This window comes from Bidens hawaiensis, unplaced genomic scaffold (assembly GCF_021521415.1).
Source record: "Bidens hawaiensis isolate Kalapana, Puna unplaced genomic scaffold, B.hawaiensis_p1.1 tig00000369_1, whole genome shotgun sequence".
Lineage (NCBI taxonomy): Eukaryota > Viridiplantae > Streptophyta > Magnoliopsida > Asterales > Asteraceae > Bidens > Bidens hawaiensis.
Genome location: NW_027491028.1, coordinates 2,704,946 through 2,777,034, shown reverse-complemented (window position 1 = coordinate 2,777,034; position 72,089 = coordinate 2,704,946). Strand labels below are relative to the sequence as shown.

Here is a 72,089-nt window from a genome sequence, read left to right as displayed (position 1 = left end):
TCAAGATCCATGAAACGTAGTGTTTTTGAGTCATCCTCTTCCAATAAGAGAAATAACTATGTTAAAAACGTATACTTATATTAACAACAAAAAAATTATGTCAAAATGATTAAAAATTGGAATGATAAGAATTAAGATTGTTATTTTATATATTTCCGTTTTATGTTTATATGCTTCCTTTTTAACAACCAAATACCTTTATAATTACATTAACATATTACATAACCATTTTTTTTTTATATTTTACAAAATCTAACATACGTTAGTATAGACAATAATTTTTTTTTTAAATATGTTAAGTTTAAAAAACTTGTTACTTATTTTATTCTAATAACAATCAACCATGCAGTAACTTGTTCAATCACATCATTTAATGTAAATTAGACGTTGGAAAATATAATAAACCGCCAACTACTAAACAAGGTTCTATATGTAAAAACTCAAGTAACACATGTTACTTTTTTTCTATTCATTTAATTTTTGAATAAAGTACATGTATTCATACTTTATTTCATAGGTTATACCAAAGATTTTTATAACCATTCTTCTGTTTTTATATTTAATAGTTGTCACGATAAATACCAAAGAAGTAATTGCATAGGGAATTCACGAGTGAAGAGTGAAAACGGTGTTAAAATGCTTATATTAGACAAAGACGGTAAAGTTACAAACAAAACTATAAATGTGGTTTATGAGAAACTATTTAGTAGTTAATGAATTTTTTATTTTGAACTTTGGATTATCTATCGAATAATTATATAAAAGATGATAATTTCGTTGAAAGTTATGTTTGATAATTAATTTTTTTATCGGCATTATTAACAACTATATATCATGTACCCGTCCCAACTATAACTATATGACAACATATTTTATAACTTTATATTAACTGCGGTTTTTATATGATTCATAAATTTCCACCCGTGTCGTACACGGGTCAATAGCCTAGTTTGCAATATAAAAACTCATGCTTATATCTAACAAATATTGCAAAGTACTGTTTTTCAAGTGGATTCTCTAAATGAAGCCGCTGTTCATTTGCAACATAAAAACTCATGCTTATGTTTAAAAAAATAAAGAGAATTCTCTCATTGTTTATTTAAATGTGGCATTTTCTTAAGTGCACTCGAAATAAGTTGCGACTCTCAGTTATTTTTGTATTCGGTGCAATTTTTTATTGGGTTGAGGGATTATATAGAGAAATTACTTATTTTAGTGTTGCATTCTAATTCAATAGTTTATTTAAGTTTTAGCAGTCCAATTGACGGAGAGTTTATTAAGATCGAATAATGTTTCATTATGACTTTCTAAGTTCATTTTATCAAAGCCAAAATCATCATTTTTGTATTAAATTTGTTAATAGTTGATTTTGAAATTATACTGTTCGTTTTCTAGCAATACTACGTGTCCCACATAGCTTTACAACCAAAAGTTTGGTCTTCCTTATATAGCAAACCCATCCTATATCAATTGAAAACCAAAACTATAACTTTCCTCAATCTTATATAAACGTCTCACCGTCCATTAGTTATTACTTCTTCATTGAGGCTTCATAGATTTCCTTTTTCAACATCTCGTCTCTCTCATAAAGGTGATCCTTATTCATTATTTCTTTTTCAACGTTTATTTCTTTTGTTATCAGGGGCGGACATACCTTAAGCTGAGCCGAATTTTTACGGGTAGTGTAAAAAAATTTTTTGGTCGATTTTCGTGTTTCGTTACGGCTGGAAAATAATAACGTTCCTGCTAAGATTTTAAAGAAAGTTTAATTGGAGTTGCTCACGTAAATAATACATCTTCTGCAACTCTTAAAGAAGCCATCATTTCTTTATTATCAAATAACCAGTTAAGCATTGATCAAGTAAGTAATACGTTTCATACTTTTGTTACATAAACTTTAATAAAATATATTATATATGTATCTTATACTTATAGTTTATAATGTTCACACAGGTCAGGGGTCAAGGTTATGATGGTGCAAGCAACATGTGAGGAAAGTTTAATGGATTAAAAGGTTTGATTTTAAGAGATAATCCATCAGCACATTACATACATTGCTTTGCTCATCAATTTCAGTTAGTGATTGTGGCTGTTGCAAAAAAACATACCGGTGTTAAAGAATTTTATGAATCTCTTGGCATGGTTGTTAATACGGTTGGTGCTTCTTACAAAAGAAAAGATATGATGTTGGAGTTAAAAAGTGAGACGTGAAAAATGAAAGTCTTATTGGTGAGATTAAAACAGGAAAAAGATTAAATCAAGAGGTTTCCCTTGCACGAGCCGGAGACACGCGATGGGGTTCTCATCATAGAACAATCACAAGTTTGTTAAAATTATTCCCGGAAGTTGTTGAGGTACATCAATTTATTAAATTAGATGGAGATAGTGTGCAACAAAGATACAATGTGAAAGGTATTCTATCATATTTTAATACTCTTGAATTTGTGTTTTATATACACTTGTTGGACGAAATTTTAGGCCTCACAAATGCTTTATCAAAACATCTTAAAAAAAAAAGTCAAGATTTGTTGGAAGCATCTAAGTTGATTAGCGGGACAAATCGAGCATTGAATAATCTAAGACAAACCGGATTTGACAAGATGTTGGCAAAAGTTACATCTTTTTGTGAAAAAAACAAGATTAAGATGTTAGATATGGAGGAAAGTTATGGTAATCAAAGAAACCGGAAGTATGTGTAACACCCCGTAACCGCAGCGGAAACGTACACGGGATGCAACAGACACATCTGATATCAACAGCATTGCTTATAAAGAAAATACCACTACATTAATTTATAACATATTACATTGTTGCGAGTTGCGTTACTGTCTAGGTGTCACACACATATATTACCAATAAGACATTAATATATATTCATTACAAAACATAGAGCAGCAAGCTTCCAACAGGTAGCACAGATAGTTAAGCACATATCAATCATTCCAACTTGGGCATACCTAGAAAACATGTAAAGAAAACGGGTCAACTACGAATAGTTGGTGAGTTTCACTAATTTAAATAAACACTGACAAATCATTTTAATAATCATTTATTAACAATATAATCATGCTGGGAACTATGTTACCCCAGAACATTTCCATTAACTTCCTGGGAACTATGTTACCCCAGAACAATAATAACCCCTGGGAACTATGTTACCCCAGAACGATAATAACCCCTGGGAACTATGTTACCCCAGAACGATAATAACCCCTGGGAACTATGTTACCCCAGAACAATAATAACCCCTGGGAACTATGTTACCCCAGAACAATAATAACCCCTGGGAACTATGTTACCCCAGAACAATAATAACCCCTGGGAACTATGTTACCCCAGAACAATAACACATGATAAACATTTTGTATATTCTGTGCATCAGACCATATATATATAAATGTACAAGTATTTCCATACGATCGGTATGTACTTAAATACTTAAATAAGACATGTTTTCCGCCCCGGGAAAATATAATTAAAACAATTCATTAAAAGGGGCTCGTGAAAACTCACCTTTTGTGAGTCGGTGAGTAATACAAGGAACAGCTACGTGCCTGGATCTGTAATATAATATCTAGTCGTTACTATATAATTCCCATAACTTAAATATGTATCAATCGGTACATCTGGGAACATTGTTAACCCAGTACTGTACTCGATTCGGGGACTATGTTAACCCCGTGACACTTCTAAGGACTCAGATTGTGACATTGCTTAGAGTTTGACAGTCAATTTAGTTAAGGTGATGAAATTATAGCTCGGTTTGACACCCCGTTTGGCCGTGGGGCCCGTTCCCGATATTTCGGTGCCGGAAACGGTAAAATCGGGTAAAATTACCCAAATCATCCGAATTATTTTCGGATGATTTATTTTTACTTAATTTACTTAAATTTATGAAATAGTCCATTTTTAGAGTTTTCATGTACCAGTCAGCTCGCTTATGCGAACTTTGCCGGTTTTCACGTTTTAAGCTTTAAAAACTTGTTTTTATGTTCTTTTTAGCACAAATAATTACCCGATTAGTCTCGGGTCTTGAAATTTTGCACAAAACTTAATTTGACAGTAAGGAATTTTGTAAAATTTTCCCAGATTTATTTTCCTATATTTACATTTATTTATCTATTTTTAAATCTTATTAAAATACTAAATATATCAAAAATACCAAAACACTTTAGAAAAATCCCAAATTTTTCTGGGATGATCTCTATCATCCTCATAACTTTCTGGAAATTTTCCAGATTTATTTTCCTATATTTACATTTATTTATCTATTTTTGAATCTCATTAAAATACTAAATATATCAAAAATACCAAAACACTTTATAAAAATCCCAAATTTTTCTGGGATGATCTCTATCATCCTCATAACTTTCTGGAATTTTTCCAGATTTATTTTCCTATATTTACATTTATTTATATATTTTTAAATCTTATTAAAACACTAAATATGTCAAAAATACCAAAACACTTTAGAAAAATCCCAAATTTTTCTGGGATGATCTCTATCATCCTCATAACTTTATGGAAATTTTCCAGATTTATTTTCCTATATTTACATTTATTTATCTATTTTTGAATCTCATTAAAATACTAAATATATCAAAAATACCAAAACACTTTATAAAAATCCCAAATTTTTCTGGGATGATCTCTATCATCCTCATAACTTTCTGGAATTTTTCCAGATTTATTTTCCTATATTTACATTTATTTATCTATTTTTAAATCTTATTAAAACACTAAATATGTCAAAAATACCAAAACACTTTAGAAAAATCCCAAATTTTTCTGGGATGATCTCTATCATCCTCATAACTTCCTGGAATTTTTCCAGAATTTAAAACTTATTTTTCAAGCCATTTTCACCCAAAACCGAGCTAGAAAGCCCTAGAACTCGTTTCACCGAAAAGCCTACTTAGACTTTTCCAACTGAGCTCAAATTTTGTGGGTGACTTTTATATGATATAAAAAGCTTATCTTAAATTTTCCGGAATTTTTCATCATGTTTTGCTATTTTTCACTATTTTTGGCCAAAACCGAGCATTAAATTCACCAAATATTCATCTTTTATCCAAAAATTACCAAAAATTCACAGATCTCATATTTTCATGTGTAGATCATCTCTGTGAAATTTCGTGACCCGACTCTAAGCACACGTAAATCTGTCCATTTTTCATAAACACACCAAAACCGAACTATTTTGTGTTTTCTAGCTTTAGATCGCAAGGATCTCGGTTTCTAGCCTTTGCTAGCCGCTAGATACAACACTTACAAGCACATCAACACCACACCAAGCAAGTTATACCCACAATCAAGCCATTTCTTTCCTAGTGTCGGTTAAAACATCAAAACAACGATTTTGACCGTAAAAATCCATTCTCGACTCTTTTTACTCATTTCTTGGACCAAGATCCCTTGTATAACTTGTATACATCTCTTGGTCATGCAAGAGTCGGTTTCATCTCGGATTTTCACCCGTCTTTCACATGGAAAATTCATTTGACAAGATTTCAACCGTAAAAATTCATTCTAAACACTTTTAACTAATTACTTGGATCAAGATCCTTTGTATAACTTGTATACATCCTTTGATCACACGAGAATCGGTTTCATCTCGGGTTTTCACCCGTTTTTTCACATGAAACTTCCTTTTCTCAAGAATTATGCAATTAAAAACAAGATTCAAGTATCAAAACATGCTTATACCTTCAAGTTTTTGGTTGGAGATCAAGGGATTGGATGAATGCTTGAAAGTTGAGAGAGTTTGAGAGTGTTTTTGTGTTAAAAAAAAGAAAAGTATAATGTGTATGAGTGTGTGTATAGGGGCCGGCCAAAGAGGGGGGTGTGGGGGGGGGCCCACATCTCAAATATTGTCCACACATTTGGATTGTGTAATCCGGATAATGTTGTGGATAATCTGGTTCAGTTCGTTTCTCGTTTAAACTCGTAATTCGGCTTAAAACGAGCCTAAAATGGTCGTTTTTCGGGTTAAAATAAAATTTACATAAAACTGATTTAAAAACTTTAAAAACTTAACCCATGACATTAAAACATCATATTATTAATAATTACGCATCTTTTTCGGCTTGATTGATCGTCTCTTGCTTGGTTTGGTGTTAAAGGTTTCGTTTAGCGTACCAACATACCATTAAATCGAAATCCTTTTTCTGTGCTATAATTCACCTATCCCAAAGCATTAATACTTCGTAAATATCACTAAACATTATATACTTCGTCTATAATGTAATTCCCGATTCGTTCGGGTTTCAATAATCGTTCATTGGTTAATTGTAATTCCAATATGATTCACTATATAATTGAGTATGATTCATACTGTGAACCATATATATTCATATAAACGTGCTATAACTCATATAATCAATATTAAATAACACGTAAATAGTATATTCCGGCTAGGGTATACCTGAATTTGCCGGAATCGTTACATTCTCCCCCCGTTATAAAAATTTCGTCCTCGAAATTTTACGCGTCCACTACTTCCTTTTGAGGAAATAGGTGGGGGTATTTCTTCCGAAATTCATCCTTTCGTTCCCAAGTAAATTCTGGGCCTCGTTGCGAATTCCATCTAACTTTGACCAACGAGATCTTATTGTGTCTAAGTTGCTTGATCTTACCGTCCACTATTTCGATGGGCTCCTCTACGAAGTTGAGCCTATCACTTATTTGAACACCCTCTAAGGGTAACACCGATGTCTCATCCGCCAGACATCTTTTCAAATTCGACACATGAAACACGTTATGAACTGCACTTAGTTCCTCAGGCAGTTCTAGTCGGTAAGCTACCGGACCGATCTTTGCAGTAATGTTGAATGGTCCAATGTATCTAGGGGCCAACTTCCCCGCCTTTCCAAATCTGACCACTCCTTTCCAGGGTGATACTTTCAAGTATACCTTTTCACCCTTCTCAAATGACAACGGTTTTCGACGGGTATCAGCATAACTCTTCTGCCGATCCCGCGCGGCTTTCAGGTTGTTCTTAATTTCAAGAATCTTGCTGGTCGTCTCCTGGACCAGATCCGATCTAATGACCTGCGAGTCACCCACTTCAGACCAGCAAAGTGGTGATCGGCACTTCCGCCCATACAACGCTTCATAAGGTGCTGCCTTTATACTGCTATGGTAACTGTTATTATAGGAAAATTCAACGAGTGGGAGATGTTGATCCCAATTTCCCTTAAAGTCCAGTACGCAAGCACGAAGCAAATCCTCCAAAGTTTGAATGGTCCTCTCAGACTGACCATCGGTCTGAGGGTGGTAAGCTGTGCTTAGGTCAATACGTGTTCCCAATGCTTCTTGGACAGCTTGCCAAAGTTTGGAGGTGAAATGGCTATCCCTATCGGAGATGATCGAGATGGGGATGCCATGACGAGACACTATTTCATTTATATAAATTTGCGCAAGTCTCTCAGTGTTATAATTGTTTCTAATCGGAATAAAATGTGCCGATTTGGTTAATCTATCCACTATTACCCAAATTGCATCATTTCCCCGGGATGTCTTAGGGAGGTGTGTCACAAAATCCATTGTGATTTGCTCCCATTTCCATTCGGGAATCTCCGGTTGTTGTAACATCCCCGAGGGTTTCTGGTGTTCCGCCTTAACCCTCGCACACGTCGTACACTTGCCGACGTAGGTGGCTATATCCTTTTTCATACCCGGCCACCAGTAAAATTCTTTCACATCCTTGTACATTTCATCTGATCCCGGATGTATGGAATATTTCGATTTATGTGCTTCGTCCATGATTAAATCACGAAGGTCATGGAGGGTCGGGATCCAAATCCGATTTTTGAAATAAAGAATTTCGTCCACACGCTGTTCGAAATTCTTCTCATTCCCGTAAAGTCCTTCTTTATCCAATTGGCCCTCTTTCAACGCCTCGCGTTGAGCGACTCGAATCAAATCTGAAAGGTTCGACTGGACTATCATCCCCAACGCTCGCACACGTAGTGGCTTGACTCGATCCTTTCTACTCAAGGCATCGGCTACAACGTTAGCCTTGCCGGGGTGATATCGTATGTCACAGTCATAGTCACTCAGCAACTCGACCCATCTTCGTTGCCTCATATTCAGTTCTTTCTGATCGAATATGTGTTGCAAACTTTTATGATCAGTGAATATGGTGCACTTTGTACCGTAGAGATAGTGTCTCCAGATTTTAAGTGCAAAGATGACTGCTCCCAGTTCCAAGTCATGAGTAGTGTAGTTTTTCTCATGAACTTTTAACTGTCGAGACGCATAGGCTATGACCTTTTTATTTTGCATTAACAATCATCCTAACCCTTTACGGGATGCGTCACAATATACAACAAATCCATCGTCTCCGTCGGGGAGACTTAAGATTGGCGCTTGGCACAATCTTTGCTTTAGCGTTTGAAACGCCGCTTCCTGCTCTTCACCCCAATCATACCTTCGATCCTTTTGGGTCAGCAGGGTTAAAGGTTGGGCAATGCTGGAAAAATTCTCAATAAATCGACGATAGTACCCAGCTAAGCCTAAGAATTGGCGGATTTCCTTTGGAGATTTAGGCGCTTGCCAATTCTTAATAGCTTCAACCTTACTCGGATCAACGTGTATTCCTTGGTGGTTTATAACATGACCGAGGAATTGCACCTCTTGTAACCAGAAGTTTGTGACAACCGGTAATTTCCCAAACCCATAAGCTAAGTAATCAACCTAATAATTAGGTGATTGTAAATACTAAGCGCGTGCAGTTGTTATGTGCGCCCTACGCGAGCGCGCCATGTTAGTCAGCGCGTGCAGTTGTTATGTGCGCCCTGCGCGAGCGCGCCATGTTAGTCAGCGCGTGCAGTTGTTATGTGCAACCTGCGCGAGCGCACCATGTTAAGAACCAGCGTGAGCATATGTTATATGCGCCATGCGTGAATGATTTGGCTTTATGTTTTCATGTAACAAACATTATGTTGTCTATGGGTTGACCATCCCGCATGATGCTAAGGCGGGTGCATCCTACATCGTTTATGCGCGTGCGGAAGGGAACTAACCTACCCGCATGGCGGGAACGTTGAGAGCTAGTTTGTCTGAAGCTCCAAGATGGAATTGACTTCAACATGACTGATCACTATGTTGAAATACCAAGACCACCTGGAGAATCTACAAATGAAACTCAAATGTCCCTAACTGCGAGAAGGTTACGCACCTACCCGCAGCAAAGACATGTCCTATACGCAGAAAGCTATGCGCACCAAGTTATACGCGCAGAACACTTGGTCTATTCTCCAGTTAAGGAGATTACTCCCGCCCGAAAGGAAACAGTAGCGTGTTTCAGAGATTTTCCACTTTTTACTGTACACTGACAAAAGTACCTGAAAAAGCACACTGTAACATGAAAAGTCAACTGTCAGCCACCCTATTCTCACCAACCCCAGATCTGCATGTTCTGTCCAAATCAAATCAAAATCTTTTATCCACCACTCCACTCTTAAGTAAATAATAATAACTTCCATACTTTATCATCATTGCATTTAGATATGAAAAGATTTTAATCCCCTAAAGCAAGGGATTGTGTTCCCTTGAGTTTGCCTATAAATTTGTAGCCTAAATTATCACCCAAAACACACTTCAAAGAACTACAAACTTGCACTAATCCTTTCCCAAGCATCCGTTGTTTCCAGCTCCGATCCTGTTACTAGGTAAGCCGAGAATATAACCTTGAGACCTACTATCCAACCCTTATATTCTCCTATTTCTTGATCTTAATATATATACTTGTTATTTAATCGTATTCTAGACCTTCGATTCCGAGGCCAACACCAAGAAAACCCGAATCTCGATTAATCCCTTAACAAGAACCTCAGGTGAGTCTCACAGCCCCCATTTCACTATTTTCACTGTTTTTAACCTGTTTTCGGGGCGAGGGACACGTGTTTAAATTACATTTTATCATGGTATATTTACGAACAATGCAAGCGATTATGTGTTTAACTTATAATTCATTATGGTGAGTTTTCGAGCAATGCAAACAGTTATCTATGGTTTTCGATATGAGTGCGCAAGAACGAGTAAGTGATCACTTTACCATTGGAACTCTAAGGGTAGGGACTGCTGGTTTGATCCGCCCACTCGTAGGGGTCGCACCTCTTTGCATGGACGAGTGCCTGGCATGGGGCAGTACTATGGGGTTGAGCCCGCTCGTAGGGGTCGCGCCTCTTTGCATGGAAGAGCGCCTTGTTTTCCGGCACAACGTCTGCGCGTAACCCGTGGGACGGTATCCTTAGCTCGTAGGGGCAATGCCTCTTTGCATGGACGAGCACAGTTTCCCAGAATTGTTCGCGCGTAACCCGCGGGACAGTATCCTTAGCTCGTAGAGGCAATGCCTCTTTGCATAGACGAGCATAGTTTTCCAGAAACGTCTGCGCGTAACTCGCGGGACGGTTTTACGTTATTTTAGCTCGTAGTGGCTGCACCACTTACATAGACGAGCACCGTATCCAGAATTTGTTCACGCGTAACCCGCGGAACGATTTTTATCAGAATATTGTCAGAATTGTGTTAATACGATTTTACCAAGCAGATGTTAATGATGTTGCCAGAAATGTTTCAGAATGATTTTATCAAGTTACTAAAACTTGTGAACTCACTCAGTTTATACTGATTCAAATGTTTTTTTTTTTACGTGTCTTTCAGGAGATAACTAGGTAGCGCCTGGAGTCACACTTAGAGCACCACACGCTGAACATCTAAAACAAGCTTTTTGGAAGATTTTGGTTTTATCCCCTCGATGCGCACGGTTACCCGCCGCGTAAGGGGATATGGCGAGGAAATCTTCAGTTTTATACTTGGATGTTTCTTTTTGTAATCTTTGAACAATGTAATGTGTTTGTAATAAACTTCTCATGCGCAATAAAAATCTTTGAATGTTTTGCAATGGCCCGTGCTTAATTATCAATCCCCACTCGTGCGCGCCCGGCTGTTTCCGCCGCTCAGGGCCGGGTGTGACAGATTGGTATCAGAGCACTGGTTATAGCGAACTAGGAAAAGAAGTTTTTAACTTAGACTATAACCTTTGGGGAATCGCATGAAATATTTTTCAAAGAATAATTTCAAAAGAATATTTTCAAAAGAAAAATCACACACGCACTTAGGAACACGGGTCACTGTCTAGAGATAAGAACATTATGTGCTCTGAGTACATGCGCTAAGTTTGTTATATTTTCTTTTTATGAAAAGAATGCCTCCAACCAGAGCCAAGGGAATTACCATGACACCCGAGGAGCTCGCAGAAATAATCGCGCAGGCGATTGCAACGCATGAGGCCAGCAAGGCCGAATCTAGTCAGGGTCGCCAAGAGAACGAGACCCCAGAACCCGAATCCGGAGCCTTGAACAAAGGATGCTCCTATAAAACATTCATGGCCTGTAGGCCTTGGCCGTTCAAAGGCACCGAAGGAGCCATTGGGCTCTACAATTGGATTGACAAGATGGAGACCGTTCTCTCCATCAGCGGATGTAGTGAAAACCAGAAGGTCCTTTACGCGACCTGCATGTTCCAAGAAGCAGCTTCGTCTTGGTGGAAGCTCCAAGTAAAGACTTTGGGGCGAGAAGTTGCTCTTCACAAGACCTGGGAAGAATTGAAAGAAATGATGATGAGAAAGTTCTGCTCTCGCGCAGAAATTCAGAGCTTGCAACAAGAATTCTGGAACCACACCATGGTAGGAACGGATATCGATGCCTACACCAATCGTTTCAACGAGCTTTGCCAGCTGGTGCCAGACATGGCAAACACAGAAGAAAAGAAAATCGAGAGGTACATCTTTGGGTTACCTCCTGTCGTTAGAGTCCCGCTCAACGCCGCCGCACCTCCGACCTTTGACGAGGCGGTTGCGCGAGCCATCACCCTTACAAGGGATACGGTTCGTGCGGGTATGTTGACCACCCGCTTGAACGAGCAGCGAACCTCCGACTCCAAGAGGAAATGGAACTCCCACCGAGGGTCAGACTTCAAGCAGCCACCAACCAAGAAGCAGGAAAGCACAAGGGTTTACGCGATTCAAGCCGCGGAACCATCAAGAAAAGGATACAGCGGGCCTCGCCCATGGTGCAGCAAATGCAAGTATCACCACGAGGGTGAATGCGCAAAAATCGAATGCGCCAAATGTGGCAGACCAGGACACAAGGCGATGAATTGTCGCATCAGAGAAGCTGGATCGAGCGACAGCTGCTACGCATGCGGGAAGCCTGGACACTTCAGTCGGGATCGCCCACAGAAAGGAAACCAAGCTCGCGGGAGAGCTTTTGTGATCGGCGCGGGTGAAGCAAAGGAAGAGCCGAATGTGGTAACCGGTACGTTTTTGCTTAACGGTCATTATGCATCTGTCTTATTTGATACTGGCGCTGACCTAAGTTTTATATCCCATGAGTTTAAAAACTCCCTGGGCTTAGCGACCAGTAGGCTAGACAAACCTTATACTATAGAACTAGCCAATGGTAGGCAGTTATGCGCGAATGAAAGGACTGAGCAATGTGTATTAGTCATGGGAGGTCATGAGTTCAATATAAACTTGTTGCCAATAGATTTGGGAAGTTTCGATATTGTGGTAGGTATGGATTGGTTGGTCGAGAATCTCGCGGAGATTGTTTGTCATGAGAAGCAGGTTCGGATTCCACTGTTGAACGGAGAAACTTTGATGATCCAAGGGGAAAGAAAGGGAGTTGCGACGAAACTGATTTCGTGCCTAAAGGCGCGTAAGTGCCTAAGGAAAGGGTGCTACGCCTTCCTGGCGCATGTAGTAGAGAAGAAAGATGAGCGAAGAATTGAAGACTTACCGGTAGTGCGCGAATTTCCAGAAGTTTTTCCTGAAGATCTGCCCGGATTACCGCCGCCGCGACAAGTCGAATTTCGCATCGATTTGGTCCCAGGAGCTGCGCCAGTAGCACGAGCGCCTTATCGATTAGCTCCATCTGAGATGCAAGAACTATCCAATCAGTTACAGGAACTATTGGATAAGGGTTTCATTCGCCCAAGTTTCTCACCTTGGGGAGCTCCAGTACTGTTTGTAAAGAAGAAGGATGGTTCGTTCAGAATGTGTATTGACTACAGGGAGCTGAACAAGCTGACAGTCAAGAATCGGTACCCTTTACCGAGGATTGACGACTTATTTGACCAGTTGCAGGGATCCAGTTATTATTCGAAGATAGATCTACGGTCAGGATACCACCAACTTAGGGTCCATGAGGAAGACGCGCCAAAGACAGCCTTCCGAACTAGATATGGCCATTATGAGTTCTTAGTGATGCCTTTCGGGCTAACTAATGCGCCGGCTATATTCATGGATCTGATGAACCGTGTGTGCAAACCATACTTGGACAAGTTTGTGATTGTGTTTATAGATGATATTCTGATTTACTCTCGGACCAAGGCCGAGCATGAGCAACACCTGAGATTGATTTTGGAATTGTTAAGGAAAGAAAAGTTGTATGCGAAGTTTTCCAAGTGCGAATTTTGGCTTAGAGAAGTTCACTTCCTCGGTCACGTTGTAAACGAGAAAGGAATTCACGTTGATCCTTCCAAAGTCAAGGCCATCGAAAACTGGGAAGCGCCAAAAACCCCAACTGAGGTGAGGCAATTCCTAGGACTAGCTGGCTACTATCGACGCTTCATTGAGAACTTCTCCAAGATAGCTCTACCTCTGATCGCGCTAACTCAGAAAGACAGGATGTTTGTTTGGGGCGAAAACCAGGAAGCAGCGTTTCAAATGTTGAAGCAGAAGTTATGTAGTGCGCCAATTCTATCTCTGCCCGAGGGGACAGATGACATCGTCGTTTACTGCGACGCTTCACATCAAGGACTCGGATGTGTCCTTATGCAGCGAGACAAAGTCATAGCGTATGCCTCGCGCCAACTTAGGACCAATGAAAAGAACTACACAACGCATGATCTGGAACTAGGAGCGGTTGTCTTCGCGCTAAAAATTTGGCGCCATTACCTCTATGGTACAAAGTGTATAATCTTTACGGATCACAAGAGCCTTCAACATATATTTGATCAAAAGGATTTAAACATGAGGCAACGAAGATGGGTTGAATTGTTGAACGATTATGATTGTGAAATAAAATACCACCCTGGAAAGGCGAATGTGGTGGCAGACGCGCTAAGTAGGAAGGAGCGAATAAAAACGCTACGAGTCAAGGCTCTAAGGTTGACCATTCACGCAGATCTCTCTACCCGCATCCGAGACGCTCAGCAAGAAGCCTTGAAACCAGAGTTTGTTAAAAACGAAGCCCTTGGGGGAATGATTAAGAGTTTGGAACTGAAAGAGAACGGCAATCTATATTTCGCTAACCGCATATGGGTCCCTCTCAAGGGAGGATTGCGCGAACAGGTCTTGAACGAAGCTCACAAGACGCGGTATTCAGTACATCCTGGCACAGACAAGATGTACCAAGATGTTAAAATGTTGTATTGGTGGCCCAATCTTAAAGGCGCCATCGCGACGTATGTCAGTAAGTGCCTGACGTGTTCAAAAGTAAAGGCTGAATATCAGAAACCATCAGGGTTGCTTCAACAGCCAGAAATTCCCATGTGGAAGTGGGAACAAATCTCTATGGACTTCATCACCAAACTGCCAAGGACACCTGGGGGTTATGACACAATATGGGTTATTGTGGATCGGCTAACTAAGTCAGCGCACTTCCTGCCGATCAAGGAAACCGATAAGATGGAAAAGTTAGCCCGATTGTATATTCGAGAAGTAGTTTCAAAACATGGAATCCCAGTGTCCATCATTTCTGATCGAGATAGTCGGTTCACATCAAGGTTTTGGAGATCGTTACAAGGAGCTCTAGGTACTCGCCTTGATATGAGTACAGCTTATCATCCTCAAACGGATGGGCAAAGCGAGCGAACAATCCAGACATTGGAAGATATGCTGCGCGCGTGCGCAATCGATTTCGAAGGTAGCTGGGATACTCATCTCCCATTGGTTGAATTTTCTTACAACAATAGCTATCACACAAGTATCAAGGCTGCGCCGTTCGAAGCTTTGTATGGGCGCAAGTGTAGATCCCCACTGTGCTGGGCTGAAGTGGGTGACAAGCAAATGACTGGTCCTGAATTGATCCAAGAAACAACAGACAAGATTTTTCAGATAAGGGATCGCCTTAAGACAGCGCGCGACAGACAGAAGAGTTACGCAGGAGCAAAATCAAGTTAGTAAAGGTTCAATGGAACTCGAGGCGTGGGCCTGAATTCACTTGGGAAAGAGAAGATCAGATGCGCATGAAATACCCACACCTCTTTCAGAACATGGCTTCTGCCAGCAACGTCTCCTAAATTTCGGGACGAAATTCGTTTAACGAGGGGAGAATGTGACAACCGGTAATTTCCCAAACCCATAAGCTAAGTAATCAACCTAATAATTAGGTGATTGTAAATACTAAGCGCGTGCAGTTGTTATGTGCGCCCTACGCGAGCGCGCCATGTTAGTCAGCGCGTGCAGTTGTTATGTGCGCCCTGCGCGAGCGCGCCATGTTAGTCAGCGCGTGCAGTTGTTATGTGCAACCTGCGCGAGCGCACCATGTTAAGAACCAGCGTGAGCATATGTTATATGCGCCATGCGTGAATGATTTGGCTTTATGTTTTCATGTAACAAACATTATGTTGTCTATGGGTTGACCATCCCGCATGATGCTAAGGCGGGTGCATCCTACATCGTTTATGCGCGTGCGGAAGGGAACTAACCTACCCGCATGGCGGGAACGTTGAGAGCTAGTTTGTCTGAAGCTCCAAGATGGAATTGACTTCAACATGACTGATCACTATGTTGAAATACCAAGACCACCTGGAGAATCTACAAATGAAACTCAAATGTCCCTAACTGCGAGAAGGTTACGCACCTACCCGCAGCAAAGACATGTCCTATACGCAGAAAGCTATGCGCACCAAGTTATACGCGCAGAACACTTGGTCTATTCTCCAGTTAAGGAGATTACTCCCGCCCGAAAGGAAACAGTAGCGTGTTTCAGAGATTTTCCACTTTTTACTGTACACTGACAAAAGTACCTGAAAAAGCACACTGTAACATGAAAAGTCAACTGTCAGCCACCCTATTCTCACCAACCCCAGATCTGCATGTTCTGTCCAAATCAAATCAAAATCTTTTATCCACCACTCCACTCTTAAGTAAATAATAACAACTTCCATACTTTATCATCATTGCATTTAGATATGAAAAGATTTTAATCCCCTAAAGCAAGGGATTGTGTTCCCTTGAGTTTGCCTATAAATTTGTAGCCTAAATTATCACCCAAAACACACTTCAAAGAACTACAAACTTGCACTAATCCTTTCCCAAGCATCCGTTGTTTCCAGCTCCGATCCTGTTACTAGGTAAGCCGAGAATATAACCTTGAGACCTACTATCCAACCCTTATATTCTCCTATTTCTTGATCTTAATATATATACTTGTTATTTAATCGTATTCTAGACCTTCGATTCCGAGGCCAACACCAAGAAAACCCGAATCTCGATTAATCCCTTAACAAGAACCTCAGGTGAGTCTCACAGCCCCCATTTCACTATTTTCACTGTTTTTAACCTGTTTTCGGGGCGAGGGACACGTGTTTAAATTACATTTTATCATGGTATATTTACGAACAATGCAAGCGATTATGTGTTTAACTTATAATTCATTATGGTGAGTTTTCGAGCAATGCAAACAGTTATCTATGGTTTTCGATATGAGTGCGCAAGAACGAGTAAGTGATCACTTTACCATTGGAACTCTAAGGGTAGGGACTGCTGGTTTGATCCGCCCACTCGTAGGGGTCGCACCTCTTTGCATGGACGAGTGCCTGGCATGGGGCAGTACTATGGGGTTGAGCCCGCTCGTAGGGGTCGCGCCTCTTTGCATGGACGAGCGCCTTGTTTTCCGGCACAACGTCTGCGCGTAACCCGCGGGACGGTATCCTTAGCTCGTAGGGGCAATGCCTCTTTGCATGGACGAGCACAGTTTCCCAGAATTGTTCGCGCGTAACCCGCGGGACAGTATCCTTAGCTCGTAGAGGCAATGCCTCTTTGCATAGACGAGCATAGTTTTCCAGAAACGTCTGCGCGTAACTCGCGGGACGGTTTTACGTTATTTTAGCTCGTAGTGGCTGCACCACTTACATAGACGAGCACCGTATCCAGAATTTGTTCACGCGTAACCCGCGGAACGATTTTTATCAGAATATTGTCAGAATTGTGTTAATACGATTTTACCAAGCAGATGTTAATGATGTTGCCAGAAATGTTTCAGAATGATTTTATCAAGTTACTAAAACTTGTGAACTCACTCAGTTTATACTGATTCAAATGTTTTTTTTTTTACGTGTCTTTCAGGAGATAACTAGGTAGCGCCTGGAGTCACACTTAGAGCACCACACGCTGAACATCTAAAACAAGCTTTTTGGAAGATTTTGGTTTTATCCCCTCGATGCGCACGGTTACCCGCCGCGTAAGGGGATATGGCGAGGAAATCTTCAGTTTTATACTTGGATGTTTCTTTTTGTAATCTTTGAACAATGTAATGTGTTTGTAATAAACTTCTCATGCGCAATAAAAATCTTTGAATGTTTTGCAATGGCCCGTGCTTAATTATCAATCCCCACTCGTGCGCGCCCGGCTGTTTCCGCCGCTCAGGGCCGGGTGTGACAGATACACTTGGAGAATTTTGCAAATAACTTCTCCTGATCCAGGAGCTCTAAAACTAACTTTAAGTGTTGCTCGTGCTCCTCTTTACTCTTCGAGTATATCAAAATATCGTCAATAAATACAATGACGAACTTGTCGAGATAGGGTTTACAGACTCGGTTCATGAGATCCATGAACACCGCTGGCGCATTTGTTAGCCCAAAAGGCATAACTAAAAATTCGTAGTGGCCGTAGCGAGTCCGAAACGCGGTTTTTGGGATATCCTCCTCTTGAATTCTAACTTGGTGGTATCCCGATCTAAGATCAATTTTTGAGAAATAGCTCGCACCTTGTAGTTGGTCGAACAAATCATCGATTCGGGGAAGAGGATATCTATTTTTGATGGTTAATTTGTTCAATTCCCTGTAGTCAATGCACATTCGAAGGCTTCCGTCCTTCTTTTTCACAAATAGTACAGGTGCACCCCACGGGGAATAACTGGGACGTATAAATCCCTTATCCAACAATTCCTGCAACTGGTTGGATAGTTCTTGCATCTCGGACGGTGCAAGTCTGTAAGGGGCCTTAGCAACAGGGCCGGCTTGAGGTAACAGATCGATTCTGAATTCGACCTGTCGGGTTGGCGGTAATCCAGGAAGTTCCTCTGGAAAAACTTGTGGAAATTCGCGTACCACGGGAATATCGTCCACCCGTTTTTCCTCAGAATCAGCGGCCGTCAGGCTCGCTAGATACGCCACACATCCCTGACGTATATATTTCAACACCTTGAGGTGGGATATAAATGGTATCATGGTGCCGGATTTTTCTCCCTGCACTAATACCTCCTCGTCATCCGACACCCGGATCTTGACGGTTTTCTTTTCACAGTTTATTTCTACCCTATTACGAGCCAACCAATCCATCCCCACTATCACGTCAAAACTACCCAATTCTACCGGTAACAAGTCAATCAGGAAGGATTGTTCGCTCAGAATAAAAGGGCAATTCCGAACAATCCGATTAACTATCATGGTTTTACCGTTAGCGACCTCTACGGTGTAGGGTTCTATGGTTTCACCAATAGGAAGGTTTGCTATCGAAAGGAACCTAACGGAGACAAAACTTCTATCGGCGCCTGTATCAAATAATACAGAAGCGTAATGATCAGAGACGAGGAAGGTACCTGTCACTACGCTGGGGTCCTGGCGCGCCTCGTTCGCTCCCATCACAAATGCCCGGCCTCGCGCCGGATTGGACGCCGATGGCTGACCCGCGAGTTGTCTCCCGTTTCCTCCCTGATTCAGTTTCGGGCAGTTCCTTTTGAAGTGATCCGTGCTGCCGCATTCGTAGCAAGCACGGCTAGTGGTCACCATCTGGTTTCCTTGCGGGTTCTGCTGTCGGGCTGGTTGAGTTCTAAATGGTTGCGCCCGAATAGGTTGCGGTTGACGGTTCAGGTTGTTCAGATTTGTCTTACAATTTGGTGCGTAGTGTCCAACCCTGCCACACCGGTGGCACACCACCTCCTTGCACACGCCACTATGGTGGTAACCACATTTCCCACATTTAGGAAACGTTCCCCTCTGCGGTTCTTGCCTTCCGCCCGAACTAGTCATGGCATAGCTCTGGGCAGCGGGCCTAGCTCGTTTACCTTGCTGTTTCTCTCGGATCCTATTGTCATGCGTACCTCGCTTTCCCCCGGCCGACTCTCCCGTAGCCTTTATCGATCCGCTCCTTAAGAAATCATACGTGACAATACCAGCCTGTGTCACTGCACCCTCATACGTCTGGTGCCCTCCCGCGTTAACTATACTCCTCACTACTGGAGTAAGTCCCCAAATATAACGTTCCACCCTCTTTGACTCTGGGGTGACCAACCACGGCACTAATCGTGACAGTTCATTAAACCGGTTGGTATATCCCAAGTGGTCCGCCCCATGCATCTCTAGGTTCCACAACTCATGTTCCAGTTTCTGCAATTCATTCTTTGGGCAGAAATGTTTCAAAACAAGATCCTTAAGCTCTGTCCAGGTCATGCGGTTTGTCGCCGCCTGACCTCGAGTCTGTACTATGGTGTTCCACCATGTCAAGGCATGGTCTGTGAACGTACAGGTGGCGTACTTAACGACACAATCCTCGGGGCAGTTGCTGATATTTACCACTGATTCTATTTTCTCTAACCATTTCACTAACCCATTCGGTCCTTCCGACCCGTTAAATTCTAAAGGCTTGCATAACATAAAATCCTTGATTGAACAACCCCTGGATGGTCCAGTGCGGTTGGTCTCTACAGTAGGGATAGGGCCATTACTGTCGGTAGCGACCACCGTAGGCGGTGCGTCATTACTCGGCATAGTGTTGTCATTCCTTGGAGGATTAGCGTTTTGTTCCCCGTCATTATTTATGGGCGTTTGATTGCTCGGAGGGGTTGGATTGGTCGAGTTATTAATACTGGCGGCGATGCGCGATACTATATCCGGTATCGCCGCCTCCAACTGTTGAGCAATCAAACGGCTCACATCTACTTCCGATATTTTCGTTGATCGTTTCGGTGCCATTCTACACAACATCAAGGAAACACATATAATTAATACCATTCCAAATTATGAAACACAAAACACATTCCATACATTAATAAACATTAGTACATATTACACAAACATCCATTTACATACTTCCCAGTCATCATTACATAACTAAGTTTTAATACAAAGGGCCTATGTTGGTATCATCCTCGACATAACCCGCAATGGGTCAGTGCTTGAATGATACCCAAAAGTATCGATAATGATATGCCCTACAAGAGACCCCCTATGGGCCAGTGGTTGTACTATAACTAAACAAGATTCACTCCGTGTTAGTATCACCACTAACTACTTACACGGAGTATCAAAAAGCGGTTCAAGATTCTACCATCCAACACATCTACACCTGGTGGTAAACCAACCCCACCAACACCGCCACCAGCACCACCAACACCGCCATCATAACCCGCATTCGGGTTTCCATCTGGTCGATCAACCAGTGGGAGTATGAGCACTCCCTTTTTAACTGGTTAATAGCATACTGGTGGTCCAGTATGCTGTCCCCGAGGTACGCTCGCCTCTGTACCCCCACGACCAGGGCGGCAGAGTGCTCGTTCACCTGCTCGGTGAGAACACGTAGCCAAGCCGCCAAGTCCCGCTCCTGCCTTGGCAGACCCCACACAGGTAGGGTTGCAGGCTCGGGTTGGGGGCGGGAAGACTCGCCCCGGTGGTATGTGGATCTGGGTGGGGTAACAGTGGGTGGAACATACGGGGCACTGATCCGCGCCGTGAGGCGGGGACCGTGTCTGGGGGGAATCGGGGCGGTCTGTGGTGCGGGCGGGGTAGGAGACCTGGTAACCCTAGCAGGGGAGGGTAAACTAGCACTCCTAGCTGGGGTGGTCTGTCTAGAAGTACTATGACTAGCCTCCGAAGGCTCGGAGCTGGGTGCTACACTTGGGCTTCCAGAGGCCCCGGAACTGACCTCTTCCGGGTCCTCTTCCGTCGACACACTAGGTGTTCTTGCCATTTTTACCTGCACACAAGTTAACAAACATATAGTCCCTTTTTATAGTGTAATTCAAAATCAAATTAACATGCACTTACTTATACAATTTTACCACATAATAATATTATCATATACTTACACATATGTTGCCAATTTTACCTATTTAAATTCCCCGTGACTTCCCCTGAATTCCCTCATGCAGACAAGTCTGTTATTATGTTCCGGACCATAATAACCCACTTGTCCATCCAAGTTCATCCCGATCTCATCACAATATATTATTAGTTGATATTCAGATCCTATAATACTTGAGCTACTGGTTATATTTTAGGTATCTTTTTCAGACATCCTAATTCTTTATAACCAATGGCTCTGATACCAAGTTCTGTAACACCCCGTAACCGCAGCGGAAACGTACACGGGATGCAACAGACACATCTGATATCAACAGCATTGCTTATAAAGAAAATACCACTACATTAATTTATAACATATTACATTGTTGCGAGTTGCGTTACTGTCTAGGTGTCACACACATATATTACCAATAAGACATTAATATATATTCATTACAAAACATAGAGCAGCAAGCTTCCAACAGGTAGCACAGATAGTTAAGCACATATCAATCATTCCAACTTGGGCATACCTAGAAAACATGTAAAGAAAACGGGTCAACTACGAATAGTTGGTGAGTTTCACTAATTTAAATAAACACTGACAAATCATTTTAATAATAATTTATTAACAATATAATCATGCTGGGAACTATGTTACCCCAGAACATTTCCATTAACTTCCTGGGAACTATGTTACCCCAGAACGATAATAACCCCTGGGAACTATGTTACCCCAGAACGATAATAACCCCTGGGAACTATGTTACCCCAGAATGATAATAACCCCTGGGAACTATGTTACCCCAGAACAATAATAACCCCTGGGAACTATGTTACCCCAGAACAATAATAACCCCTGGGAACTATGTTACCCCAGAACAATAATAACCCCTGGGAACTATGTTACCCCAGAACAATAATAACCCCTGGGAACTATGTTACCCCAGAACAATAATAACCCCTGGGAACTATGTTACCCCAGAACAATAACACATGATAAACATTTTGTATATTCTGTGCATCAGACCATATATATATAAATGTACAAGTATTTCCATACGATCGGTATGTACTTAAATACTTAAATAAGACATGTTTTCCGCCCCGGGAAAATATAATTAAAACAATTCATTAAAAGGGGCTCGTGAAAACTCACCTTTTGTGAGTCGGTGAGTAATACAAGGAACAGCTACGTGCCTGGATCTGTAATATAATATCTAGTCGTTACTATATAATTCCCATAACTTAAATATGTATCAATCGGTACATCTGGGAACATTGTTAACCCAGTACTGTACTCGATTCGGGGACTATGTTAACCCCGTGACACTTCTAAGGACTCAGATTGTGACATTGCTTAGAGTTTGACAGTCAATTTAGTTAAGGTGATGAAATTATAGCTCGGTTTGACACCCCGTTTGGCCGTGGGGCCCGTTCCCGATATTTCGGTGCCGGAAACGGTAAAATCGGGTAAAATTACCCAAATCATCCGAATTATTTTCGGATGATTTATTTTTACTTAATTTACTTAAATTTATGAAATAGTCCATTTTTAGAGTTTTCATGTACCAGTCAGCTCGCTTATGCGAACTTTGCCGGTTTTCACGTTTTAAGCTTTAAAAACTTGTTTTTATGTTCTTTTTAGCACAAATAATTACCCGATTAGTCTCGGGTCTTGAAATTTTGCACAAAACTTAATTTGACAGTAAGGAATTTTGTAAAATTTTCCCAGATTTATTTTCCTATATTTACATTTATTTATCTATTTTTAAATCTTATTAAAATACTAAATATATCAAAAATACCAAAACACTTTAGAAAAATCCCAAATTTTTCTGGGATGATCTCTATCATCCTCATAACTTTCTGGAAATTTTCCAGATTTATTTTCCTATATTTACATTTATTTATCTATTTTTGAATCTCATTAAAATACTAAATATATCAAAAATACCAAAACACTTTATAAAAATCCCAAATTTTTCTGGGATGATCTCTATCATCCTCATAACTTTCTGGAATTTTTCCAGATTTATTTTCCTATATTTACATTTATTTATCTATTTTTAAATCTTATTAAAACACTAAATATGTCAAAAATACCAAAACACTTTAGAAAAATCCCAAATTTTTCTGGGATGATCTCTATCATCCTCATAACTTTCTGGAAATTTTCCAGATTTATTTTCCTATATTTACATTTATTTATCTATTTTTGAATCTCATTAAAATACTAAATATATCAAAAATACCAAAACACTTTATAAAAATCCCAAATTTTTCTGGGATGATCTCTATCATCCTCATAACTTTCTGGAATTTTTCCAGATTTATTTTCCTATATTTACATTTATTTATCTATTTTTAAATCTTATTAAAACACTAAATATGTCAAAAATACCAAAACACTTTAGAAAAATCCCAAATTTTTCTGGGATGATCTCTATCATCCTCATAACTTCCTGGAATTTTTCCAGAATTTAAAACTTATTTTTCAAGCCATTTTCACCCAAAACCGAGCTAGAAAGCCCTAGAACTCGTTTCACCGAAAAGCCTACTTAGACTTTTCCAACTGAGCTCAAATTTTGTGGGTGACTTTTATATGATATAAAAAGCTTATCTTAAATTTTCCGGAATTTTTCATCATGTTTTGCTATTTTTCACTATTTTTGGCCAAAACCGAGCATTAAATTCACCAAATATTCATCTTTTATCCAAAAATTACCAAAAATTCACAGATCTCATATTTTCATGTGTAGATCATCTATGTGAAATTTCGTGACCCGACTCTAAGCACACGTAAATCTGTCCATTTTTCATAAACACACCAAAACCGAACTATTTTGTGTTTTCTAGCTTTAGATCGCAAGGATCTCGGTTTCTAGCCTTTGCTAGCCGCTAGATACAACACTTACAAGCACATCAACACCACACCAAGCAAGTTATACCCACAATCAAGCCATTTCTTTCCTAGTGTCGGTTAAAACATCAAAACAACGATTTTGACCGTAAAAATCCATTCTCGACTCTTTTTACTCATTTCTTGGACCAAGATCCCTTGTATAACTTGTATACATCTCTTGGTCATGCAAGAGTCGGTTTCATCTCGGATTTTCACCCGTCTTTCACATGGAAAATTCATTTGACAAGATTTCAACCGTAAAAATTCATTTTAAACACTTTTAACTAATTACTTGGATCAAGATCCTTTGTATAACTTGTATACATCCTTTGATCACACGAGAATCGGTTTCATCTCGGGTTTTCACCCGTTTTTTCACATGAAACTTCCTTTTCTCAAGAATTATGCAATTAAAAACAAGATTCAAGTATCAAAACATGCTTATACCTTCAAGTTTTTGGTTGGAGATCAAGGGATTGGATGAATGCTTGAAAGTTGAGAGAGTTTGAGAGTGTTTTTGTGTTAAAAAAAAGAAAAGTATAATGTGTATGAGTGTGTGTATAGGGGCCGGCCAAAGAGGGGGGTGTGGGGGGGGGGCCCACATCTCAAATATTGTCCACACATTTGGATTGTGTAATCCGGATAATGTTGTGGATAATCTGGTTCAGTTCGTTTCTCGTTTAAACTCGTAATTCGGCTTAAAACGAGCCTAAAATGGTCGTTTTTCGGGTTAAAATAAAATTTACATAAAACTGATTTAAAAACTTTAAAAACTTAACCCATGACATTAAAACATCATATTATTAATAATTACGCATCTTTTTCGGCTTGATTGATCGTCTCTTGCTTGGTTTGGTGTTAAAGGTTTCGTTTAGCGTACCAACATACCATTAAATCGAAATCCTTTTTCTGTGCTATAATTCACCTATCCCAAAGCATTAATACTTCGTAAATATCACTAAACATTATATACTTCGTCTATAATGTAATTCCCGATTCGTTCGGGTTTCAATAATCGTTCATTGGTTAATTGTAATTCCAATATGATTCACTATATAATTGAGTATGATTCATACTGTGAACCATATATATTCATATAAACGTGCTATAACTCATATAATCAATATTAAATAACACGTAAATAGTATATTCCGGCTAGGGTATACCTGAATTTGCCGGAATCGTTACAGTATGTCATTACTAATCGACATCATTTTGATGTTGAAGTTTTTAACACAGTCTTGGATATGCAAATTCAAGAACTTGGAAATAGATTTAGTGAAGTCTCAACTACTTTGTTAGAAATTATGTCGGGTTTAAATCCTTGTGATTCGTTTTCCAAGTTTGACATATCTAAGATATTGGCTTTTTCAGAGATGTATCCGAATGATTTTACTAACGAATAAAGAGGGTGTGTTCCGGGTGATCTTACGACCTTTTATTACACTTCAAAGGAAGATGATAAATTTGCAAAACTTGGTGGAATGAGTGATCTTGCTCGTGTAATGGTGGAAACCGGAAAACACACAACTTTTCTTTTGGTTTATCGGATATTGAAGCTAGCATTAGTTTTACCGGTTGCAACTATAACCGTTGAAAGATGTTTATCTAAAATGAAGCTTATCAAGACGGATTTGCGCAATCGAATAGGTAATGAGTATTTGAACAATGCTTTAGTTTGTGCGGTCAAAAGAGAAACGTTTGATAAAGTAAATGAAGAAGATGTAATGGCTCGGTTTCAAGCTATCAAAAACCGAAGAGGAGATATTTACAGCCCAACCTAGATCCGCCACTGTTGGTTCGTTAACCCGGTTAGTTTAAATTTATTTGTTTCGTTAACATTGTATTAAATATGGGGAAACATTTTTTTTTGAGTGCTCTGGCTCAGTTTCGAGTCTAGATCCGCCACTGTTTGTTATTATTAAATTTTTAGGTGTTGAATTTTGTTTCGAAATACGGTTTTATTACTATAAAATAAAGCCTTAGTAGGTTATATTTTGTTTACTTAATTCTTTCATTCTTTATGAATTTATGTTTATGTGTGAAATGATGTAGTGAACATGAAATAGTAGTTTATGCTCTAAAGACCCTCTTATGGATATGAAGCATGTGGATGATGCTGAAATTAGGAACATTAGTCGGGTTGAGCAATCATCAGGTCCCTTTAAAGAGTTTGTGCTTAATGTTACATCATCAAAGAGGTACGTAATATGATGTTTCCTTTTCTTTCTCACCTCATGCTTTGTAATTCTCTATACATGCATATGCTTCTTCATGAGTATTCTAATCAATCTACTTTAAGAGACGCACATGATAGATTCTAGTTTTACTACTATCAACCTAAATTGCTTTAATTTTGTTTCTACCACAGTATCCATTGTTGTAAAAATAGCGATTGGTCACCTATTAATCAGTGATTAATCACCTATTAGTTATTAATATATCATTAATCATTAATCGGTACACTAACGGTGTAATTTCACTTAATCCGGAAAACAATCCAGTAATCGGTCAAAATCACCCGAAATCGAACACTGGTTTAAACCGTTAACCCGCGTTCCCGACCCAATCCATGAACTAATATGTTAATGTTTGATTTTTATCTCTTCAATTTGTTATGTTTGAACTATACATATAGTTTTGCAAAATTACATTTGAAAATTCCAATCCAAATAACCTCTATTAGTTTTTAGACGTCATGGCTGTAGTAGTCAAGTATGCGATGAAAGTTATTGGATATGACTATTGGGTCGTTGAGATCTGTAAAATATAAATCACAACAATGAAACATATACATTGATATACGATAAAGAAACATAATCATGCTTGAGATTATATCTATCTCTAAATGTACTATTTGTTGACTATTGCGTCTCTTTTTTCTTCATTTTTCTTTTATGGGTTTTTAAATGCAAAAGAAATGAGGAGAACAAAATTATAACGAACAAACAACAAATTCATGAGCTTCTTACACTTTCAAAACTCCATTACTAGCCTTAATCATGTTAATACTGTGAATTTTTCTATGAATGTTCATTGAATACGTGTTTTTTGCAATAACTCCATTTTATTAAGTTTAATTCATTCAAGATTGCGTATCAAATGGTTTGCATATAGTTTGATATTTTGTTGAACAACTTGTGAATTTCAGATCTCACTCGAGTTTGGTTGCTCATGTTTTGATTGCTATAATTCCTATCTAATGTGTCTCGTACAAGGGCACACCTCTAGACGATTGTGATTTAGACATGGCCCAACCTAATGAGCTCAGCTCTATGATGGTTTATCTGCCCGAACAACAGATTGAAAAAGAAATAGATGATTTATCTGGGTTGTATGAGGTTTATATGTTTTAACTCTTTTTTGGTGTGAATGTGCAATGGTATATAGGAGATAATGGTATATAGGAGATGATTATTAGGGGAAATGTAAAAAAAAGGGAATCGGCTCAAACGCCACTAGCTTGTGTTCTATAGGAGTTTGTTTGAGTTTGTTCCTTTTTTTTTTGTTCTCTTTTTAATAACGCATTCCGGTTTTAGCAAACTTGTTAAGACATTAAATTTCTCTTAATTTATAAACTGGAAATCAATATTCTACTTATGTTTAATAATTTATACATCTTTTCAGCACTAAAATATCTTTAAATAATCGTAACATCGACAATTATATTAGCATAAATAATCACTGATGTTTATAATTATATCTCTAGGTAAATATAACGTTAAAGAATAAAATGAGTTGACATACAAAGAAAAACAGTGAAAACAAACTTAACACACCCCATAGTGAATCAATGCTTGGCCATGTCAAGAACATACGGAAAAAAAAAGAAAACAAAATTCAGGAAGTCACAACATGACCATATCAACCTTAATACACCACATGGAAGGTTCTGAAGTTCAACATGGCCCATGTTGAAAGTATAAGAGAAAAGACACAAATTGACACTTCTAGGCTCGCCACACTACTAGAAAAAATGCTTTTCACGACACGCGTTGAGTGTCATTAAATGGTACAGATGACATGCAAATGCATGTAGTTAATGGCCTAGTCATAAACGAAAAATGACATGCACCCGCGTGTCATATTTAATGACACGCATTAATGACAAACATTTGTGACACGCATTGATGACGCGCATGTATGACACGCTTTCATTAATTGCATTTATGACACCAGTTTACGACCAACACTAATGCGTGTCATCGTATAATTTGAATTTAAATTTTTTTTATACATAATTACTAATTTTTATATTAAAGACACCATTATAGAACAAAAGTATTCATTTCATTTCATAATTAGACATCGTATGTCAAAATATTACAAATATTCCCAAGTTATCAAAAATATTGGTTAATAGTCAATATAAATACATGCATCACTACCGAAAATAAACTGTGCCGCATAACCCGACCATTCTTCCCGAACTGCATCAAAATCCGCATCCGTGTATTCCTCTTTGTCTCCCCCGACCTAAGAAGAAAATTAATAAAAGATAACATTACCAGTCAAAATGAATTGAGTCAAAACTACAAACCAATACAAATTACAAACATAAAAGAACAAATAAACTACACTTACATTCTTCTTGATGAGTATGTCAAGTCCTTCATGGATGATCTCCTTCATGAAGTTTAAGACATAATAACCACACTCAGTACTTCCCGGCTGAGTTGGACACTACACAGTTACAAATAGGAAAATATTGAACCCTATAATTAAGATTCTAGTGATTTATAAACAAGAATATAGTAGCTAGCGGTGTTCATGACCAGCTAGTAACGGGTCGGTTTCACGATTTAGGCTTGTTTGACTTTTATAATCTTAAGTGTCTTGAATAGTATTTCATAAAATGCTTGATATATATAACAATATAAGAATTCAACTTCAGCGCGTGCTGGACAGCGCGTGCTGGTCAGTTTGCGCGCACAATCCAACACATATTATATTTAGTCACCATTGTCAAAAATGATCTTTTAAAAAGGCAATTTCAATAAGGAATTAAGTGCTCACCTTGTTGTAGACCCAGTTGACTTTGACCCGCATGTCAGATCCCATTTTTACAGTGTACAATACCATTGCCCTACAAGTAGATCATGAAATTTGCAGCGTATTATATCAAAGAATATAATATCTAATCTCTAATTTGTATTACTTACACGTCGATAATTTGCTTCAGCTGCGGATTGACATCAATAGGCCTTAAGGAATCAAAATTATAACAAGTAGTAGTATTCATGTCTAATACAGCTAACACCCAGTGATTTCTACAATAATCGAACAAAAATAAAGCCAAACAACTTAGCCTTAAGTTATTAACGAACAGTTATTTAAATGAGAATTCAAACCCGGGATTATAGGGCACAATGACGATGTCATTTTTGTTTCTTTTAGTCAGCCGATCTGCAATTAATTTACTTGAATCTTCAATATGTTTGGCTCTAGCTTTACGATCATCAGTCATGGTTGCACTCACGGTCACAAAACAAATTCCATGATTTGGAATCAGCCCATTCTTGAGTTGCTCGTACAAGTACCTGTTTATAATATACAAAAAGTAAATTGATTAACTAAATTGTGCTTCAATCAAATACAGTTTTTTACATTAAATTATTCACTTACATCATATATGAAGTAACAACAGAACCACTCAGCCAGCCCAGTGTAAAAACATCTTCAAAATCTTCCATACTTAGGTACGTGTAACTCTCGTACCCAAAACAATCATCGTCACTCTGAAGTTTTATGGAATCAACCTTTGCAAGTTGTCCATCAGCCACAAGTGCAGCCATTGTCAATATAGGACTTTTCTCAATTCTCACTATTGTCTTTCGTTGTGCTCTCGTCTTTCTTTTTCGAAAAGTCTCTTTATCTTTTCTTGTATTCTTTCCCTTTCCTTTATGATTTTCATTTTCCTCACTAGGCTCCGGTGTTTTGTTTTTTTCTTTATGAATTTTTATTGCTTTACTTGTCTCCTTTTCTTTTCCACTATTTTTTTCTTTTTCCTCATCAGGTTCTCGTAACCGTTTTTTGAAATTCTTACTTTCGATTTCATGTAATGGCATTGCAGATGGTTTCCTCACCGCTTTATTCTACAAAAATATAAATATATAATTTAAATTAGACCTCATGTACATATGCATTAAATCTATGTAAATGATATTACCAAGTCCGAGAATCGAATGACAAGTTGTCTTGGCCAACTTAGTATGTGTCCTACTCCATCTTTGACTTTGAAAATGAACTCTTCTTCTAGCGGAATTGGTAGTGTAGGTTCTCCTTTCAAACTACATTCCAACATAACTTGAATGTTCTCACTTGTTTCCATCATTATAGTTCCTATGGCGACTATATTTGTAGTAACCTCAACCGCAAGATAACACCTCGTATCCTACAAATATATATATATATATATAGGATGTTAGTTGTAATCAAGACTTGCAATGATATATTACTTAAAAATGATAAAGACTTACACATGGTTCTTCAGGTAGTTCGTCATCAAAGTCTTCATTGCCCCACATTTGACAACTTTCAGCTTCGGAAGCTGAAGAGGTATGTACCCGCCTCAACACCGAGCGAGGCGGGTCAACCCACAAGATATAGACAAGATGCTTGAAATCAAGACATTATGAAGGCACAAAGCCAAAACCTATGCGCATGGCGCATATAACATATGCTCACGCATATCACATATGCTCATGCATCACATGCTCAGACATCACATATGCTCATGCATCACATATGCTCAGGCATCACATATGCTCACGCATCACATATGCTCACGCGTATCACATGCTCACGCACCATATATGCTCACGCATATCACATCTGCGCGTGGCGCATATCACATGCTTGTGCATATCACATCTGCGCATGAAACATCTGCGAGTGAGAATAAAGAGAAGACCTCGCGCATCCTCAGGATAGGCGCGTATCACACATGCACATAATCAACCTCGTCCATATCCAAATCAGGATTAGGGCAACCTTGATTGTGCACGTCAGACAACCTTCCAGAAGGTATCTTTTTAAGGAATAAGAATATGCTGATGTTGACAGCTGCAAATGAAAGGTGGACAACTCAGCAAAACCCATGTGCAATTAATCAATGAAAACGCACCAGGTGTCCCAAGGACACGTGGCGCGAAGCAATAGGAGGAGGCCAACAAGGCCCTAATTGGGTCTGAGCCCAATCATTGGAAACCCTAGCACTATAAATACAACATCAACTCCACAAGGAGAGACAGGCCCTATCACACAGTATTCAGCTATATTAAGCAATACACTCCAATTTCCTTACTCTCAGATTATTATCTTTTCCTACAAACTCTTATTCTCACACCGGAGGGTTACCCCAAAGAGGACCCCTCTGTCCCTTTCTGAGGGGTAAGTTTACGGTGCTGTTCATTTTGTAGGTGGAAGAATCCAGATCCCAGAGAATCATCGGTGAAGTAGCATAATCACACCCGAGGAAAGTAGATCGTCTACCAGTGAGTCGATCCACGTTTCTTCATTGGCGCCATCACCTGTTACAACGGCAACAAAATCTCATCAGATCTCTAAAAAAAAAAATTTTTCACCATGGCTTCTGGTGTTCGTAACAGCGATCAAGTTCTGGAGGATATTGAACGTGAGGATGTTAATGAGGGACAGCAGTTTCTGAGGGTGCCGCGTGATTCTACGCGCACCACCAGTAACCATCCCTTCATCACAACTCCTCATGGCCAGACTGAAACTCCTCCAGACGATCTCACGTTCCAAAATCTTACCGGCGCGAAACAAAAAGGGCCAATGGGTCCAGAAGATGAAACCAATGACCCTAAAGAATGGCTCATAAACGAGCAACGACGTCTAATGGACAAGTACAATGAGATGGTCAAACACAAAAAGTTAGCCGACTTAACACAAAGGCTAGCGTTTGATAAGCAAACCGTTCATGGAACAAGAAGGGGGCGCGCGCCGGAAGAGGGTCACTCTGTTCACACTGAACAAGCTGAGTTTAGTGATGAAGAAGTGCACAGCATGAGGAGGACGCGAGATACTCATGCAGGAGGCTCACAGCTCCGCGCGCACATGACCATGGCGCCTGGAGCCAAAGCCGATCTGGATCTGCACACACCATACAGCCCACCAGTGAGAGGGCAAGTGGATGTAACCACACCGTACAGGCCAGCCATCTTGGTGAAACATTCAAAATTCACTGAGCGCATCGCGAAGGCCCCCATTCAGCACAAAACCAAGATGCCAAGTGGTTTGGGCAAATATGACGGCACAACAGATCCAGACGATTTCTTACAAGGTTTTTACAACACTGGAAACCTAGAAAGCTGGACGATGCCAACATGGTGTCACATGTTTGCTCGCTGCCTCACGGGCGCGGCGCGTGTCTGGTTCGAAAGCTTGCCCACTGGGCAAATCGATGGGTTCGAGGAACTATTGGAAAAGTTCCAAGCTCACTTCGTACAGCAGCGCAGACACACGCGCGACCCTGATGACATCATGCACTGCGTGCGCAGGAATGATGAAACGATTGAAGACTACATAACTCGTTTCAATCAGGAGTCTCTGGCAATCGGAGGTATCACTGAGCAACTATTGCGCGTGGCCTTTATACAAGGCGCGCGTAGTGATCAGCTCCGCCGAGCTCTCGTGAGCAGAGATGGCATGCCAACCACTTGGGCCAACCTAATGGAAGCATCGCGAGTCTTCGCGAGAAATGAAAAACAAATTGCCCAAGATAGAGCGAGAGAAAGAGGGCATCAAGCAGAGGCATCGCGCAACAACAAAAGAAGGGGCAAACAGAACTCTGTATGGTCCAGGTTGCAACAAACCAGTTTTTCTTCCGCAGAAAAGCAGGCGCAACCAAGCTCACCCCAGCCCCAAAAAGACGGTCTTAATCGCGGGGAGGGTGACAAGAGGGAAGGCGGCAGAGATCCTAACAGACCTCTGCCAAGAATTTGGACCCCCCTCACTAAAACGCCTTCACAAGTGTTGAGCACTGAGAATGTCCAGTTCAAAAGCCCCAAGCCACTACACTACAAGGGACCATCAAACAGTGGCAAGTACTGTGAGTTTCACAAGTCCACAGGACACAACACTGATGCATGCCACCACTTGAAGGATGCAATTGAAAAAGATGTGAAATCAGGCAAGCTGACTCACCTGGTGAAAAACTCAAGACCAGAAAATGAACAACCAGAAGGAGCCTCTGCCAGCAAAAAGTTCAAAAGAATCTGTGTAGCCGAGGGGGGAAATCAAGGGCAAAGATCAAGAAAGAGAAGCGCACAAATCCAAGGAGATTGGCGCGAGCAACAAGTAATCTTCCCAAGAATCAGGGGAGGCCCTTCTATCAGCAGTCCTCTTGTCATCACTACACACATTGCTCATTATGAAGTGTCAAAAGTCCTGGTGGACACTGGCAGCGAATCAGACATCATGTATGAGCAATGTTTCAGAAAACTGGATCCGGCAGACCAAGCAAGGCTTGAAATTGTGAATGCACCAATCTCTGGTGTTTCAAATGAAATCATTCATCCCCTAGGTCAAATACAATTTGAACTAACCATGGGGGATGAGAAACACAAGCGAGCCGAAGTTGTCAACTTCTTGGTCTTGCCCACCACTTCATGCCACAATATGATCTTGGGTAGGGGAACGATTGCCCAATTCAACGCCATACCGTCGCCAGCGCACGGCGCGTTGGGGTTCCCAACACCAACAGGTGTAACTTTTGTATACCGAGATCATTTGTGTGCTGTGACAAGTACTCCGCGGGAAGGGAGAATGAAACTTCCAATGGCAGACAACGCGCCAGAGGAATGGATTCTCAACCCAAAATTCCCGGAGCAAACAATCACAATTGGCGCTACGATATCAGACGACACGAGGATGAGAATGAAAAGATTGCTCACAGCATATATGTCGGTCTTCGCTTGGCAACACTCTGATATGACTGGGGTTCCGCGAGACCTGGCGCAACATTCTCTCAACACGTTCAAGTCTGTAGAGCCAATTGTTCAAAAGAAGAGAGTCATGGGGGATGAGAAGGCGAAGGCCATGAATGAGCAGGTTGAGGATCTACTGCGCGCAAACATCATCCGCCCGATACGATACCAGACATGGGTAGCCAATCCTGTGATGGTAAAGAAAAGTAACGGGTCGTGGAGGATGTGCATTGACTTCAAGGACCTCAACAAAGCATGCCCAAAAGATTGTTACCCCCTCCCAAACATCGACGCAAAGGTGGACTCCGTGGCGCCATTCAAGCTCAAATGTTTCCTGGATGCCTACAAGGGCTATCACCAGATTCAAATGGCACCACAAGACGAGGACAAGACCGCCTTCAGAACCGACAAGGGTGTTTTTTGTTACATAAAAATGCCCTTTGGTTTGAAGAATGCGGGAGCCACCTACCAAAGACTTATGGATGCTGTTTTCAACGAGCAAATTGGAAGAAACCTAGAAGTCTACGTGGATGATTTGGTGATCAAAAGCAGGGAGGAAAAACAAATGCTCAAAGACATCGAAGAAACCCTCGGGCGCCTAAAGGAAGTTAACATGAAGCTCAATCCGAGCAAATGCACTTTCGGCGTACAAGAGGGAAAATTTCTAGGTGTAATGGTCACCAAGGATGGTTTCAAGGTGAACCCAGAAAAGGTGGAGGCCATCCTTGACATGCCCTCGCCATCCACCATGAAAGAAGTCCAGAAGCTGAATGGTAGATTGGTATCAATCAACAGGTTCCTAGCGAACCATGCAAGCAAATCTACCCCATTTGTCAACACATTGAGAAATTGCTTAAAGAAAAGCCAATTCAAATGGACTCCTGAGGCCGAGCAAGCTTTCAGTGAGATAAAAGAATGTTTGATAAATCTGCCCGCGCTCACAGCTCCACTTCCTGGTGAAATTTTGACATTGTACCTATCAGCAGGAGAGCGCGCCATCGGCGCAGTATTGTTGGTGGATCACAAGGGAATCCAAACGCCAATATACTATGTGAGTCGGGTGCTGACAGACCCTGAGACGCGCTACTCCATCATGGAAAAGTTAGTTCTGTCACTAACACACGCGTCGCGCAAGCTTCATAGATATTTCAATGGTCATCCTATTGAAGTTCTGACTGGTTACAACATCCAGCAAGTCTCGCGGCGTCCCGCGCTCTCAGGAAGGCTGACAAAATGGGCGCTGGAATTAGGAGAGCACACGATCGCCTATAAGCCCCGTCCAGCAATAAAGGGACAAGTCTTAGCTGATTTCATCGCAGAAATCCCCGAGGGAAAAATTGAAGAGGCTCAGCGCGAGGTAGACCCTCCGCGAGCCAATGATGAAGAAAATGTTTGGAGATTATTCACTGACGGAGCTTCAAACAACGAAGGATCCGGCGCAGGCCTCAAACTGGTGGATCCAGAGAATCAAGAATATACTTACGCCATCAGGTTGGACTTCAAGAGCACCAACAATGAAGCTGAGTATGAAGCCCTGCTGGCTGGCCTGCGCATCGCGCACAAATTTGGAGTTAAAAAGCTAGAGGCCCATGTTGATTCATACTTGGTAGCAGCACAGGTCAATGGCCTTTATGATGCCAAGGAGAACACCATGCCTCTGTATCTAGAGCAGGCGAAAAAACTCATCGAGCAATTTGACTTCTTCAGAATCATTCATATTTCGCGCAGTGAAAACAAATCTGCCGACGCGCTGAGTAAGATGGCATCAACCAGCTTCGATCACTTTGGCAAAGATGTCAGGGTAGAAGTAATGAGCAACCCGTCGGTGGTAGCGAAGTCTGTCCTTGTAACTCATACAACCCCTTCATCATGGATAACTCCAATAATGGAATTCTTGAAGGAGGGAAAGGTACCGGACAATCGCGCACAGGCGAGGAAGATAAGACACAAGTCGCATAACTATGAACTGCTTGATGGTACATTATATCGACGCTCTTATCTTGGACCGCTCATGAAATGCCTAAATGCTGAGGTAGCAAGCTATGTGATCAGAGAGATACACGAAGGAATCTGTGGAATACATGCTGGCCCGCGCATGGTGGTTGCCAAGGCAATGAGCGCAGGTTACTATTGGCCAGGCATGTACTTGGACGCTCTAAAAGAGATCAAAAAATGCAAAGCATGTCAGAGCTATGCGCCAAACACCATGCGGCCAAAGAACAATTTGATTCCGGTGACCTCCGCATGGCCTTTCCACAAATGGGCAATCGACATTGTGGGTCCCCTACCGCAAGCGCAAGGGCGAGTAAAATTTTTGGTAGTGGCAGTAGACTATTTCACAAAATGGGTCGAAGCCAAGCCATTAGCAAAAATCACAGCCGAAGCGATGAAGCAGTTTATTTGGAGCCACATCATATGCCGTTTTGGCTTGCCCATGGAAATTGTGAGCGACAATGGCAAACAATTCACTGACAAGAAGATATCCAGCTGGCTCAAGGAATTGCGCATCAACCAAATTTTCACTTCAGTATACCACCCTCAGGGGAATGGCCAAGTTGAGCGCGCGAACCAAAGCTTGTTAAATGGGCTGAAGAAAAGGTTGGAGGGAGAATCACATTCTTGGGTCGAAGAGCTACCTAATGTCCTGTGGGCGCACAGGACATTAAGCAAAACCAGCAATGGCGAATCCCCGTTCAGCCTAACCTATGGAACGGAGGCAATGATTCCAGCAGAAATTGGATGCCCATCCCATAGAGTGCTCATGATGAACAAGATTGATAACGAGCGCGAAAGGAGGTTGGATCTCAACTTGCTTGAAGGGCGCAGAGAGGCGGCTATCATCAGTGAAGCCAAATACAAGAAAAAACTGGAAAAATATTACAACCAGCGCGTGAAAGAATGCCACTTCAGGAAAAATGATTTTGTCCTTCGAAACAATGAAGCTAGCCGCGCGATACCCCCGGGAAAAATGTCCCCCAATTGGGAGGGACCTTATCAAGTCTCGGAAGAATTGGGAAAAGGCGCGTACGTTTTAAAAGATTTGAATGGAAAGAAGATCCCGCGCGCATGGAACGCGGCACAGCTTAGAAAATGTTTCATGTAAAAAATGTCAAGTTTGTAATCAAGGCTTTTTAAGCCATTATGAATAATCATACGCGCTATCTTCTCTTAATGTGGATTCTATTACCTTTTGCATACATGTTTCACACTTCCCTTTATTAATTTTGAGGAATATGACAACATTGTATTGACATCAAAACAAAATAAAACGAAGTAAAACATACATGCGCGAGCTTCAAGCTCAAAAACGCGTTAACGAGTCTTAACTCTAAAACGTCAGGGCCTTAGCCCAATAATATGAGCCTTAGCTCAGAGCCTTAGCCCAATAATGTGAGCCTTAGCTCAAATCACTCACAACATCCATCCTACATGCTGCGCAGCCTGACCATAAAAATACCTAAGCACAACTAAGGCAAAGCAAATGCCAAAACATAGTTGTTAAGGTCTCAGGTCGAGGTCGCGCATAAATTTATAATGGATATCTGAGTAACACATACTGACACGTAAAGGCTAAAAAACTCATAATTCCCTATAATAAATGCGCGATAACATCGCGCAAAAGAGGAATAATGAGACGCCAAGGCACGTGTCAACATAATCAAGATATGGCAAAATCACTTACAATATGACATGGATTAAGTATTATAATTTCCTTACAACCTTGTTCTTATTTCAACGTGCAAGCATATCTTATATTCAACAAGCAAACATGCAACATAAAGAGATGAATGGGGAATGCGCAAGATGCGAATAAGGGAAAAACAAAATTTCATTCCAAAGCATTGAAATTTACAAGTTTACAAGATGAGGAGATACAAACTACAAATAAAAAAAAAACATGAAGGGCTTCTCAATTCTTCACGTCGACGTCAGCCTCTTCATCGTCCTCATCACCGCCCTCAGCATCTGGCGCAGCCTGCTCCTCGTCATCTCCAAACTGACCATAGTCAAGTTGTTCGTCCTGAATGGAGTCTTCTATCACAATAGTGTCAGGAGCGGATCCTTTGGCCACGCCAGAGCCGCTAGCAGGGGCAGCATTCCCCGCGCCATCATCGCCGCCACCAGCCCCTTCGCACTCGTCAAGTAATTTCTTTAGCGCGCCGAGATCGGGCTGGTCAGCAAGCGCAGATATCTGCAAATCATAAGGAAAAATATGAGTACAAAAAGACTTGGAAAATAAGTCAAGGTAATCTCATTAAGGTTAAAATACCTGCCCAAGGATGGGAATGGGAGTATTCAAATACTTCTCCCCCATCTCGGCCATATCCGCGAAGACAACGTCGAGCTGGTAAAGGTAGTCGGATGGGTTCTTCTTCAGTGCGCTATATTCACAACCATCCTTGAACCCTTCAGCTCGACCCACCAAGCGCGAGGCAGCGTTGCAATCCATCACAAGGGCCTGAAACTCGTCTGAATATTTCATCGCGTAAGCGCAACGAGTCATACCCTGTGAGGCTAGCCATTGGCGATCCTGCGCGAGAGAAGAAACAGTCATCTCGAGGGCAGGAATCTGAGAGTTTAACAACTCAACAGTTTCCTTGGTCTGTTTCAGCTCCTCTTTGTCGGACGCTGCTGCCGCCAAGGCTTCTTCCTTTTCCGCTCGCGCAACATCGAGTGCTTCCTGGCTAGACGCTGCCGTCGCCAAGGCTTCATCTTTCTCGGCCCGCGCGGCCGCCAGCTCCTTCTTCAGGCGCGCAACCTCACTCTCCAATGATGATTTGTCAGTTATAGACTGGACAAGAGCTTGGTCACGCGCCTCCGCGTCCAGCTCCAAGTCGCGCACTCTACGCGCGTACTTGGCCGCGTCCGCCTCGGCCGCCTGTAGCTTCTCCCGCGCAGCCTGTAGCTCATGCCCGCGCTTCACGAAGGCGGTGTTGGCACTTGCTCTGTTCTCGCTGAGCTCTGCTTGGAGTTTCTCAGCTCTCTCTTGAGCATCAGAAAGATGCCAAGCAGACACTTTAGCCTCTTGCTTGGCTTCCGCAAGAGCATCACGTACCTTTACGTAATCATAGCGAAGCTCTTGGGAGGCAGCAAAGAAAGCCGACCCAGCAAACAGATGATCGTTGAGCAAGTCATCGCGAGCGCGGTCCTCCTGAAACCTCCTTTCAGCTGGAGGCACAGAATGAGCCCAGAAGTCCTCACACACACCCATGGATTGAAATGAGCTGTCCTCAGTAATATTCCATCTCGGGCGGTAAATGTGATCGGCTTCCTGCAAACACAAAGTAATGATCTAAGTCATCAAAACACTAATATGGAAGTCCGCGCAGCGGAGCAAAACGAACCTATACCTGCGGGGATGAAGCAGAAAAGTCAGCGCCAGCCCCACGAGAAGACTGCGCCGCGAAATCTCGTGGCGCTGCAGGGCTGGCGCGGCCGCCGTCGGAGTCTTCAACTTGAACCTCCTCATCCTCCTCTGAAACAGGCCTTTTCTCCTGCGACCTAGAACCAAAATCAGTCTCGCGAGGAGGGCTGTGCGCAGGAGGAGGTGAGGGAGGTCTCGACGCCGCCAGGTCGGCGCGTAAAACGGCCTCCTGTTCCTTAGTAATCCCGATGAGGGGAGATTCAGTGCTTGCAGGAGCAGGAGCAGAACCAACGGCGCTGGCACCGGCGCCAGGAGTGCCGCCAGCAGCTTGTACGCCAGCTATGACTCCTATGAAAAAATCAACAAAAAGAAATGGTTCATGACTTGATCTAGAAGAAAAAAGTCAGAAAATTAAAGTGCAATACATACCTTGGCGCAACGCCGTTCGCGAGTTAAACATCGCCATGAAGTCCATTCTCCCCTTTGAGGGTAAAACAGGGGACTTTGAAGCGACCTCCGGCGAAGCCTCGGCACCTTGTTGCGCTTGAGGTTGATCCACCAAGGTCACCGGCTCTACAAACATTTGAGTGAGCAAAGATTCATTAGTAATTCTATCAGAATCGCGCTCATAGAACCATAAAGGATAAGCAAAGTATACCTGTCGAAGAGGAAACGGCAGGCGCAACGCCGCTTCCCTTTTCCGCCGCGCGAAGGGAGGAGGTAGTGGCACCATACCTCGTGTGGACAGGAGGTCTGCCCACTTTTTGAGGCAGGGAAGACAAGGAAAACTTGGTGGTAAACCCCTGGGTTTTCTCAAGTCCCTTCGCCTGAGTAGGAGGATCCTGAACAACAGGGGCATCATCTTTCTTCTGTTTCTTACTGGCCCCTGCGCCAGTTTTCCCTTTAGCCTTACGCTTTAGTTGGGGCACCTCAGCCTCCTCCTCCTCCTCCTCATCCGCGAACTCCAGCTCGTAGTTCTCAAGCGCGTCTACAATACACGCAACAGAAAGGTTAGCCAAATCTGGTATTATAAAGGCATAAGCATAAGTACAAAGGCTTACCAGGCGCATCGCTGTCAAAGAGAAAACCCAGATCAACAGGGATGAACATGTCATCGAAGCGATCGGGGAAGCCAGCCTCCCCAGCGCCCAGCGCGACGGAGCCACCCTCCATATGCTCATCATAGGCGGCGTGGACATACTCCTTGCTGACTGCACAAAACAAGTCAAATGATATCAGCAAAACGAATTATATTCGCGCAGAAGTAATGCAATGAGATTAACTTACACAAGCCGTCAACTTGGATAACGGGCTCAGTCGCGCTGTCGGCCCACCTCCTGCTCATACCAACCCCCACCAGCGCCTCCTCGCAAATGTTCTTGGCGGGGTATGGTTCGGCAGTCAACTTTTTTACCCAGGCGCCAGTTGGGTTCTTGAAGACACCCACATCCGCAGGCGCAGAAGAGATCGCGCGCATGGTCATGCGGATGGGGATCACACCAGCCCTGATATAGAAAAATCTCTCAGACCAGTCATGAAGGCTCTTGAATGAAACAGTGCAGCACTTGACTTTCTGACTGCGAGGAATAAATGAGAACCAAGAATCTTGGATCTTGGGCTTATAAAAAAACTGAAAGCGCCGAGGGGTGGGCTCCTCGCGCTGAGATTTGCACATGAACTCAAAGTGAGTCATGCGCACGAGTCCAAACGGATGGACTTGGGATATATGAATCCCATAAAACTTAAGCAGCGCACCCACAAACCTTGTCATCGGGAGACGAAGGTTGCAGTGGGTGAAAAAATGGTAATAAAGGGATATATAGCCGGTGGGCGGGTCCGCCGCCGTTTGCCCGGCCGCCGGCAGCATGCAGCCATACTCAGGGAGAAAACCCCGAGAGGCGATAAGGCTGTCAAAATCGGCCTGCCTCAGTTTGCAGGGGATCTCATCCCACTTCTTCACTGCCTTGGTCTTCCCTACATCCTCCGATGAGGCCTCAGCAGCCCTCTTCCCCTTGCCGGTCTTCTTCAACGTAGACATCACTAACGATTTCACACGGCGATGGATGGGGGAGATTGTGTTGTCTGAGCTATCAGACATACAACTATAAAATCAGACAAAGGATGCTTCTGAAGAACACAGATCTCGAAGCAGAAGACAGGTAATCGGAATAGAATGAAAGAAAGGAAAGCATTGAATAAACAACAAGGAAGATGAAGGATAAAAACTCTAAGGGCTTGCTTTTATAGGCCCAGGAGAGAGAAAATTTGGTACTGATCGGACTTCACGCGCCTCCACTCGCAAGTGTAAGCCAACGCGAGCGCGACACGTATCCCTGACACTGTGTGAGGGGACACGAAAGGAAACGATACATGTGCTGCCAGAGTTCACGCGCCACCACTCGCAGGTACGGACCAACGCGAGCGCGACACGTGTTCCTGACACTATGTGAGGGGACATGAAAGGCAACTGTAGCACCTAAAGCACACGAAAAGTCTGACACGTCAGGGACGATTCGTTTTCAACTAAAAGGATAGAATTTTGCGCACCGATAAGTAATAAGAAGAAAAGACAAACCCTATTAAAAGAGCAAACTATTAAGTCTAATATCTATCTTACCTCGCTCGCACGAGACAAGACACACATTAGACTGGGGGGGCTTGAAGAGGTATGTACCCGCCTCAACACCGAGCGAGGCGGGTCAACCCACAAGATATAGACAAGAGGCTTGAAATCAAGACATTATGAAGGCACAAAGCCAAAACCTATGCGCATGGCGCATATAACATATGCTCACGCATATCACATATGCTCATGCATCACATGCTCAGGCATCACATATGCTCATGCATCACATATGCTCAGGCATCACATATGCTCACGCATCACATATGCTCACGCGTATCACATGCTCACGCACCATATATGCTCACGCATATCACATCTGCGCATGGCGCATATCACATGCTTGTGCATATCACATCTGCGCATGAAACATTTGCGCGTGAGAATAAAGAGAAGACCTCGCGCATCCTCAGGATAGGCGCGTATCACACATGCACATAATCAACCTCGTCCTTATCCAAATCAGGATTAGGGCAACCTTGATTGTGCACGTCAGACAACCTTCCAGAAGGTATTTTTTAAGGAATAAGAATATGCTGATGTTGACAGCTGCCAATGAAAGGTGGACAACTCAGCAAAACCCATGTGCAATTAATCAATAAAAAAGCACCAGGTGTCCCAAGGACACGTGGCGCGAAGCAATAGGAGGAGGCCAACAAGGCCCTAATTGGGTCTGAGCCCAATCATTGGAAACCCTAGCACTATAAATACCACATCAACTCCACAAGGAGAGACAGGCCCTATCACACAGTATTCAGCTATATTAAGCAATACACTCCAATTTCCTTACTCTCAGATTATTATCTTCTCCTACAAACTCTTATTCTCACACCGGAGGGTTACCCCAATGAGGACCCCTCTGTCCCTTTATGAGGGGTAAGTTTACGGTGCTGTTCATTTTGTAGGTGGAAGAATCCAGATCCCAGAGAATCATCGGTGAAGTAGCATAATCACACCCGAGGAAAGTAGATCGTCTGCCAGTGAGTAGATCCACGTTTCTTCAGAAGCATTATTAATATTCATACCCCTTTTCAACTTCTCTACATCATCTTCAAGTTTAACGAATTGTTGATCCGTTGTCTTCTTCTCTGTGTCCATGTAATGCTTAATCGTCTTTGGTAAGAAAAAATATTGGCGTGGCATAACAAATTTACCCATTCCACGTACATGCCCACGTTGTTCCTTAGTACCAAGGGCCTGCGTAAGCACATCATGTTGGCCATATGTATCATCTACATCACTTCCAGACTCTTTTAGCTTATCCTATAATTGAGATAAAAAAATATTATTGCACACGTAAAAAAATGTTGTGCTAGTCTGCGCGCGCTGGCAGCCTGCACGCGCTGGTCTGCGTGCGCTGGCAGACCGCGCTTTGGTCTGCGCGCGCTAGCAGCCCGCGCGTGCTGGTCCGCCCGCGCGCTGTGGTCAGCCCGCGCATGCTGGTCTGCCAGCGTGCTGTGGGAAGCCCGCACGCGCTGGTCTGCGCGCGCTGGCAGCCTGAGCGTGCTGGTCTGCGCGCTGGCAGCCCGCGCGCTGTTAACAAACTGACCAGGGCGCGTGTTTGTTTATAACCATCTGCAAACACACAATTATAGTTATTGAGACAAAATAGAGAAACTTACAATTTTATTAACAGTTTCTTGGACATTAGAGTCGAAACCTCCAGTTTTTCGTTCTATTGCTTTTTTCCACAACAACGACCTATCAATCTCCTCTTCCTCCTTTCCGGTCTCTTTCTTCTAAACAATAGAAGTGGATTAACATACACAAATACAAGTAAAATATTATATTATTTTAATACATACAATCTCTTCAGTGAGTCCGGCATATCCCTTCCTGCTTAAACGATGGTTGTATATATTTTTTGCACGTACTTCTTTGGCTTTTTTACTTTTCTCTAACATTAGAAAGTTTAAGGAGTGTTATGCATGTTTTTATAATTAATGATCTATGAACAAATACACACACGAAAAGTTTCACAAACCTGCCACTTTTTTGAAAGTTGTCGTGCTACAAAAACTTTCCAGTCATCTTTTTTCACAGACAGATACGTAGGCGGAGGATTGAGTAAACTAGGTCCTTTGGCCAACCAACGAACATTGTCACAAATATCTTCCCCATTAGCCAAACGTTTTTCAACCTATGGGAAAAAGAATTAATGTAATTCGAACAAAATTATTAAAAAAAATTAACGTATTGCTAACAAACTTATTTAAAAATACACCTCGTTCTTAAGCCAACTAAGAAAAGTCCGAGTGTGTTGTTTCTGCAACCACGTACTATTTCAGCGGGGGTTGACATCCTTCAATTCCAACATATGTTGCCTAAAATATAAAAGTTAAAAGAATTTTGATAGTTTATATAGAGTAGCAGCAAGTAATATATAATATACAATATTATGTATTTCTTACTCTATATACGGCTCCACAACAGCAGTGTTTCGTAATACATAGAGATGAGCTTGATCAAGTAACTTAGCATCCACAACTTCTAATGTAGCCTTCGATAAAGGCTTGCCAGTTCGGATTCTTTCTTCAACACGTTCATAGGGATTGCCAATTGATTTCATGTTTTTTAAGTAGTTCGAGCAAAATTCTAATGTTTCCTCTACCAAGTAACATTCTGCAATGCAACCCTCGGGTCGATAATGATTTCGCACATACCCTTTCAGTGTTTTCATGTATCTCTCAAATGGACACATCCACCTAAAATGAACCGGGCCACATAACCTCACCTCTCTAACTAAATGCACCATCAAGTGAATCATGACATCGAAAAATGAAGGAGGAAAATACTTCTCTAATAAACACAAGGTTAATATGATGTCACTTTGCAATTTTCCTAGCTTACTAACATCAACAACTTTACAACACAACTTGTTGAAAAATTGACATAGACTAATGATTGTTTTCCTCACTTTCTCGGGTAGCACCCCTTTGATTGCAAAGGGAAGAAGTTGTTGCATCAGTACATGACAATCATTAGACTTCAAACCATTCATCTTTGAAATATCATCTGACACAAGATTCTTGAAATTAGAGCAATACCCACTAGGCACTTTTATGTTAGACAAAGTATCATAAAATATTTTTTTCTCCATGGCATTTAGAGTGTAGCATGCCGGTGGAAGAAAAAGTCGATTTCCTTTCAGTTGAGCTTGTAATTCAGGCTTAATGCCTAACTCCTCAAGATCTTGTCGTGCAAATAACCCATCCTTTGTCTTATGAGGTAGGTTCAATAACGTCCCATAAACACTCTCACACACATTTTTTTCTATGTGCATAACATCTAACTGATGTCGAACAAGCAGCTTCTTCCAACATTCAAGTTAAAAAAAAATTGATTTTTTATGCCACAACTTAGTTCTCTCGTCGATAATTTTTTTTCCTTCTTTGACGTCTTCTCCTTTGGCATTTTCTTCTTTAACTTTTTCTTCGTTATTTTCTTCTTTAACGTTTCCTTCTTAGACAACTCCTTCTTTGACTTTTTCTTCTTACCCTATGAATTCTTAAACCCCGTCAGATACTCGTAAACTTCTTCACCTGATAATGGGTTTTTTATAACATCCATCTCTTGTTGATTGTTGAAGTCTTTTTTTCTTTTTCGAAAGGGATGCTCAAGTGGGAGAAATCTTCTATGGCTAAGAAAGCATACTTTTATGGTCTTTGGCAACCATTGTGAATGAGTATTCTCTGAACATATTGGACAAGCATGATAACCTTTGGTTACACAAACCGAAAGATTACCATATGCGGGAAAGTCATTTATAGTCCAAAGTAATACTGCTCTTAGATTGAAATACTCTTTTTTATAAGCATCAAATGTCTTAATGCCTGTTTCCCACAAGAGTTTTAAATCTTCTATCAATGGTGCCAAGTAGACATCAATATTGTTACCAGGTTGGAAGGGCCCTGATATCAATAGAGTCAACATCATGAATTTTCTTGACATACACAAATAAGAGGGTAGATTATACGTTATTAGGATAACGGGCCAACAACTATGCTTGGAACTTAATGACTTGTGAGGATTAATACCATCAGCAGACAAGGCTAATCTAATATTCCGATCTTCTTTTCCGAATTCTTTCCACGTGTTGTCAACAAGCTTCCAAGCTGGAGAATCACGAGGATGAGTTAGCTTACCATTATTGACCCGTCCTCGTGCATGCCAAGTTAAGTCATGTGCAATTTCTGGTGATGAAAACATTCTTCCAAATCTAGGGATGGGAGGAAAATACCACAAAACTTTATTAGGAATGTTTTTGGTATCATTCTTCCAATGGGATGCACCACAATTTGGACACTGAGAAGCATCCTTATGCTCTTTCCAGAATAGAACACAATCGTTTTCACATGCATGTATCTTTTCATATTGTAGACCTACTCCTTTTAGCAACTTCTTGGCTTCATATAACGAGCAAGGAATCACATTATCTAATGGAAACACATCTTTTAATGCACCCAACAATGCATCAAAACTAGCATTAGATCAACCATATTGACCTTTCAAATGTTGGAATTTCAGTAATCCACTAAGTGCATTATACTTCGACCCTACATATAGTGGCTTATCACATTCTTCAAGAAGTGACTTCAATGAATCAGGTTCTTCTTCAGCATACGCGAAGGCATCATGTAGCATTTCCTTTGTATAATTATAATCACTTGTATAATTATAATCAAAGTCGGGAGGCCTGGATTTATTAGGAAGTTTTTCTCCTTGAAACGACCAAACCTTATAATTTTCGATGAAACCATGGGCAAACAAATGATAACGGACATTATCGATAGAGTGGTGACACAAATTGATACATTTTACATAAGGACATGGTATAACATTTGATTTTGGAATATTGCTTTGCGCAAACTCTAAAAAGGCCTCCACACCAACCTCATATGCATATGATAATCTATCAGACGAAATCCATGACTTATCGATGACCATTTGTTTCTAGTTTGACACAACGACTAAAAACAAAAAACAAAATCAAGCCTTAAACGTAAATGAAACTTATATAGATAATACAACACCATGTATCAAATTAAAACTTATTGTTATTATAAAACTTTTAGAAAATTAAAACATAAGGGTTTATCATTAAATTTAAACTTTTAGAAATAACAACTAAATTGTTCAACCCTCTAAATCATCAATCTCAGAATTTCTTTTACAGCTCATTTTATATGTGGCAGAATTTATCTCTACAGTTCTCTAATTTGATGTGCTAACAATGATTTCTAATTTAAAACCAACCGTGTAAACTAAATTCACTTCCAAACTTTTAACATTTATCCATTGGTTTTTATATATTTTCACAGAAACCATCTTATTAATTCAAAGAAGTTAATAAACAACTAACAATTTAGAAAAAGAAAAAAAGTAACTCGTTCAAACTATCAAAACAAACCGTTTTGGCTTTGTCCAGCCGACCCAAAATCATAGTCAGTGGTTCACAATAACAGCCCTAAACTATCATCATAAAAATTTAGTAGTCAAACCATTTACAATAACAACCCTACACCATAATCTAGTCAAACCAGTTTGAAAAAATTAAAAAACTCACAGTTGATTAAACCCTAGAAGATTATGAAACCCTAGAAGATTATAAAACCAGAAATTAAAAGTAGAACAACGTAAAATTGAAGGAACATACCTCACAATAGTTGAACTATTGCAAATAATCCTTCAAAGAAAATGAAATTGTTTAGCCGCTGGTTCGGTCCAGATGAAGAAAACGCAGATCTGAAGTAAATTAGACAGATGAGTGGGCAGATGGTGTTGTAAAATTGAATGATGCTACATTATGGTGGTTTAATTGTGTAGAGAAGCAGATGATGGTTTGTGATGAAGAAGCAGGTCGATGGCAAGGCTCTTTTGAGTGGGCTGTATATTATTTTTGGAGTTTTGTGTTTGGAAAATAATTTTAAGTGTGAAGGGGCGGGTATATTGATTTTTTTATTTGGTTTCAACATGACTTGCAAATATGACAAACAAGTTAAGTTTTTAAGTTTACGACATTAATTTAATGACACTCAAAAAAGTGTGTCATAAATAATTTAAATTTTGAAAAATATGACATTTTTTTAATGATAGACACATTTGCGAGTCGTAAATCACTGCATGTCATAGTGGGCATGTCATTAAAAGCCTTTTTTATACTAGTGCCACGGCCGTGTTGAGATGTCAACACGACAATGTTCTCTCTCCTGCTGTTCCATTTGACAACGAGTAATTAATACAATAAGACAAACTGATCAACACGGTCGTGCCTAACTAAACACGTGCTGCGTTGAGTCCCCAACTCAACCTTAAAATTAAATGTTGATCAATTCCTCATGGTTATAATGGAAAACATGAATAATATGATAAATCTATAATTATATGTGTACCTGTCATAACATGGAGAGTAGCAACTGCATCGGAGAAGGATGTAGACGACATAGTTGTCAGCTTGATTGAGTTCCCCTTTAGGATGTATAGTTAAGGATGGATTTAGGGTTCTTGAGAGGAACCTGGTTTAGGAGAGAGGGGGCACACAAAATTGTATGTGTGTGTGATTAGGTTATGATGTTAATATATATCTCTCTTTATATACACCCAAGGAGAAACCCTTTATTAGTTAATTAAAGGTAATATGGCCCATCAACAATAACCAAACTAATACATAATAAGGTATAATTAATATTTTGATCTAATATTATATAAATGATAATGATAGCCATATATATATATATAATATTTATTTTTACATTCTTCCACTTGGCCTCATAATCATTTATTATGAGTATTAGATTAGTTTGATCAGAAGTCAACACTCATTTTAGCTTTAAACTCAAACTGGAGCAGAGAAATACAATAATTGAATTGAACATCAGCTCAAGACCCCCATTAATCATACTGCAATCCCTATTTAAAACCTAAGTAGTTATGATCAAAATTTTCAAGTAAGCCCTTCAAACGTTTAATTTGTATAATATGTCATTATTGTCACACATTCAAATTACACTAACGGAGTTTTACCGTCAGAGGGCGTGAACTAACAGGATCGGAATCACTAGTTATATCAAACACCACAATTAAAGTTTTAAAAATAACTAAGACATCAAGTTTTAAGTAAAGTTGCGGAAGCGTAAACTGTAAAGTAAATAGTTGCGCCACACAGGACGACTTAAAGCCACAGTTATGATGACAAAATTAAAAGGCGCTCGCCCGCCTTGGCTACCTGAGATAAACATACTAAAAGTGTCAACACAGGGTTGGTGAGTTCACAGGTTTAAGTAAATTAAGCGTTATGTTTTAGCGTTACCAGATAGTGTTATGTCAATATATATCAATAGGTAGCTAACCTATCAAGCATGTATTACTAAGTGTTCGACACCGAAGCTGACTGTTTATATGATTTCCTTGCCACCATGTCAACCACGACCATGGTAATGTGTTAGCCAAAATTACACCCACTCGACCTACAGTCGAGTTTAGAGTTGGGTGGGGTTTGTCAAACCCAGTAGTACAACTCAAAGGTGACCCGCTATTATCCAATATTAACCGGTTCGATTGTTTAGAAGGACTTAGTTGGTTTGTTGCCACTTAGCCTTACAAGTGATATATAAAGAGTAAACAAAATCTAAAGCGTTGGAGTATGTTATCGCCCCCTAATAAAAGCGTTAAAGAGTAAAAGGGGCAGTGAAATTCACTATTTGCGAAGTTATCAAAAAAAATCCGAGAAAAGCGTGCGTCAAAGAAATCCTCACAAGTGCTCTAAAAACAAAAATAAGATTTCTAAATGTTTGAACTACGAGTGAGTCTTTAGACTCGACACATAAAAGTTATGCATGAGATGTGTTCGTGTTACGTTTGTGAAACAAGTGCGACTCAACAAACACGTTGGTGATAAGTTACAGGTGTGAACAAGTATAGTGTTAAGTGTTACTACGGTATATCATCAGTAAAATATCTACCACAAGGGCAAATATGTCAAACACATTGCAAACAACGGTCAAATAGTCACTTTTCATGTTTAATTAAAGAATTCAGCAGTTAAGTTACCGAGACAGATTTTAACACATCAAGATTACTCTATTTACTATTCATAACATGTAGATAAAATCACCAAAATTTATCACAGAAGCACACGTGAGTTAGGTTTCTAAAAATATTTCACTAATCATAACAGTCCTTCCTAAAATGAACCTCCTGACCACACTCAAAGCACCCCTTTTGTGGTTGCCGGCTGTTTAGGGTCGCCCTTACCCGTGAGTTCCCCTCTACAGTCCTTGGCCTGATGACCCAATTTACTGCATCGTAGACACTTTATACGGTCACATGGGCCAGCATGGTGATAGTTACACTTGTTGCACGTGGGATACTTTCCAGCATAGTTACTCGAACCCTGTCCGTCACCGTTGCTGTTGTTGGAACTCTGATTATTGAAGTTCCGTGTGGGTTCGGGTTTACGATGGTGTTGTTGCTGTGGAGGGTTCGATGATGAGGACCTCGTGTTGTCAAACTTCCTCTTTCCATTCCCTGAGTTGTTGTTGTGATCGTTGTTCGAGTTATCAAGGGTTTTAGAGGTGGAACCTCTAGGTAGTAACACACCTTGGGCCACTGCTTGATCCGTCAGCTTGTGGGCTATTCGGATCGCTTCTTGAATAGTGGTCGGTTTGGAAGACGTCACCATACCCTGAGTCTGTGGCACTAAACCATCGATGAACATCTACATTCTTTTTCTCAACGGATCTACCATCCGTGGGCACATCACCGCCAGTTCATGAGAACGGGTGGTGTAGGCTTCGATTTTGGAGCCCACCATCTTCAAGGCCCAAAATTCTGACTCCAGTTTCGAGATCTACTCTCTAGGACAATACTCTTCCTTCATAATATTCTTGAATTCTTTTCAGTTCATGGCGTTTGCCAATTCCAATCCGAGTATCTGCGCATTGGAGTTCCACCAGGTAAGGGCTGAATCTTGCAGTGTTCCAGCAGCAAACTTGACCCTGCTGGCTGGTGGACAGTTGCACATCTCAAAGGCTGACTCCGCCTTCTCTGCCTAGCGTAGGAACCCTATGGCTTCCTCAGTGCCCTTAAATGAATTGGGTTTACAGTTCAGGTAATTCTTGAAAGTACAGACTCCGGCTTGGCCTCCTGCTTAATTCTAAACATGAGCAGCCGCCTCATGGTCATTCAGTATAGCTTGGAGTTCTGCTGCAGTCATGTTGATGTTACCGTGACCACGTCCAACGTTTCTTACAGACATCTCCTAACTTCTTCCTGCAAGTCTATCATCTCTGATTGCATCTTGATCACTAGATTCATTAGCTGAACATGAGCATCCTAAAATTCCTTCATGGCTTCAGTCAGGTAGGAAATCCTCTTCCTAGCCTCTGCTCCATCCCCTATCAATCCAGTAACATTCGCTCTCGTTGAGTGCATAATGTCAACTTCACGATCCAAACATGAGGCGAGAGCTGCGAAAGCGCGCTCCATCGGGAGTGTTTGGGGGTGGTAGTGTGTTGTAAGACATAGGATAGCCCGGGAGAGGTAGTGGGGGAACTTTTTCAAGGTAAACAATCCGTTCGATCAAACTAGGCTACCAATTCCAGTTACCATTGCACTCGTAAATGTCTCCAGATGGGCGGTGCCTCTTCGGTGCGGGGGCTGCTAGTGTTGGGACTGCTCGAGGTGGTGATGGGTTGGGTAGCTGCGGTTCCTTTCCTGGGGCGTGGGATACCGGGTCGGATGATGATGATGGCGTCGACATGCCTACAGGATAAGTCGTGTATGGCTTACACGCGTATGAGTGAATGAGGGAAAGAAATAAAGAAAGCGAATAGTCAAACATATGTCATATATTTATATATGCAGTGCGTAAGATCATAACTAATAGGTCGTTGCGGTTATAGTCTAGTATGAATGCAATTCTTGTTCGCCATAAACAATGGATCTGATACCAATCTGTCACACCCTCAAATTCCACTAACGGAGTTTTACCGTCAGAGGGCGTGAACTAACAGGATCAGAATCACTAGTTATATCAAACACCACAATTAAAGTTTTAAAAATAACTAAGACATCAAGTCTTAAGTAAAGTTGAGGAAGTATAAACTGTAAAGTAAGTAGGTGCGCCACACAGGACGACTTAAAGCCACAATTATCATGACAAAATTAAAAAGGGTTTTAAAACATAAGAGTTCAGTGAACGCATGTCCTATGCCGCTCGCCCGCCTCGGCTACCTGAGATAAACATACTAAAAGTGTCAACACAGGGTTGGTGAATTCATAGGTTTAAGTAAATTAAGTGTTGCGTTTTAGCGATACTAGATAGTGTTATGTCAATATATATCAATAGGTAGCTAACCTATCAAGAATGTATTACTAAGTGTTCGACACCGAAGCTGACTGTATATACGATTGCCTTCCCACCATGTCAACCACGACCATGGTAATGTGTTAGCCAAAATTACACCCACTCGACCTACAGTCGAGTTTAGAGTTGGGTGTGGTTTGTCAAACCCAGTAGTACTACTCAAAGGTGACTCGCTATTATCCAATATTAACTGGTTCGATTGTTCAGAAGGACTTAGTTGGTTTGTTGCCACTTAGCCTTACAAGTGATATATAAAGAGTAAACAAAATCTAAGGCGTTGGAGTATGTTATCCCCTCTAATAAAAGCGCTAAAGAGTAAAAGGGGCCGTGAAACTTGTAACATCGTGAAATTTCGAGTTCAAAATGTCAACTTTCCAAAGGTTTGGGACCAAAAACGTCAAAATTCCAAACCTTAGGGCTTAAAATAAAAATTCTGATTTTCTGTCCCATCGCGATACGCGGCGGGACAAAGGACAAGCCCATCGCGTATCGCGAAGGGCTTAGTCAAACCTTCTAGAAGAGGGTCAACGGTGATACGCGATCGCCGTGGAAGCTACGTCATCGCGTATCACGATGACGTGGCCAGGCACCTTTGGCACAAGTTCTGCCACATGTCCACACGTGGCACACCGTCTGTCACGTGTCCCAACATGTGGCCACACGTGGCACATCGTCTACTACGTGTCTACACGTGGCATACCTATATGGTGACTGGCTTGGCCTACGTCGTGATACGCGACGGGTGACTAGGAAGCCATCGCGTATCGCGATGGGTCCCCAGATTTTGTCTATAAATAGCAGGTCCGAGATCTTCATTTTCCACACCCAAATTCAGTATTCTACTCTCTCTCTCTAACATCTCACTAGAAGTTCATAACCATTTCCTTGATCCACCTCGAAAAGCGTGTCCCGATTCCTCAATTTTCGTGTTCGTTTCCTCGAAGTTCATGCCACCTTCCACCAACGTACCCACCAAGAAGAAGTTTGTTATCTTCCGACTCCATGGTGATTAGTATTGAAAGGCGTGCTGACGAGTGGTGAAGTTTTGGTGTTCATCGTTTGGCGTGATAAAAGAAAGGTGACGAAAAGAAAGATTGATCGAGGAGAAGAAGAAGGTGAAGCAGCGTTGGAGAGCTGCTAAAGTAATTAGGGTTTCCTTAAGCCAACAAAGGTAGGCGTAACGCCAATGAAAATAATAATAAAATATTACAAAAGGCTTAAACCTTAAAGTCGAGGTTATACTCGATACCTCGATAAAAGAAAAGAAAACATAACAAAGAAACAATAAAAGATAGAATTATGAATATTGATAAATATATATATATGTGTGTGTGTGTGTGTGTGTGTGTGTGTAAGTATATATATTATTTGTTATGAAAATATTGTTTAAGTAACAATAACTATTCTTAAATAATAAAGAAAATAAAAGAATATATTTCTTAGAGAAGAAGAAACGTAGGGTTATTATAAATAAACTAAAGGTTTATAAACTACTTTATAAACTACTTTAACTAAAAGAGATTTTGAACTAAAGGTTCATCGAGGTAAATATTATAAAATAAGAATAAAGGTCTTAAGCCAGATTGTATATCCGACTAACAAATGGTTATACTCGTACTATAGGTGAGAGATAGCAAGAGAATGACCCTCGGACGGTGTTTGAAGCCGATCCCAAATTGAAAAGGTGAATACGCCCCCAAACTTTACAAATTGCTTTTCAAACGAATCAAACGTGTTATATGAAAATCATTTACAAGGGACTATGTGTTCCTAAAACCGTTATAAATAAGAGTATAAGCCTAGCCCTCAAGCTGTAGTATACATTTGTCTGTATCCTTACATATGTGATAGTACGCAGTGGACACACCGCACCACACCTGGTCGTAGGATGCTTTCCCGCGGGAAGCACGACCATGTGTATATATATGGGTACTTAACTTAGTCGAACGCTGCGGTGTTTGCTGAGGTATTTAGTGTAGAGACTCGAATTTATAATCATGTTGTTTTAGCTTTGTTATTACTAAGCCACGATGGGCCGGGGCAGGCGTCGTCTCGAGGGTAATAAAGTAAAAGAAAATATTTTTAGCGTCAGCATATTCACCAGCATTCGTTGCTGACGTATTTTATTTACATTTTGCAGGTGAAAACAGTTAGTTCTTGATGAACGAAGAAGCTCAAGATATCCGATGGCTCAGATCTTTTTGTTTAAACTTATAAATATTAAAATGGTGGTTTTTAAATAACAAGTAATGCTTTGTTTATAACTCAAACAGGTATTTTATAATCCCGTCTTTTGTAAAAGTAAATATTATATATTTAATCCACAAGTTTAAAAAGACTTCCGCTTAAACACGTAACTCTGATTTATTTACAATTGTGGTACCAAGTGTTGGTCATACTCCTAGGCCTTAGAAGGGGGTGTGACAAAACTCACTGTTTGCGAAGTTATCAAAAAATATTTGATAAAAACGTGCGTCAAAGAAATCCTCACTAGTGCTATAAAAACAAAAATGAGATTTCTAAGTGTTTGAACTACGAGTGAGTCTCTAGACTCGACACATAAAATTTATGCATGAGATGTGTTCGTGTTACGTTTGTGAAACAAGTGCGACTCGACAAACACGTTGGTGATAAATTACAGGTGTGAACAAGTATAGTGTTAAGTGTTACTATGGTACATCATTAGTAAAATATCTACCACAAGGGCAAATATGTCAAAATCATTGCTAACAACGGTCAAATAGTCACTTTTCATGTTTAATTAAAGAATTCAGCAGTTAAGTTACCGAGACAGATTTTAACACGTCAAGATTACTCTATTTCACTAATCATAACATGTAGATAAAATCATCTAAATTCATCACAGAAGCACCCGTGAGTTAGGTTTCTAAAAATATTTTTATTACATACGGTTTTATCACAAGAATCAAAACGACACGGTAGGTACACAATAGTCATTATCATGCGCAACAAAAAACTTTTGACTAGTTCGGATACATGGTTAATCCAATTAATTCAAGGCCAATTGGGTTAGATTCCACACTCAATTTATTAACTTCCAGAAGTGGAATAAACTCAGTTGGTCTTGTCGTTTGTGAGATCTACTATTATCAAAACAGCCTATAAGAAAGTGTCCCGAATCAGAATTGCACAACAAATTTGTGAATTAATAAATACTAACTTCCATATGTCCAAAAATTACAAACTCAGACTCTTTAGAAACTAGACTCGACCTATTACATCATAGAATCAATAATTACTTCGCAACACATCATTAACATCAAGTTACAGTCGTTTTAACATGAAATTATGATTCTGTCCAGCATCAGTTTTCACCAAAAACTCACAAACTACTAATCTATGAACCAAAAATCATTCATATAACCCTAACTCATCAATAATTAACATATTTAGCATTTAGGGTTTATGATAATCATGTTTAATCATGCAAACACATCAATGGAATGGATTAAGGGAGTGCTTAGTTACTTAGTTAATACTTTAACCCTTCAATCAAGCTTGTAGATGTAGTGTATGTGTGTGTGTGTGGTTTGTTCGGCCGATCCAAGGAGGGGGGGGGGGGTGGCTGCCGTCGCTAGGGAGAGAGGGGGAGGGGATTTGGGTTTATGATAAATAATTTGTTTATATATTATTTCTTATTATACATGTTACACTTTGCACCCTCCACTCCTAATTAGTTTAATTCTAGCACAACTAGATTATTTTCTCCATGAAATAATGTTACACAATGCAAGCACCCAGTCATATATAAACATAACACCTATTTATACCAAGCACTTGTTTATATTATTTATTGTTTTTTCACCAACGGTTTGAGACGACTCGTGTGTGTTTCGGTGAAACTCCGAAATTCTAGTTGTGTAATGATTGTCATATTTATTTAAACTCCAATTAAATGCAATGAGGAATGCATTAACCGGAATGACATCGTTTTTGTGATCTTGAGTTCGAATTAACGGAGTTCGGGTTAACGAAGTTAAACTAAAATTGACAAGTGTCACAGTTACGCATGCAGAAAATATTAAGAGGTATAAAAAATCAAACCTGAAGAGGAAAATTAATAGTTAATCATTCGTAGTACGATATGCAATTGTACATGGTCTTCAATAAACCCCTCATGATTTTTAGCGCTGTCATAATACTTACTGGTAATAGACCTTTAGTTATAGGATCCTTAAGCATATCATGAATGTATTCAATATGAAAATTTAGATTCCTTAATTCGTTCATAAACGAATAATTAATTTCATATCAAAATTTAATTCAGCACCTCTCAAATTGTTAATTTTTGAGAAAACATGGTAGCTGACTTTATCACGATAACTATTAAATATATAATTTATATGGAGTTTAATAAAACTTATGAGTTCACTAATAAATATTCAACAACATTTATTGACAATAGCGTTATAATTAATCAACATTTTATGTCGTTATGACTTAGGTTTTTGTTAATAGTTCATTATGGCTCCTCCATGAGATAGATTTATCTACCAACATAAGAATATATCCCGAAAATTACATTTTTTTTATCTTTGAGTATGACAAAGTTTAGAGTAATCTATCGGTTTGAATTCTCACTTATTCTTTTTAAATTATAGTCTTTTGTTTCTTTTAAAGATATTTTAATACTCTTTTAGATGCTTCACATTAATCTAGACATATCTAGTGTGTTGCAATTTTGAGTAATATCTGAACGAGTATAGACTTGAACCTACATAAGGCTTCTACTTAATTAAGCATAAGGTAATAATCTCAATAATCCTATTATCCTCTAAAATAGAGCAATAATGTTTGTTTCATGTGTAAGGACCCATTTAAGGTAAAACTTATAGAACAAAACTAATGCCACTTTGGGTATATCTCAGAATGTTATGATATCTACTATGTAAGAGATATCTCTGAGATCTATCATATTAAAGTATGTAAGAACAATGCTTTGACTTATGTAACATATACTTGTCAGAAGAATGTCATCTATATAAGGGAAAGTTTGTTTTTAGTTGCCCCACTCATCTTGAGGTAGGTACATTAATCCACTAGGTTTTTGATGAAATAATTGTATAAATATTTCATCACATTTTGATGTTTACATTAATCCATTTATGGATTTTATTTACCTAGAGACTAAATGTTCTTTGATATTCAACTTATAACTTTTAGGTTGTTTTATGAACATATAAATATGTAAGCCGGTTGTTAGGGAAAGTTTAATGTTCATTTAATGTAGCTCTTAACTATATACGCTACTAGAACAGTAATGATCCTTAAAGAAATCTTTTGTAATATAGGTAAGAAGATTATTCGACAACTGGTTTCTCATTGAATATAACCTTTAGAAATCAATCGTGCTTCTTAGTGTCTTAACCTTTTTTTTATTGGGATTCAGTTTAGTTATGAAAACTCATAGGTGATTGAACCAAATCTCAAATGTTATTTTGACTTATGGAGTCAATTTTGCTAATAATAACTTTATTCCATTCAAAAGATTGATTGATGTTAAAGGTTTAATTATAAGGGGTATGATCATTAAACTTTCCAACATCCATTTCAACTTTAGTTAGGGAGGTTACATAATCATTAATGTCAGTAGGTTTTAAAACCTAGATGGTCTCCTTAGTTGATTATTGGGTAATTTTAAACGTCTCAGTTTTAGCTCCTAGTTAGGTTGCTATCATTTTCAGGATTTGAAGTGTGTAAGAGTTGGTGCAGTATGATGTACAAGAGGTGTAATTGGAGTTAAATTTGGAGTTAAATTTAATGACTCTCTTCCCCTTGCCTCTTGTACTTTTGCCATGTCATTATAAGGACTTTTACTACTCCCTAACCTTTAGGAAATTAGCATGCTTTAGGGTCAATATTTAAAGACCAATAGATTCTAACAGAGAAACAAGTTAATAATATAAGTTGTTGCAGCTTCTCTTGGTGAGGATTAGTTTAGTAAGAAATCTGAATTTGCCCACGTTTAAGCAACACTGAAATTATTGTAAGTGTAGTAGTAAATTCTAAAGAGATAAGCTTTGATGAAATAGTGCTGTGATGGAGCAGTGTCTTCTACAAGAGGTGTAATTGAGATAATATCAAGTTTTCACTCCCCCACCTCTTGCAAATCTTGTAAGTAATGATTGAGGCATTTAAGGCTCCCACTGATCTTTAATATCTACAGGAAAAATACAAGAGGCGTTTCAATGATGTACATGATGTGGGAATCTGTTATATATATGTCATGGGATATTAAAATAATACATATCAATATTTAGGGATATTGGCTTTTAATACTCTTAACTTTCACTCATTGGTAGATAACACTCTCAATTTTCACTTTGTCTCCCACCACTCCCAACTTTCATCCTATTCGTTTGTATCACTCCCGCGTTAACTGAAGTCTAACACCGTTAGTGGAGACGCTGACGTGACCTTATTATTATTATTTTTTAATTAAGTCCGATGAAGTGTCATGCCTACTCAGATTCAGCTGGAAAAGCTCACATGTCGTCGGATTTAACAAAAACACCCAGTTCGTCTTTTTTTACCAGAGACCACCCTTAAACACCAAATGTACCATCGTATGCCATTGCCATTCTAACGAGACCTGAACTTGGAACTGTTGGGTTTCTATGGATATTTTAAACTTAGTTAACCATTTAACTAGTCACAATTAAGGCGGAAGCGTGATATAAACAAACTAAACATATGTATCCATGTGTATATATATGTATATATATTACAAGTTTATAGGAAATGTGTACATGAACAACCTAATTTATTCATGTTATAAGATTACCAATAATCTATATATTAGAAACCCGAAGCAAGGATCAAATGATACGGGAAAACTAAACTATCAAAGCCATAAACACTTACATTCTTAACCTTTTAAGAGTGTAGTTGATGTTGAAGAAGATGATGATGTTAATGCTAGACTTTCAAAGGGAAAATCCTCAAACAGAATATTCCCTGAGCCTCCAACACACACCGAGCTATGTTAGGGAGCTTGAACACGAATAACCGAGACCCGAGCCTCTTCTTTTGATCTTGGCCGAAAACAAGAACCAAGAAAGGGAAAGAGTTATTGTTCTTTTTTTACTTGAAAGTCTTTTTTGTTACTTGAAAGAATATCTATATATTCACACTCAACCTTTTTCAAATCTTTTCATCCATGATGTTAGTTTTTAGTCAAGTAATGTTTACTCAACTTCCACCAAATACATGACAAAATTTGACCAAGACATTGGGGTGTGGGGCCCACCCTAAAACCGGCCCCAATAATTATTATTTATTTATTATTATTATTTTTTTTATTTTATTTATTTTATACTTTATAAAATATATATAAACACCCCATCTTTTATAAACCATTTTATAAAAGAACACATATTTAAATAATCATTCAAATAATAATTATTTGAATAAATAAATTAACCAATTAATTTATTTAACACTTTCAAGTAAGTATTTAGAAACCCGATTTTCTGAATGCGTCGTGTTCTGTATTTGTCTTATAGATCTTATCTTAACAAATACATAATTGGTGTGTGTCTAATTCGTTATTGGGTATGACCCGACTTGGATCAAACACAGCTAGCCACATTAACCTAATTATGTGTCTCGGGCATACGGTATTCCAACAATCTCCCACTTGCACGTGACTCATAAGAAGTTAATGCTAATGGTGAATACCGCCTAACAACAGGTCACCACCCCTAGTGTGTTTGACTAAGTGCCATTCAATAACATCATCCCCTTCAAGTCCATACTTGATATGATATAGGTAAGTCTTATCATTACATCCCTTTGTTACTAGATGTCCTGTCAAATCGAAGAGACACAGAGTGATCATTCTCTCAATGATTTAACTTAACAGGCCTTAGACATCTAAACTCTCAACACATAAGAGGAACAAATCCCATCTTGACTGCATACATCCTCGTTGACATCTCATATGATATCTGAGCTCTTTATTACACGTCATCATGTTACCGAAATAACAAAGAAGAGAGTCAAGTTATCAGACTTGATGAAAAACCAGATCCAATATGCATCTCAGGTCAAAAGACACAATGATACTCGCCTTTACTCAAGGATTACTTATGATCAGTTGCACTAACTCTATGCAGTGATCCTTGAGAGCGGATCATGTCCAATATTTGTATCCCACAAATATCTATGAACCTCGGTGGCAAACCTATGCCCTATATTCATCACATGAATATCAACCAATCCGGGTTCATAATAGTCTTACCTTCATACTTGTTCCCATAAGCATGATCGACTACGGACGTTTAGAACAACATAAGTCATTCATGGATTAAACATGCAAATATAGAACATAACTCATTGAAAAATTAAAACATAATTAATTATCATGAGATACCCATTACATTTGTTCTTATACAAACACTAAACACAGATTAAATCCACTCACTAGAATACCGAAGTCGTAATGCACAAACATGACCCTCATGCTTTGGCCTATCGAGGAGCTTTGTGAGTGGGTCCGCAATATTTTGATCGGTATGAACTTTATGAATACATATCTTTCCCTTTTCAACTTCATCCCTTATGTAGTTGAATCTGCGCTCAATGTGCCTCGTTTTCTGATGAGCACGAGGCTCCTTGATCTGTGCAATAGCACCCTCATTGTCACAGAATATCTCTAGGGGCTCCTGAATGGTAGAGATAATCCCTAGATCCATGATGAACTTTTTCATCCATGCAGCCTCTTGGGCTGCCATTGAAGCGGCGATGTACTCAGATTCTGTAGTGGATAACGCGACAACATCCTGCTTCGAACTCTTCCAAGAGACAGCGCCTCCATTCAAAATGAAGACATATCCCGACTGTGACCGAGAATCATCTCGGTCAGTTTGGAAACTCGCATCCACGTAACCCTTTACGACGAGTTCCTCCTCACCAGACCCATATATTAAAAACATATCCTTAGTCCTTCTAAGGTATTTTAATATATTCTTGACAGCCATCCAATGACTGTCACCTGGGTTGTGCTGGTATCTACTCGTTATGCTTAAAGCATACGAGACGTCCGGTCTGGTGCACATCATTGCATACATAATAGATCCTATTGCCGAAACATAAGGAACATGCTTCATCCTATCCTGCTCTTCCTTAGAGCTAGGACTTTGGGATGAGCTTAACACGGTTCCTCTAGGAATAGGTACCAAACCTTTCTTAGAGTTTTCCATCCTGAACCTTTTCAGGATTTTATCAATGTACACACTTTGATTAATTTCCTTTGTCTATCCCTATAGACCTTTATTCCCAAGATATATGTCGCTTCTCCAAGATCCTTAATTGAGAAACGACTACTTAACCATGCTTTAACGCTCTCCATACTTGGTATATCATTTCCAAATAAAAGTATATCATCGACATACAAAATAAGGAACATGATTATACTCCCACTAGCCCATTTATACACACACGCCTCATCACCGTTTTGGACGAAACCAAACGCTTTGATTTCTTCATTAAAACGATGATTCCACATCCGTGATGCTTGTTTCAACCCGTAGATTGATTTCCTTAACTTACATACTTTATCAGGATTAGATGGATCGACAAAACCTTCAGGCTGAACCATATGGACATCTTTCTCAAGATATCCATTAAGAAAAGCGGTCTTGACATCCATTTGCCATATCTCATAATCAAAATGAGCTGCAATGGCAAATAATATCCTGATCGACTTAAGCATCGCGACCGGCGAGAAGGTTTCATCATAATCAATCCCTTGAGTTTGCGTGAAACCTTTTGCTACAAGTCGTGCTTTGTAAGTATCTAAATTTCCATGCATATCGGTCTTCTTCTTGAAGACCCACTTACATCCAACCATTTTGGAGTTAAGTGGACGATTAACCAATTCCCAAACTTGGTTATCGTGCATGGATTGCATCTCGGCGCTCATGGCTTCAAGCCACTTGTCACAATCAGGTTGTGACATAGCATCTTTGTAGGAGATCGGTTCATCCGAATCAACCAAGTAGCAATCATCCATGAGAAATCCATATTTCTTGGGAGGTCGACTAATCCTACTAGATCTGCGAGCAACGTGTGTATGATCAACCATTTGATCACCTTCAACATCCTCGTGTTGAAAACTAGTATCGACCAACTGTGTATCATCCAGTGATTCTTGAACCTCTTCAAGTTCCACTCTCTTTTCACTAGGTCCTTCCATAAGGAACTTAGTTTCTAAGAAGTATCCTTTGCGTGAAATAAACACTTTTTGTTCACTAGGATCATAGAATATATATCCTATATCATCCTTTGGGTATCCTATGAAGATACACCTGATGGATCGAGCCTCAAGCTTATTTGGGGTGTCACGTTTAACATAAACTATGCATCCCCATACCCTTAAATATGAAAAGGATGGAACCTTTCCATGCCACACTTCATAGGGTATTCGATCCACCTTTTTGGTCGGGGCCATATTCAAAATACGAGCCGCTGTAAGTAGCGCATATCCCCAAAATGATGGCGGTAGTGAGCTTCGTGCCATCATTGATCGAACCATGTCCAACAGTGTTCTATTCCTCCTCTCGGATACTCCGTTATGTTGAGGAGTTCCAGGAGGAGTGAACTGTGAAATAATTACACAATCTCTAAGATGACATTGAAAAGCATCACTTAGGTATTCGCCTCCTCTATCGGAGCGGAGTACCTTGTTTTACGGTCGAGCTGATTTTGTACTTCATTTTGAAATTCCTTGAAAATTTCAAAGGCTTCATATTTGTGTTTCATTAGATACACATACCCATATCGACTAAAATCGTCGGTAAAGGTAATGAAGTACCTTTCACTATTCCTACTAGTGGGCTTGAGAGGTCCGCATACATCCGTATGTATGATACCTAACAAGTCCTTAGCCCTCTCATTTGTACCTTTAAAAGGTTCTTTGGTCATCTTGCCTTGAATACAAGATTCACACTCATCAAACGAACCTAACTCATTTGTTTTCAAAAGACCATTCTTTTGGAGAGTATTTACACGATTCTTGTTTATGTGTCCAAGACGACAATGCCAAATGTAGGAATCACTCAAATCCTTTTTGAGTCTTTTAGTGGAAGTTTGATATAATGAGCTATTTGAGGTATTGTCATGAACCAATTCATAAATACCGTTGTTTGGTACAGCTTTAAAATAAAAGATACCATTAGATGATACATGCATTTCTGATTTTATAAATTTAAAGTCAAAGTTACATTGTCTAAGAAGGTGCACAGAAATAATGTTCCTAGTCAAACTAGGAGCATACAAAACATTTCTCAAAACAACTTCCAAACCACTTGGAAGCGATAAAGTGAAGTCTCCTCTAGCGACCACGTGCACCCTTGCACCGTTGCCCATGAAAAGACTCACTTCGCCCTTCTTTAAGTCTTCATTCCTTTTGAACCCCTGCAACCAATTGCAAATATGAGTTCCACATCCGGTATCCAATACCCATGTGTTAGAAGAAATAAGATTTAGCTCAATATTAATCATAAAGACATTACCCGAGGCATGCCCCGCATTCCTCTTGTCTCTTAGCTCTTTTAGGTAGACCGGGCAATTGCGTTTCCAATGTCCGGTCTCCCCACAACCAAAACAAGGATCATCCTTATGACCCCTCGGTTCCACAACCTTTTGTTTCTTTGCCATAACCGGTGATTTGCCCTTACCCTTAAGATGCACAGGAGGACCCTTTCTTTTTGCTACCTTAGCCTTAGAATTTGGTTGAGATCGATTCTTGGATTTACCTTCATTGATCGCAAACACGGGTAAAACCCTTTTACCCATGCTCGCCTCGGCTGTTTTAAGCATTGAGTGAAGTTCTCCAATGTTTTTGTCCCACCCATTCATGTTATAATTTAACACGAAAGTGTCGAACCTTTTCGACAGGGAGTTAAGGATCAAATCCGTTGCTAACTCTTTTGAGATGGGACAATTGAGCTTGGCGAGGCGATCAATGTAACTTTTCATCTTAAGTACATAAGTTGAAACTGGTTGATTATCATCCATTCTACATGCATGCAAGGCTCGAACCGTTTCGAACCTTTCAACTCTTGATTGCATAAGGAACATTTCCTTAAGTTGAGTAATCATGTCGTACGCATTATGGTTTTCGAAATCCTTTTGGATTTCGGGAACCATAGTCGCCAACATGAGGCATGACACTTGAATGGAATCTTCCGTGTGTTGGACCCAATTCATATATTCGACCTCACTTCCCTCTTCCGGTTCGTTGGGGATAGGTGTTTCCAAAACATGATATAATTTTTCTTGTTTTAGAACAATCCTTAAATTTCGGAACCAATCCGAAAAGTTATTGTGGTTAAGACGGTCTTTAGCGAGAATAGATCGGAGAGATACATTTTGGACGTTAGGGATTATGTTGTCGTCGACGTGTGCGGCCATCTGCAGAATTTTAATTAAGTTCATTTTAGTGTTTTACCTTTTTAATTATTAATACCCTTTTATATATACCAAATATAATTAATAATTAAAATCTAGAATCCAACGATAAACCCGACTCCGGTTAGGTGACCTTTTTCCCATTGTCGGTTTATCAAGGTAGTTATTCATAACAATTGCAAACCCTTTTGCAACTTCTAGAGTTTATAGGACCGGTTCGAAATCATATTTCGTGTCGGCATGTTTATCCCATCAACACCTATTAGACCCCATGCTTGGGTGACCCTCTTCACATGGTTCTAATTTAAGTCGTCCTACTTGTATCAACTTGTAATATCAACATACAAACGGTTAGGTGACCTTTTTCCCATTTATATGCCAATATTACCTCAACATATTAATTTACTCTACGCGGTTAGGTGACCTTTTTCCCACTAAGAGCTTACTAATATGTTAAGCGTTATACAAAAGGATGGTGTTTGACTTATTATCCTTAATTTTAAAAGGGATTTTTAGTTTTAATAATTCTAGTTGTAAAACTTTAAATCATGTTCTAACATGCATTTAGTAACATGATATTTTGAAACCATTTTCAAAATTCTAATTTATAATAAAACCATTTTATTATGGGCGTGAGACGGCTAGTTAATAAATCCATTTTATTAAACTATGTGTCACGTAATTACCGATAATTATTAGAACCCGTTTTATGCTTTGTTAATTAATTCTATGTGACGAAGTTGATATCCTAATATCTAGCAACCACATAATCAAACAATCAATTAACAAGCATACACAATTATACTAGACACGAGCCACTAAGTTAGACCACACTTGTTAGCCGAAACAAGTGTGTGTCTTAGGTCCGATCCTAAGGGACACATGACACATGGATGTTGTAGCTCCCACTCGATCCCGCATCCAAATGCTTCGAGCATCTTCTTCAACCCCGTTGTGATCCATTGGGCTTGAACTTGGGCCTTAGCTTCCATAAGCTTCCATTTGGGCTCAATAGGTGGGCTTAGGTCCTTTTGGGCTTGAATCCCCTTAATGGGCTTGTGAGACCCATTATCACCATACCCGGCCCAATAAGGCCCAAACTTCCAATTTTGCAATCTTCTTTAAATTTACAAAACAAATGTCCTAATACATTTTTTCTATAAAATAAAGATATTACAAATAATCTATTTATTACATACCCATATGAATAAATAATTACAAAACTGCCCCTAATTAATTATTACAAACCGAAACTTGAATAATTAATTACAATTATCAACCACAAATAAACATCCATTTTGGTCTACGGCTCGGTCTAGTTTTAATAATTAATAAACATAACCCGTTATGTTTTAGGATCCCGTTTCAAAACCCCTTGACTTTATCGAGCCTAGCCCAACCCATTTTGGGCTTGACCCAATAACTTGATTATGAGCTTCGGCCCACATGTCCAAAACACATGGGCTTCGGCCCAATGAAAGGTCTCATGGGCTTCGGCCCATTTAACCAAAATGGGCTTCGGCCCATTTCACTTTCTCCCCTCCTTTTTTTCTTCTCGGTTAACCCATTAACCTAATGAAGTGGGCTTCGGCCCAATATCATCCGAATTGGGCTTCGGCCCATATATTCGGTTTTATTATTATTATTATTTTTTTTTGAACAAAGCCAAAAAAAATAACAAGATTAAATACAAAATTCATGCATGTTAATTTTCGTATAAAATCTTTCAAGGGGAAAATATAAAACCGAAAACCCGAAGCTTAGTTTCCCGTATCCCGGCTCTTGATGCCATTTGTTGGGTTTCTATGGATATTTTAAACTTAGTTAACCATTTAACTAGTCACAATTAAGGCGGAAGCGTGATATAAACAAACTAAACATATGTATCCATGTGTATATATATGTATATATATTACAAGTTTATAGGAAATGTGTACATGAACAACCTAATTTATTCATGTTATAAGATTACCAATAATCTATATATTAGAAACCCGAAGCAAGGATCAAATGATACGGGAAAACTAAACTATCAAAGCCATAAACACTTACATTCTTAATCTTTTAAGAGTGTAGTTGATGTTGAAGAAGATGATGATGTTAATGCTAGACTTTCAAAGGGAAAATCCTCAAACAGAATATACCCCGAGCCTCCAACACACACCGAGCTATGTTAGGGAGCTTGAACACGAATAACCGAGACCCGAGCCTCTTCTTTTGATCTTGGCCGAAAAACAAGAACCAAGAAAGGGAAAGAGTTATTGTTCTTTTTTTTACTTGAAAGTCTTTTTTTGTTACTTGAAAGAATATCTATATATTCACACTCAACCTTTTTCAAATCTTTTCATCCATGATGTTAGTTTTTAGTCAAGTAATGTTTACTCAACTTCCACCAAATACATGACAAAATTTGACCAAGACATTGGGGTGTGGGGCCCACCCTAAAACCGGCCCCAATAATTATTATTTATTTATTATTATTTTTTTTTATTTTATTTATTTTATACTTTATAAAATATATATAAACACCCCATCTTTTATAAACCATTTTATAAAAGAACACATATTTAAATAATCATTCCAATAATAATTATTTGAATAAATAAATTAACCAATTAATTTATTTAACACTTTCAAGTAAATATTCAGAAACCCGATTTTCTGAATGCGTCGTGTTCTGTATTTGTCTTATAGATCTTATCTTAACAAATACATAATTGGTGTGTGTCTAACTCGTTATTGGGTATGACCCGACTTGGATCAAACACAGCTAGCCACATTAACCTAATTATGTGTCTCGGGCATACGGTATTCCAACAGGAACCGTCGCCGTCGCTGTCGTTACATTGTCGGAGAAACGTTTGGTAGCAAAACCCAAATTGTTCATCCATCTAGACCCACAACTGGTTGCTACCGTACAGTGGGATGTCAACGAGTTTCTGACTAAAACCACAGCCCGGTTGCCACCCACGATGCTCGCCGTGAAATCGAGTGCGGCTAAAACCAAGGGCCACCACCTACTCTTTATCATTGGCGAGTTTCAACAAGGAGACAACTAATTGGATGGTTGATACGAGTGTTGTGGTTGTACCTTCTTCAATTTGAATGGAGGAGAGCAACCAGACTTCAATTTGAGAAGAGTAGAGTGCATAAATGGAGGTATTGGCATATAAGGATGACAGTCGGAGAAGTGGTGGCAGTGGTGGTGATGTCTGGAAATGGTGGTTGTGAAGGGAGGTTGGAGGGTTGAGAAGATGAAGGCTTATAAAGATTAAAAAAATAAAAAAAAAATTAATTTCCAAGTAGGCATGACACCTCATCGGACTTAATTAAAAAAATAAAAAAAAGGCCATGTCAGCGTCTCCAGTAACGGAGTTAGCCTTCAGTTAACACGGGAGTGATAAAAACAAATAGGATGAAATTTGGGAGTGGTGGGAGACAAAGTGAAAATTGGGAGTGTTATCTACCAACGAGCGAAAGTTCAGAGTATTAAAAACCAATATCACTAAAATTTATGATCATCAGATTAATGAAATATCATTAATGTGAGGTTCATTATATTTTATTGAAGATGTGATATGCCTATTATTAATATCAAACTAATAGACTATAATTAAAAGTTCTACTTAAATAAAAAATAAATCACCTTTAGGCATAATTAAAATTTATTTAAGTGTATGTGTGCAAAACAATTGTAACACATCACCTTTGTCAGAAGTGAGACAACTATTTTAATTATGCACGAATTAACTTTGCTGGATATAAATGAAAATGATGTATATAAAAATATACATCTTTTTAGCATCAAATAATCTCTAAAAACTGCAACTTCTATCGTATAATATAGTTAAAATAACTACTTATCATGTTAAAATGTATTTTCAGGTGACTCCAAGCCTCAAACGAAGAAATAGCCAAAGAAAAACCAAAGAAAATCCAAGAAAACAGCAAAACATGAGGCTGTGCTTCAGGAAACACGGGGCTGTGCTTCAGGAAACATGGGGCCGTGCTTCTGGAAACACGGGGCCGTGCTCACCTTTCAAAAAAGACAAAAATCTACAAGAAAAGAAAAAATAGTGGACAACTGGATACGTGGCCGTGCTTCTGAGGACACGGGGCCATGGTCACCTTTCATAAACGACAAAAGAATTAGCACATGTCTTTAAAAAGCACGGGGCTGTGCCTCAGAAAGCACGGGGCCGTGGTAAGTCATCATGTACGATCTGACATCATTTAATGCGACTGGACACCTGGACACGGGGTCGTGCATCATAGAGCATGGGGCCGTTCCTCTCACTCCAGACTGCCTAAAAATAGAGGCTCATGTTGCACTCATTTGGTGTGCCTTGAAGAGAGTTCTATACGGTTTCACTTATAAAAACACCCACTAACACTCATATTGAAGATCTTGTGGAGAGTTTGAAGGCTTGGAGATCATCATCATCATCATCATCATCATCATCATCATCATTATCATCATCAATAAGGGAGATTCATCCACATTTGGTTAGATTATTCTAGTTTGATCATGTGCTTATTATCTTCATCTCATTTGATGTCATTAACCATGCTCATTATGAGCTAAACTCCATTCACCATCTAAATTCTATGAAGAAGTTTTGTTTTACTTGATGATTATATTGAACATGTGGTTTAGTTTAGTAAAGTACATGGTTCTTTTACAATTACCCTTTGATGAGAAATGTTTTATCACTTTAACTCAATAAATCAAAGTTGATGATTAACAATCATTCATGATTTACTCATGTTCTTGGAGACTAGAAATGGTAAAAAGAATGCTTTGATAACTTATTTAAGATATAACATGGATCCCTATATTGTAATTAGAAATGATAAGATATAAGCTATGATCTATTTTTCTAGTTTTGATAATTCTGAAATAACATCGTTAACACGATTGCTTAGGTTATCATGCTAGTTAAAGAAATCATAAGTTAACGGAATGTGTAATTATAACCTACTTAAATCAACCAAGGGGAGGTTGTGTGACTAAACTATAACCACCCGAAGTTGTTAGAATTGGTATTTGTGAAATCGAAGTCAATCCTAATCTTTCTACTTTACTAAACTACTTGCCAACTCAAATTGACATTTTCGTGGTAGCATGATATTAGGAAATGGTTGACTTTAAAATGCGCATGCTACTTTCTTTTATGTCATAGGATATGCTCACTTAGAAATGAGGGGTTATTCTATCATACATTATTAAGGCAAGTTTATCACATGTTCACTTTATAAACACCAAGGACAAATGAAGTGGATTCTCGGATTTAGATGGTAACCTTCATATAATTGAATTACTCATTTAGAATTTCTTGTCTTGGTCACCTATATATTATATATATATTATTTAATAAAAGTTAAAAAATCAACCCCAAAATGATTAAAACTCTCTGATTAAACTAAAACAAAGATTCATTATTAGAAAAATTTTTGTCCACGGATCGATACTTGGTTCTTACCAATACTATTCTACATATACGATTGGTACACTTGCCTATTTTGTGTGTTTTTAGTCTTAGTAGAAACCACTTTATAAATTTAAAACACGATCTTGTGCGACAACAAAATCTCCAATCTGTTATAATTTTACCAACACCGCACGCAGCACATCAACAAGTTTTTGGCGCCGTTGCCGGGGACACGGTACGTTTCTAAGAACGATCCAAGTTTTAATTTAATCATTATTTATAATTGTACAAATTTTTAACTTTTATTTTATTTTCTTTCACTTATTACTATACTAGAATTAATTATTTTAAGGCTAGCCTAACCTTTACCTTTAATTACCTTTACCTTTACCTTAGTTTAATTAGCTTATACCTTAGTTTAGTTTTAGAATAGCTTAGACAAACTTTTAGCTTAACCTTAGCCTAACCTTTAGTTTAATCTAAATAGTTTAAATTTTGATTTAATCCCATGTATGTCCTCTACATTCGGACATGAGCTTGTTTCTCCAAATTCTGAACTCGAACGATACTTTTGTCGACGAACGCGTAAAAACGGACAGCATAAACCGCCAAAACAATCAAAGACGAGTCAGTAGACGCCAAAACATCAGGAGGAAATCTAACCGAAGAAATGATGGAAGCACAAAACAATGAACTAAACATGGGCCAGTATGCCAAGCCAACTCTTGAAGGCTACGACACTGGAGTGGCTCCACCCGATATCACCGAACATTTCGAAATCAAATCAAGCACCATTCATATGGTGGGAAATTCAGTTCAATTTCATGGTCTCCTCAACGAAGACCCTCTTTCTCATATATCTCGATTCTTACGAATCTGCGGAGCCTTTAAAATCCAAAACTGTTCAGAAGATCAGATCAATCTCAAACTCTTTCCTTTCTCTCTAAGAAGTCAAGCCTTAGAATGGATAGAATCCCTTCCTTCTGGTTCCATCACCAACTGGGACCAGATGGTTGAACAGTTTCTCCTCAAATATTTTCCGCCTGATAAAATTGGCAAATACCGAGCCAGTATCACCGGATTTCGGACCGATGATGATGAGTCATTACACACAGCATGGGAGATATACAAAAGTCTTTTGAGAATATGCCCACATCATGGACTGAGCGTATGGTTGAAGGTACAAAATTTCTTTGATGCACAATCTAGTCAAAACAAACAGGCCATCGACCAAGTCGCCGGTAGAGACCTAGGATGTAAATCACCTAACGAAGCATTTGAAATCATGGAAAAGGCAGCAAAGAAGAGTTTCGCTTATAACCCACCAAGATCTGCACCAACACATCAAGGATTGTACCACGTCGATTCCAGCACTCTTGTCACCGCACATCTTGAAGCCCTTTCTAAAAATTTCGAACAACTTCAAGCCGAACTTTCAAAAACCAAAATCACATGTGACACCTGTGGAGAAACTCATAAGACAAGTGACTTCAAACAAGTTATCATGGCCATGGAAGAAGTTGACTTCATCGCCCGTTAAAACAACGCTTTCAGCAACAACTACAATCCAGGTATGAGAAACCACCCGAATTTCAGTTGGAAAGACGGAGGTAACACTCAAACCCTACCCAGATTCGAAAAGAGACTGATGAATCAATCCTTCCACCCTGAACCACAATTCCAAGATCAAAGTTCCAGTAGCCATCAAAATCCGAG

The 72,089-nt window shown here is 39.7% G+C and overlaps 1 protein-coding gene across 2 annotated transcripts; it reads right to left on the bottom strand.

Annotated features, from left to right (window-relative positions):
- Window positions 1-28,201: 28,201 nt before the first annotated feature.
- On the bottom strand, window positions 28,202-47,950 carry LOC143623715 (uncharacterized). 2 transcript variants are annotated; one of them, XM_077094559.1, is made up of 6 exons: window positions 47,282-47,950; window positions 43,763-43,950; window positions 29,365-29,472; window positions 29,219-29,288; window positions 28,787-28,885; window positions 28,202-28,678 (listed from the first exon to the last, which is right to left on the bottom strand). In XM_077094559.1, the coding sequence occupies exons 2-6, from the start codon at window positions 43,786-43,788 to the stop codon at window positions 28,559-28,561; spliced, it is 423 nt and encodes a 140-aa protein (XP_076950674.1). In that variant the 5' UTR covers window positions 43,789-43,950; window positions 47,282-47,950; the 3' UTR covers window positions 28,202-28,558. The 2 variants fall into 2 exon arrangements, 1 of the variants encoding a protein (XP_076950674.1); XR_013151950.1 differs by having other exon boundaries at window positions 28,202-28,885; window positions 29,219-29,472; window positions 43,763-43,879; window positions 47,797-47,950.
- Window positions 47,951-72,089: the final 24,139 nt, after the last annotated feature.

Bases quoted from the DNA above. Each gene is read 5' to 3' on its own strand.
- LOC143623715 (XM_077094559.1), bottom strand. From the start codon at position 43,788: ATGTCCAAGAAACTGTTAATAAAATT. The intron at 29,289-29,364 runs GTAAGTAATACA...ATCTACTTGTAG, and splicing joins CTGAAGCAAATTATCGACGT to GGCAATGGTATTGTACACTG. The intron at 28,886-29,218 runs GTGAGCACTTAA...GTAACTGTGTAG, and splicing joins TCAACTGGGTCTACAACAAG to TGTCCAACTCAGCCGGGAAG.